Below are 51664 nucleotides of genomic sequence, written 5' to 3' on the forward strand. Positions count from 1 at the left end.
TCTTATCCCAAATCGCTAAAATACCTGTATTAAGCGGCCGTAATAAATGTTTACTGTTATATAAAAGGGATATTTTAACAACAGCAATAAGGTGCAGCAAATAACCGATCTTAACACCTTCAGGACCCATTTAGTCCTACATCTGAACTGTATCAATTAAGATATGACACTGGAATGCATGTAATTGCCACTGGGCAGGCTACACTTAACATTTGACTTGGCATACTATGACAATATACCGCATGAAGTAGGAATTAAATAATTAAATACAAAAAGAAAACAGACTTGTTGAGAACGGTTAATTTAATACAAAAGTTGATTTATAGTCAACAGTGAAGCACATACCCATTAATTAGCAGCACAGACGGTAAAACAAACCACAACAACAAATGTTTTAAAGACTGGCAACCTGTAATCAGCGGCTACGTGTCTTAAGCGGCCATTTTTATCTACTCCCTTGTGTAACCGCTTAAGAGAGGTTTTACTGAATATATATATATATATATATATATATATATATATATATATATATATATAAGTATATATATGTATATAATATTATAATTTGAAGTGCATACATTTCATTTTCTTTTGTCCTTAAAGTGTTCCGTCTTCTGTAATGATGTAATTTGATGTGTAAATGTTTGCGTGTAATGAATGCCAAACACGTGTACACGTATAACGGGTGAATCTGCGTGTCAGAGACGTAAACCTAACATGTTTTGTTAATTGGCTAGGGTGTTTATAAAACGTTTAGAGTCTTGACTGGAGAAACTAATAAAGAGTCTGAGACTTAACGCCATGGCCATGCTGTACAAATGGAGTCTAAAACTCTAAATGTTTTATAAGCACGGGCCCTTTTATATTCAGAATTCCTTAGGAGTGATAATATACATTATAAACTTATCTGTGTTTGTCTCAAGTCTTTTCATATTGCTGTTAAAAAATGTCTAATAAGTCTTAGTTGTCTAATTACCTGACTACGTTCTTGACATTCTAGTTTCAAACATTTGGTTCCAGCTTAAAATAGGGCGGGACGTATATCCCAGTGGGAAAACGCTTGCTTCATGCGCGGTCGGTCTAGGATCGATCCCCGTTGGTGGGCCTATTGGGCTATTTCTCGCTCTAGCCAGTGCACCACGACTGGTATATCAAAGGCCGTGGTATGTGCTATCCTGTCTGTGGGATGGTGCATATAAAAGATCCCTTGCTACTAATGGAAAAATGTAGCGGGTTTCATCTCTGTCAAAATGACCATGTGTTTGACATCCAATAGCCAATGTGCTCTAGTGGTGTCGTTAAACAAACTTCTTCTTCCAGCTTAAAACAGGAGAAGCCGAGACTGCTTCCTAGTCCATAAAATGAATTTCCAACCTTTGACACATGTACACACATGCATATGTTACAGAGATGAGAAATTAGAACGTTTTAAACAGTGAGGATATGCAAAATGTTTTGACGATTGCGGATCGTGAAATGCATGCTCTAAATGGAAACAGATACATGTACATATTAAATATAGTTGGATCTCATTTTTCAGAGATGTGACATGTACGGGCATTTTTTTTAGGATTTGCTCCAATATGTTGGCCATCTGAGAAATTACGTTTTATAGTTCAAAATGTCTGAAAACAAAATGGCGGAAAATTGCCTAATAAAAAGTATGTAACTGGTATTCCAACGATCTGTATAGGATTTGTTTTGACATTAACATATATGTGGATATATTTAATGTATGAAAATCTATGTTGAAAATTTAAAAATTTAGTTTTGTGTCAGAAAGTTGAAAAACAAGATGTCGTAAAACAAAATGGTGGCCATTTGTCATAAAATCGACATCCAAGTCTTATAAAGGGCATTATTTGCTGCCATAAATGCAAGAATGTATCGCAGCATACAACACAAATGAGCTCAACATAAATGTGATATGATTCAAGATAGCCGCCATATCATAACTATTTGCAATGGGTGGAAATATATTGTCCAAAACGTAGTCTATTTAATAATACATTACTGTATGTTTGCTTCATTACATCAAATATTATGCTAAAAATCTTTTAACATGTATGGGTATTTAGTGAAAGGGTTATTTAACGACAGCACCAACCTTTCTAATACTTTTAACACAAACTGGAAGCAAAATCAGATGGCATTCATAGGTTATTCATCCATACGAGTCCATCCATTACTGAAGGTAATGAAAGGCCTAGAGTGGTACATGTAAGCTTGCTTTGTATGGTAATGAGATGACACAAGCAGACCCATCTGCAAACACTACGTTTTTGGATCTTTCAATTTCCCAGGTAGAACATTTCGTACTTAGTCTCCGCTGTCTACTGTTAGATTATATACTTTACAATTAGTTGTATTAAGCATTCCTATTTGCTCTCAGTGACCACCATTGTTTTTTCAGAATCGTTTAATTTCCCTTGAAATACCATAACATATGAGATAATAGTATTGCATAGCTCAGAGCATGTAAAACAACCAAACTCAGCATTCTGGTACTAAGAGGTGTGTTTTCCAATATATTTATAGGAATGGTTTTCCAAAAATTGTCCAATTGTTACATCGATATTTGACATGTGAAAAAGCAAAATCCAAAAGGATATCGGTGTCTTACTGATATGTACAGCAATATTTAGTCAGATAGTTTTGAATAGTGAATTGCATGAACTGCTATTCTGGTATTGGATTCCTCGTGATTGGTCTTCGGTTATTCGACATTCACTCCGTGTTACTACTCTACACTACATCGTCCTCGGTGAAACCACCCACTCATTTTGCATTCAATGCACTTTTTTTTTTAAAGTTTCAAAGACAAAATTAGTTAATTTTACGTTGCTTTCTGTTCAGTGTGAGGCATTGGCATCCTTGTTACGGGTTTGTATATATCTAATTTGTGCATTTAGTTTGGTTACGAGCGATAGAAATAAGCAGAATTTTTCATTTGTCGAAAAATCTACTCGTCCCGCAATATTTTCACTTGTCCAAATAAATGTTTTGTTTTATTCAAGTACAAGGACCATATTTTTTATTGCTCAAAATTAAACATCATTGAACATTTTTACTTGTCCACTGGACGACCATTGAGGTATATTTTGCTTGTCCGATTATATTTTCACTTGTCAGGACAAACGGACAAGTGCTTATTTGGAACACTAGAACTTAACAGAAACTTGTAGCGATCAAATACAACATGTCAGCATATTTCTCATACATTTTGTTCCCTTTGAGTTTTGGACTTTGAAACAATGACTATCCGTCAATAATCAAGACTGACTTCCCGAGTAATTTCTCAGGTACATTTGAATCTTGAGTTTTATTCAACAATGGGTATTGGTATGGGTAGCAAGTCATTCTTTATGATCAGCAAAGTATTTACTTCTTGGCCGGCTTTGTATGCTGTAAATAGTCTGTGTAAAATGTCTTATTCAACCCAAGGACTGTACCAAATTGTATATTTAGGGTTTTCATAATATGAACGTCTGCACATTATTATTATTGTGTCAAAAATGCATTGTATCCAATTAGAAAGGCGTGTTTTTGTTTTTGGATTCAGCATATTTAAATTTGGTTAGAAAAGTATGTTGGATACAATCCTAAAGAAATTATTTTACAAAAGTAGATAAAAACATAATCTGTGACACACTATTATACATAGATACAATGTATTTTCAACACAATCCTAATTTTGTATACTACCATTTTGTTTTTGTCATTTTGACCCGTTAAACTTACTTTCTCAGATGGGCAGCATATTTTTAATTTATTTATTTATTTTTATTTTTTTGTTTGGGGGGGGGGGGGGGGGGGATTCGGCACCCCCTAATTAGGTTAGAAAAGTATGTTTGATATATAATCCTAAAGAAATGCTCGGACTTCAATAAATGAGAACTTTTTTTAAAGAAATGAGACCTAACTAATAAGACATACTTTCACGAAACGTGGATACAGTTGAAATCGCGGCACCTACCTGGCACAGTTCCAGGACGAAGTGGGCATTCCCATTTTTTTCGCAAAACAATTTGCCATTCAATAATCGATTATTAATTAATCAATGTCTAGTGGTGTCTTGTTTCCTGATAATATTTTTTTTTTTTTTTTTTAAATCGCGGAAGCGTTTTTAAACGTCCATCTAAAAACATGGCAACAGCATACTTTAATCCCAGCTAACTCGAATGTTTGAATACTAGTATCATTATATTGATTCACGGATTGTTCAATGTTCCATTCAAAACTTCTTTTTTGTCGATATGTTCAAGCTTTACTCGTGAATTGTTTTCAGTGGTAAAACAGAAGTTTGTTTTGTTTAACGAAAGGAAGGAAGGAAGGACATGTATTATTTAACGACGCACTCAACACATTTTATTTGCGGTTATATGGCGTCGTACATATGGTTAAGGACCACACAGATATTGAGAGAGGAAACCCGCTGTCGCCACTTCATGGGCTACTCTTTTCGATAAGTAGCAAGGGATCTGTTATATGCACCACCCACAGACAGGGTAGCACATGCCATGGCCTTTGATATACCAATCGTGGTGCATTGGCTGGAACGAGATATAGCCCAATGGGCCTACCGACGGGGATCGATCCCACACCGATCGAGCGAGCACTGTACCACTCTGCTACGTCCCGCCCGTTTTGTTTAACGAGACATCCAATAGCCGATGATTAATTAATCAATGTGCTCTAGTGGTGTCGTTAAACGAAAGAAACTTTAACTTGTTTAACGACACCACTAGAGCACATTTATTTATTGATCAGCCACTATTGGATGTCAAACATTTGATAATTTTGTCTTGTAGAACCGAAACTACACGGCTTGTTTAGGTCTTACACGCGTGTAACTACATACATTTACAATGCTTAAAGGAACAGACCCTAGTGTTTAAACACTACAGCATATGTTTCACTATTAGAACCGTTTATGATCATTGAAATCAAACATTACTCATATTTTATTGCTTAGATTATCCATTTTCGTAGAGCCAAAGTGTTTCTGGTCATCCCGTTGTTTCTAATATCACAAAATGGGAGTCTGAGAAGTAGCGATTATTGATTCAAGTTCTAGTCTGTTGTTTAAGGATATTTCCTGGTTTTAACGTCACAGACTCTTTCTTTCACTCTGTTGTAACTTTATCCAAATGTCTTACAGGTTTGTAGATTAACTCAACTTAGTGTCCATTTTTACGAGTTAAAACTAGGGTATGCGCCTTTAAACACCTGCGTTTAAGAAAAACAGTCTTCGCGTAAAGTCGGCACTTACTCTTTGAGAGGAAATGTTCAATGAACGGCAAATCACTCGTCTGGAGCTTGTGAGGAGAGTGATTTATCGCTCGCCTGATATTTTTAAGCGTGAAGTACTGCCAAACGTGAAGAAAGTAATCATTTAGTGATCAAACTAAGTCCTAGACAGAAATCTGTACGGTGTTGTTAAAGTTTGTTTTGTTTAACGACACCACTAGAGCACGTTGATTTATTGATCAGCTATTGGATGTTAAACATTTTGTAATTTTGACATATAGTCTTAGAAAGGAAACCTGCAATCTTTTTTTTTCCCCCATTAGTACTAAGGGATCTTTTCTATCCACTATCTCATAGAAAGGATAGCACATACCACGGTCTTTGGTATACCAGTCGTGGAGCACTGGCTAGGACGAGAAATAACCCAACTGGGCCCACCGACGGGAATCGATCCCAGACCGACCGCGCATCAAGCGAGCGCTTTTAGCACTGGACTATGTCCCGCCCGTAAAGAGGATCAAGTATTTATAAACATAGTGCTTTTGCAAGGCTCGAAATTGGCAGGCGATATGCAGCTAATGCCGCTCAAAATGCATAATCAGACATGTATGCAGTAATTTATACAGGTGGGGAGGGAATTGGGGTAGAGAGGCTAAAACGGTAGCGAGCGATATTTCTAGGGTCGATCAATGCTTCTTCGGATAATATAAGTAATTATGTATTAAAAAAAAAAAAAAGGCTGTGGGGAGTTGAGGTCGAACGCCCCTGAACGCGCCTGACAATATGCTTTCTAATAATAAGTTTCACAAGCAGCTTATGCTTTCCATCCTATTTATGACTATATTTCAGATCTATCTTATTTTCAGGAGTGAAAATAGTATACAATTCGTATTCTGTTATCTATGTTTGTCTTTAAAAAGTTATTCAAATGGTTGTTAAAAACAACTACCAGTGGCGGATCCAGAAAATCCATTTCGGGGGGGGGGGGGGGGGGGCGGGGGGCAATGACATGAGGTGGAATGCCAAGAGAACTTTGGGTGAAGTTTGGAGGGGGATCGTAAAAAAAATGAAAATTAATATATAATACAATTATAACTATCGCAAAAACAAATGGGGGGGGGGGGGGGGGGGGGGGGGGGGGGGGCAGATCCGCCTCTTGACTACGTTAAATTTTCTACAACTTTTCTCCTTTTAACATTTGCTTCCTTCTTTAAAGTTTCGGGCGGGATGTAGTCCAGTGATAAAGCGCTCGCCTGATGCGCGGTCGGTCTAAGATCGATCCCCGTCGGTGGGCCAATTTGGCTTAGGCCTCAGACTAGAGTTATCCACCCATTTGGTTGTCCAAAATACGGAAACTAATGCGAGAAAATGTAGTTTTCTTGTGATGTGATTAATGGCTGGGGAGCTGCTTAGTATACTGGATTGTTACACTGGGTTTGACAGGTAAGAGGATGCAGTTAGTGAATATGTGCACTTGGTTTGCACTGGATACTGCATAATGTCCCCCAGAGCCATGCAAAATTTGTGTAAAATGCAGAGAAATGGGTGTGATTCGGTCCCTTGGCCCACGTGTGTTTATTTACATTGATATAACGCGGAAAAGAGCTGGACAACAGATGTCGTCCTTTCGAGTGTTCAATGGGCCCAGGCAGGTAATGTTTCCCGTGAAATGCTAATGGCCTGGTGAAATTAATAAAAGTGCTACAGCCACTGGGGCTACATGAGAATACATAGTGAAATTAATTGTGGTCTGAGGCCATCTCTCGTTCCAGCCAATTCTCCACATTTGGTAGGCTTCCATAGCAAAGTCCGTGGTATGTACTATCCTGTATGTGAGATCCCTCATCTGCTACATGTAATTAATCGAAGATAATAGCACATGGTGCGGCAGCGAGTTTCCTCTCTATTTATGTTTGTGGTCCTGAACCATATGTGTGTGTGTGTGTGGGGGGGGGGGGGGGGTTAATGCGTAATCTTAAAAGTTGGGGTCAGTACCTCCGTGGGCCTCCATGAGTCCAAAATATTGGACTCGAGTACTCAAGGGTCAAACTCGACTCTGACCACTTACACTAGATCTATGATAATGAGACTAATAAGGAATAAAGCAAAATAGCATTATACATATTGATTCCAGGACCGAACATGGATGCCAAATCATGCCATTGTATTGCATTCCACACATTCGACTTTTTGTTTTCCCTCCTATCCATGTCGCATAGCCCTATAATGTAACCGGCGGCAAGCCTATGGCAAAATGACGTACACAAATATTAAATGAGAGTGACGGGTATTCGTGAACAGACTCCAGTCTTTGCTAGACTCTGTCCGAGTACTCGTGGAGACCCTAGACTACCTCCTCCACCCACTGCTTCCTACACATTTATTGTGCACTAAGGGGTTCAGTTATGCGAACCATACCACCCCAGAAAGGTCCCTTAAAGGCGCAGACCCTAGTTTTAACCCGTAAAAATAGAAACTAAGTTTAGTTAATTTTCAAACCTGTAACTCAGTTGGATAAAGTTATAATAGAGTGAAAGAAGAGTCTGTGACGTTAAAACGGGAAACATCCTTAAAAATAGACAAGAACTCGAATCAATAAACCGCTACTTCTCAGATGCACGTGCGTTTTTAAAAATATGAAAAATACATTTTGTGATATTAGAAACAACAGGATGACCAGAAACACTTCGGTTCTATAGAAATGGATATTCTAAACAATAAAATATAAGTAATGTTTGATTTCAGTGATCATAAACAGCTCTAATAGTGAAAAAATAAGCTGTAGTGTTTAAAAACTAGGGTTTGTCCCTTTAATCACCGATCTAAATATCCACACCATGTGATTATTTCTGCAAATTTGAGAAATTTATCTGAATCGAATTCTTAGTATAGTTGTACTGGGGCGAGTTGACCAACCGCTGGGGCGAGTTGGTACGGGGCTAGTAAAGTAAAGTTTGTTTTATTTAACGATGCCACTAGAGCACATTGATTTTTTATCTTATCATCGGCTATTGGACGTCAAACATACGGTCATTCTGACACTGTTTTTTAGAGGAAACCCGCTGTCGCCATATAGGCTACTCTTTTACGACAGGCAGCAAGGGATCTTTTATTTGTGCTTCCCACAGGCAGGATAGCACAAACCATGGCATTTATTGAACCAGTTATGATTCACTGGTCGGTGCAAGTGGTCTACACCTACCCATTGAGCCTTGCGGAGCACTCACTCAGGGTTTGGAGTCGGTATCTGGATTAAAAATCCCATGTCTCGACTGGGATCCGAACCCAGTACCTACCAGCCTGTAGACCGATGGCCTAACCACGACGCCACCGAGGCCGGTGTACGGGGCTAGTTAACCTGCTCCCTTCCTAGCGGGATATGAACCTTTAAAATATTCTAGAGTTCAGGCCCCATGCTTATAAACCTTAAAGTCTAGACTTTAATAAAGTCCAGACTTTAAAGGGACATTCCCGAGTTTGCTCCATTGTAAGATGTTTCCTATTAATAAAATATTTCTACGATTAAATTTACATATTAAATATATTTTCTTGTTTAGAATATCAGTGTCTGTATATTCAATGTGTTTCTGGTCGTCTTAATATTTGTAAGAAGCCCAAACTGGATTTTGTCTTCAAATAATTTCGTACGTACGAAAAAATCTTTTTTTAGGAATTAAAATTAAATTTAACCTTTTACAAATATTAGAACGATCAGAAACACGTTTAATATACAGCTACTAATATTTTATGCAGAAAAATATATTTGATATGTAATTACAGTCGTCAAAAGGTCTCTTAACATCTTAAAACATGCAGCAAACTCAGGAATGTCCTTTTAATGTCATGGCAACGCCATTCAAATAGCATCACGTTAAAGTCTGGACTTTATTAAAGTCTGCACTTTATTAAAGTCTAGACTTTAAGTTTTATAAGCACGGGCCCTGTTAAACACACATTCTTATCCTTCCTTTCATTTATTTATTTATTTATTTATTCTCTTAAACGAGAAACGCAAATAAAGAGATCCCCCAAACATACAGATAATCAATGGAACCGTCATCAATAGGTTTAGTTAAATAACCGATAACAATATCTCTTAGAATCCCAGTATTGCGGGTGTAAAATTTGTACCGCGATAACCACGTATTGTTGCATGTCGGTCAACAAACAAACGCTTAACGGCACCTGTTTAAACTTTCACTATCGATTTCGTATCGATATTGTATTGATCAGTTCTGTTAGCTCTCTATGTGATGTAAACGAATGTTTTTGCGACATACTTGATGTACCGCTTATTCATTTGGACTTTGTAAAATGAAAAGTTATTTTCGTCTTGGTACAAAAGGGTACATAATCATCTGTGTCTTCGTTAATCAAATATTATTTTCCTTTTCTACCTCCTATGGTCATCGGTCAGTCACCGACGTCAATACATTGCCTCTCAGTATACTTTTATAAGTGGTGTATTTAACCATACAACGCGGAATTTATTTGTTTCTATTTGTTCGACGCGGCGGAGACGTGCAGAACTACAAATGTGCAACGGTGAAACGCTGAATTACAAAACCGTTAACTCATTCAAAATTGTATCTTCGCACAAGGGAGAGTCCAACAAGTGTTAACAAGGTCCTGGTTGCTCCTGTGAATCTGCAGTACTGGTGCTGTATGGTGCTTTGTCGATTTGAGGACTAGCTCTCCCTAGAACGATAAATCCTACTTTACCTGCAGGAGGACTGCCACTGCCAGGTGGACTGCAATTTTCAAGATTAGTTTCCTATGAAAACGGATGACGACTGTTTACAGTATACCTGATTTCAGAGGTTAATGCTGGTCTGTTTTTTATATATCCAAGAAGAGCTGCAAACAGAATATAGTATATCTGTCTTAAAACAGAAGAGTTCCGGTTTTCTACATCTCCAAACATTTTAAATTCGAACGTTTTCATCAGAGCGAAGATATAAACTTGATAATATATCTTCACATATATTCTTATCTAATATACAATATTACGTGTTATACATAAAATAATATAAACGATATTGGACTGTTTTTAAAAAAAAAGCTTCTTAAAATGTACATTTCAAAACGTTAGACGAAACAGGTCTGTTTTATATCACAAAGGACAAAACATCCTCCCACTAAGGGAATTCTAACTAGAGACTGTCTTGGTGAAGTCTCGTGGCAGATGGACACATTAGTACGGTTTGCCTTTGTGAAAGTCCCGTTTTAGAAGAACAAATAACTAGCTCCCACTGAGGGGATTAAAACTAGGGTTTGTCTTTGTGACGATCCTGTAGCAGAAGGACAAATTAATAACTGCCTGCCAATGAGGGGATTCCAGTAAGACTTTGTCTTGGTTAAAGTCCCGTGACAGAAAGACAAAGACGTCTTTTCACCAAGTCTATTCAAACTTACATTTCGTTTGGGTAAAAGTCCTGTAGCAGGAGGACAAATAACTATCTCTCGCTAAGGGTATTCAAACCAAAGACTTGGTGAAAGAGCCGTGGCTACGGCGGTTCAGACTTGGAACTGTCTTGTAAACATCATTTAACTGCAGAACATTCACCAACAGTTACTGCCAGTAGGATCTCTCCACACGCACAGCAAAGGTATTCAAACAACCAAAAACTGTGTTAGTGAAAGACTCGTGTCTACGGTGGTTCTGACTTGGAACTATCTTGGTAAACACCCTTTAACAGCAGGAAAATCACCAGCAGCACGCACACACATTAAAGGTATTCAAACAAGACTGTTGGTGAAAGACCCGTGATTACGGTGATTCTGACTTGGAACTGCCGTAATAAAACTCGTAAAAGCAGAACAATCACTGTCAGTATAGGATCTCTTCATACACACACTGCTAGACAGACAGACAGACAGACAATGTTTCTGTGGACGAGTCTCATTCTGCTGATTGCTGGCTGGAACAGCTGTATCGAGAGTCTGCCACCCGGTGCATTCTGTGACGTGTCCTTTGATGTGGAGCACAAGAAGGACCAGAGGCTGGTGGGGCACGTGGTGCACGTGTATTCTGGCGTGAACGTGCTGCAGTGCACGACGACGTGTTTGACGACGGAGACACGGTGCCGGTCGTTCAACTACCACAGTGTGAACAGAGTGTGCGAACTCAACAGCCAGGACTCGAGACTACGTAATAACTCTCTCAGGGCGGAGTCGGGGTGGAGGTACTACCACAGGAGGGTACCCACCAGTGATGTAAGTTACAGTTTCATGTATTTATGTGATTACGTTCAATTGCAGGCTGGTTTTTGAGGTATGTGTCTTTATGTGTCTACCAGGAACGCACTGTATTTGCAAATTTGTCATTTAATGGTTATAAATCTATTAAAACCAAACATATTTGACACTGCGTGTCCCTAATAATTTTTGGTTTAATGCTTTCCAAGTGTATTGTCCAATACACAAAGTTGTGTGGGCTGTCTGTCAAAAGCGGACGATAAAATAAAGAGAGATAGAGGGGGATGATGAGAAAAAGACACATACATACACACACGCGCGCACGCACAGACACACACACATATACATATATATATATATATATATATATATATATACACACACACACACACACACACGCGCGTTTACATTGGCGGATTCAGAGGGGGTTCACAGGGATCCAATGACCCACACTCGTCCTTTAATGTGCCCTTTTTAAATTCATCATGCACAAAACAAAGATCATTGGCGGATCCGGGGGGGGGGGGGGGGGGGGGGGGGTCACTGATTTCCGTACCCCCACATCCTTTGATGTGCCCTTTTCAAATGGCTTTTTAAAAATTATTATTCATAATCCACTAACCAAAGTAAAGGGTCAGATTTACGACGATGTATCATGTTTCATATCGGACACTTCGCTTTATATCGTAAGCCGTATTTTCACGTTCGCTGATTTTCGGAAATAGTTGTTCCCGCTTTGAAAAAAAACAAAAAACATGCCACACCAGTGCCGAACTTTGCCGAACTCGATGGGTTGAAAGGCGCGACGCATTTGAAGTAATAACAGAACTTTACCCGGCTATTATTACTTTCTTAGACAAGATGAGAACTTCACCGAATGACGTGACACCATTGATGATGTTGGTTGTTATTTTCTTGCAATGACACACTTCGAATTCATCGTGACACTCATTGTGACACTGTCCTTCATGGCATACATACGAATCGTAACCGTCTGTCTTCAGGGCAGATCAGTTGACATCGTGAAAGGCTACCGACATAGTATTTCCATTCAGAGCACATTACAAAGTGTGCGTGACGATGTCAACAAATTCAACAAACATTGGTACAACCAAACTGTTAAATTGGCTAATAGCATTTCTTTCGGTCCATTGGTTCCGAGAAGCTGTTATGTACAACAACATCGCCGCAATGCGCCTTCCCTGGACCCAGAAGAATATAACAGAAGAAACCTCACTATAGTATGGCATGGCATGGCATGGCATGGCATGGCATGGCATAGCATACCACATCTAGATCACATCATACAACAGTTATTGGAACATTGCAGACAGCCACGTTACTGCAATTAAGTCTTTTCACCTAATACCATCTATCATGAGGCCAGGATTAGTGAAATTGACCAAGCCTTTAATTGAATACCACAGAGAAGATTTACCTAACCCATCTGATGCATCAGTCACTGATGTTGAACTAGAAATGTATGGGAAAGACACTTAGTCCATAAGCCAGGACCCAAAATTTGACCAATTGGTATTACCTGGGGAGGTTGGGGGGGATTTTTGTCACGGTCTACATCCCTAGGGATAGAACATTTATGATAGCATTGCAGGACTCACAGCTTTGTATGTGTATCTACCCGTTTTGTGACCCTACCCCCATTTTCACGACACTTATATTTTTACAGAATTTCTAGAGGGTGACTATATTAAAAGCATTGTAAAATATCTGTCAGAACATTTAGGAATACCAAACTTGGATGATGGGGAGTTCATGGACTGGAGAATTTAGATATGTTACCAATATTGAAATCCTTTGAGGATTAGAGTCTCTGATAACACTTTTTTGTAACGTTACAAAATACAATTCACACAGTTTTATTTTTCAGTAGAAATTTGACATAACGTTTAGCTTCAGCACCTCAAATATTCTTTTTGAAGGATCTTATTGCAGCAGAAGCTTATTGTGACATCTAATTAATATGTACATCCTATATATAAAGTTTTCTTTAAACTGTTTCTGTGTAACGACCCTCATGATAACCCTACCTCCTTTCCTCAAAAACAATATTTCAAAGGAATTACCAACAGAATAACTAAATATTTATTAAGATGTACATGGCAAAACTAAGGGAAGATGAAGTTAGTACCGACCGACCTCTCTGGTGCATGGACTAACTGATTGAGAGTTCGACAATCAGATAAGCTCTATTCTGCTTTGGACACTTTAAAAGAAACAGATGTAATGCTGTTTCTAAATATTCACTGTTTGATGCGTTTTCTCTTGTCTCGTTCCATTAACAAGTTTCGATCGTGAACGTTCATTCAGTGCACTGCGTCGACTGAAAAAGGTTTTTTTGCGTACAACTATGATGGAGGATCGATTAGATAGACTTGCATTAATGTATATTCACAAAGACGTCACCATCAACATCAACTCGGTGATTGACATTTTTGCAATGAAATTTCCAACACGCATGCAACTGCCTATATGATGTTGCATAAAAAAGATCCCTTGCTGTTAATTGCTAAGAGTAGCACAAGGAGTGGAGACAGCATGTTTTCTATCTTAGTATCTTTGTTGCCCGTAACCATGTCGGGGGCGGGATCTAGCCCAGTCGATAGAACGCTCGCCAGAAGTGCGTCAGTCATAGGATCAAATCCCCTTGGTGGAACAAGTCTCTCATTGGGATTTTTTCCGTCCCAGCCAGTGCCCCACGATTGGTACACCAAAGGCCGTGATATGTACTGCCCTGTATATGGATATCACTTGCTACTAATGGAAAAATGTAGCGGGTTTCCTCTGACTACGTGTCACAATGAGCAAATGTTTGACATACAATAGCCGATAATTAATAAATCAATGTGTTCTAGTGGTGTCTATACCAAGTATCACAGCCATACTTTAGGCCTAGATACCCAAAGTACTGTACAAAGTATATGGGTTGTTATTATGTATATGTATGGGTATGTCTGTCTGTGTTTGTGTGCGTGTACGTGCGTGCGTGTGTGTATGTGTGTTTAATTATGTATAGTCAAACCTGTATTAGTCGGCCACCCAAGGGAGTAAATATTGTGGCCTTCTAAGACAAGTGGCTGCTTCATACAGACGTTTGACTGTTATTTCTTCGGGTTGTGCTGGGCATGGAATCCCTTACCAACTATTCAGCCGTTACAACTCGACACCTTTGGACATTTTCCCCGGAACTAATTTTGTATATTTTAATTATTTATTCAGTTGATAATAGCATAAGAGAAATTATGTTTTACACCACTAGATAACAGATTAAATAAAATATATGTGCCATTTATTGTAGTGAATACATGGGCCATTTTGAATTAAACTTGGTACGTTCCCTTAAATATTAGCATGTTATCGGGATTAGTATGTTGGAAATTGTGTATTTATGTATGTGTGTATGTATGTATGATTATGTATGTATGTATGTATGTATGTATGTAATAACTATGTATGTATGTATGTATGATTATGTATGTATGTATGTATGTATGTATGTATGTTTTGATAATTAAATCCGTTCTGGCCTCACAAATTGTCCCATGCCGTTGCTGGGACTCGAGCCTGTGGCACGCTCTTTAACTCAACCACATGCATGGGGCCTACAGTCTATGTATCTATGTATGTATATATATATATATATATACACATATATATATATATATATATATATATATATATATATATATATATATATATATATATATATACTCTTCAAAAAAAGAAACGCAAAAGGGTACAAATGGGTTATAACTCCGATTTTATGTTTCCTACCGGTTCATGGTTTGTGAATATAAGGTCATTGCATGTCCCAAACACATTCCCACGGTTACATTCGATAAAACGCAGCTACTGTACAATAAAGTTCCAAAATGTGAATATTCGCAAAAACGCAGCCACGTGCAAACCATGTCACCACTGCACGTGCGTTGTCTGCACGTGCAACATGAACACCGACAGTATGAAAGTGCAGGGTATTCGCTTGCCTGGCCTCTGTATCTGGCCGACAGTTGACAATCCAGGACATGCCACGTCTCGGTGAACCGCAGAGAAACAATGCCATCGGCCGACTAGACGCAGGCGAATCCAGAACGGCCGTTGCCAGGGCATTCCATGTGTCCCCAAGCACCATCTCCAGACTGTGGGACCGTTACCAGCAACATGGATCAACACGTGACCTCCCTAGATCCGGTCGACCACGGGTCACTACCCCCGGGCAGGACCGCTACATCCGGGTACGCCACCTTCGGGAACGATTGACTACTGCCACCTCCACAGCCGCAGCAATACCAGGTTTGCGCAGGATATCCGACCAGACCGTACGGAGCCGTCTACGTGAGGTAGGAATTCGTGCCAGACGTCCAGTTCGAGGTGTCATCTTAAAACCACAACACCGTCGACTCCGACTGCAGTGGTGCCAGATTCATCGACAATGGCCTCAACTGCGATGGAGACAGGTGTGGTTCAGTGACGAGTCCCGATTTCTGCTCCGACGTCATGATGGAAGATGTCGCGTGTATAGGCGTCGTGGTGAACGTTATGTGGCAAACTGCGTGCAGGAAGTGGACAGATTCGGCGGGGGTAGTGTCATGGTGTGGGCAGCCATCTCACACACTGGCAGAACTGACCTGGTCCACGTGCAGGGCAACCTGAATGCACAGGGCTACATTGACCAGATCCTCCGGCCACACATCGTTCCAGTTATGGCCAACGCCAACGCAGTGTTCCAACATGACAACGCCAGGCCTCACACAGCACGTCTCACAACGGCTTTCCTACAGAACAACAACATTAATGTCCTTCCTTGGCCATCGATATCACCGGATTTGAACCCAATTGAGCATCTATGGGACGAGTTGGACCGACGCCTCCGACAGCGACAACCACAGCCCCAGACCCTGCCCGAGCTGGCAGCAGCCTTGCTTGCAGGCCGAGTGGGCCACCATCCCCTGGGACGTCATCCGTACTCTGGTTGCTTCAATGGGCAGGCGGTGCGAGGCAGTTGTCAACACACGCGGAGGCCACACCCGGTATTGACTCCAGATGACCTTGACCTTGGTGGTGTGTCCTATCACTTACTCACAATGGACTAGAGTGAATTGTGAACAATCCTGCAACATTTGGTAATTATCGGACTCACCATTCAATAATTAAATCAATTCTCCAAATGTTACGACAATGTGGTTTTGCGTTTCTTCTTTTGAAGAGTATATATATAGTGTACATTTGGACATCGCGTGAAGACATTGAATCGCTTCAGTCTGGTACCTAATCCCTTCTCAATTGCAATAAAGATGATCAAAGATTAATGAAGAAATCTGCTCCCACTACATTAGATATTTCTACCGGAAAACAGCAAATAATATTTATATGCACAGACATAATATCAACTAGCACGGTATTTAATATATAACAAGCATGGGTTACTGGTTCAGATGAGAAAAACCCAATGGGCCGATTTCATATGTCTAGGTTATCGGTGGGTTTTGGAAACATATGGTTTACACCTGGATTAAACCATGGGTCATGTTTACCGTGCATTTCACATGTCTGTTTTTCAGTAATCCTAGTTTAACACTGGGTTACAACTGTATTGCTTGTTTAAACCTGCCTTTGAGGTGGTTTTTCGCTGGGTTTGCTCAAAGTAACTTTTCTTCATGGATAATTTCGGCAGCAAAATCGTGTTTTACGTCAGTATTGCAGAGCCATGAAATGTGAACGTATTTTGGAGATCATTTGAAGCCACTACAGAAACAGTGGTGTAGCCGGGGGGGGGGGGGGGGGGTGCCCTGCCCCCCCCCCCCCCAATCCCGGCAAAATTAGGGGTGATCAGTGGCGTACTCAATATCATTGTTTACTTGGCTGCCAGGTGCCCCCCCCCAAAAAAAAAAAAATCCTGCCAACGACACTGTACAGAAACGAATATAGGGTGGGGGTAGGGGGGTTCCAACCCCCTCCCCCTTTAAACAAGATGCCCTTTTGCCTGTTTTTTTTTAGCACGACTGTATAATTAGATCCACCTCTTCACCATGTTCGTGGCGAATGAACAACAAAGCGCCTGAGATATATAGAGGATAATAAACGAGATACCAGGTATTACGTCCCGAATCAAATAATGTTTAGTTGTCGCGAGCTTTAGCGAGTGACAAATGAAAAGTATTTCACTCGGGACATACATTGATAATAACTGGTACTGAGTTTTCTATTCTATTTATTACCCCAGCTATGTTTTCTCTAAACGCCTTTATTTTAGGCGCACATGCACGTACATGTAAGCTATTGAAACAATGTAAACCACTTTACACACTGTTCTGGGTATTGCTATAACTTTGCATTTTAATCACGTTCACAGATAATTTTCAAAAACGAAAGTTATCGTTATTCTGCTAAAAATATAAATAATGATCTGCGTTAAAATGACATTTTGTTATAAATTTAATATTAAAACAGTCCTGAAAGCAAACACATTAAAGTATATGACGTCATTTTGTGTGTTTGCCAAATCGCGATGATGTTATATTTAGTACCGACAAAGTCATTGGTTTGTAAGCGTCAAATCATCTAGTAATATTGTACGTCACAACACTGCATAATATTTCTCATTGAGAAAATACGGAAAATATTTTCCCTGTTATGAGTGGTCACTGGGGGTAATGCATATAGTTATTTATTAAATTAGTAAAAATAAACATTTTCTTCATGGTGTATGAACTTCACGAAAACAGGAAGTACTAGTAATGGAAGTTGATCGGTTACCACCGGCATCAAAGCAATAAACGTCTATCATAGACTGCAGTCTTATAATGACATACTTTCGTGTTTGTCTCGTCTTAATAAAGGGGGAACAAGGCGGTACAGGCCCCCAGTTTTGAAAATTTGACCATACGTTATCTCGGTGCCCTCAGGCGTACGCGTCCCATCTTTTGTTTTTTAATATTATGTTAGAATTAAAGGGAAATGCCAATAACAAAACGTTTATTCATATTTGCATTATTACCAACAGCTATGTAGGGTTCTGTAAGTATTTTAGCATTATTACCAACAGCTATGTAGGGTTTTGTAAGCATTTGACATGGATTATAACTAATATTGTGAGTAAAATGATGGAAATACATGGTGAAACGTTTTCAGGCCAGCTCATTTCCCCAAATATGTCCATCATTTTTGACAGAATGTGAAGGTTTGCTCCACATTGAGGGGGGGGGGGGAGGGGAGGGGAGGGGAGGAGGTAGCTAATCCTCCATCTCGAACGCGAATGCTAATAATATACCAGTAATGAGTTTCAACTACAAAGTGATGAAGTGTAAGCTATTCCTCGCTTATGTCCCTTTCCAAATCTGCGGGTAACCCATGTAAAAAGCGTGGTTTTGTAAACACGGGTAAAACACACACTTGTGAAATACACCACGGGTGTAAGTCTTGGTCAGGTTTTTCAGCGTTTTACGTAAACCAGTGTTAAACCTAGGTTTTGATATGACCCGGTGTTTTCGAAACCCAGACATATGAAATCGGCCCATTGTGAGTCCACCGAGGAGGCTAGATCACATGACCCAAAAGCACCTCGATTGATCGCTCTACTACTAGGCTAAATATAACCCATAAAACAGCTGAGGTTATTCTCAAATGGTCCATTCCGTTATTGTGTGCTCCACAGCTGGTATATCAAACGTTATGGTATAAGCTATTTGTGAGTGCGAGTAACACACCTATTTGCTGATAATCGAAAGGAGAAGCCTAAGTGGCAGTAATGATTGTCTTAAAATATACTCTTCAAAAAAAGAAACGCAAAAGGGTACAAATGGGTTATAACTCCGATTTTATGTTTCCTACCGGTTCATGCTTTGTGAATATAAGGTCATTGCACGTCCCAAACACATTCCCACGGTTACATTCGATAAAACGCAGCTACTGTACAATAAAGTTCCAAAATGTGAATATTCGCAAAAACGCAGCCACGTGCAAACCATGTCACCACTGCACGTGCGTTGTCTGCACGTGCAACATGAACACCGACAGTATAAAAGTGCAGGGTGTTCGCTTGCCTGGCCTCTGTATCTGGCCGACAGTTGACAATCCAGGACATGCCACGTCTCAGTGAACCGCAGAGAAACAATGCCATCGGCCGACTAGACGCAGGCGAATCCAGAACGGCCGTTGCCAGGGCATTCCATGTGTCCCCAAGCACCATCTCCAGACTGTGGGACCGTTACCAGCAACATGGATCAACACGTGACCTCCCTAGATCCGGTCGACCACGGGTCACTACCCCCGGGCAGGACCGCTACATCCGGGTACGCCACCTTCGGGAACGATTGACTACTGCCACCTCCACAGCCGCAGCAATACCAGGTTTGCGCAGGATATCCGACCAGACCGTACGGAACCGCCTACGTGAGGTAGGAATTCGTGCCAGACGTCCAGTTCGAGGTGTCATCTTAACACCACAACACCGTCGACTCCGACTGCAGTGGTGCCAGATTCATCGACAATGGCCTCAACTGCGATGGAGACAGGTGTGGTTCAGTGACGAGTCCCGATTTCTGCTCCGACGTCATGATGGAAGATGTCGCGTGTATAGGCGTCGTGGTGAACGTTATGTGGCAAACTGCGTGCAGGAAGTGGACAGATTCGGCGGGGGTAGTGTCATGGTGTGGGCAGCCATCTCACACACTGGCAGAACTGACCTGGTCCACGTGCAGGGCAACCTGAATGCACAGGGCTACATTGACCAGATCCTCCGGCCACACATCGTTCCAGTTATGGCCAACGCCAACGCAGTGTTCCAACATGACAACGCCAGGCCTCACACAGCACGTCTCACAACGGCTTTCCTACAGAACAACAACATTAATGTCCTTCCTTGGCCATCGATATCACCGGATTTGAATCCAATTGAGAATCTATGGGACGAGTTGGACCGACGCCTCCGACAGCGACAACCACAGCCCCAGACCCTGCCCGAGCTGGCAGCAGCCTTGCAGGCCGAGTGGGCCACCCTCCCCCGGGACGTCATCCGTACTCTGGTTGCTTCAATGGGCAGGCGGTGCCAGGCAGTTGTCAACACACGCGGAGGCCACACCCGGTATTGACTCCAGATGACTTTGACCTTGGTGGTGTGTCCTATCACTTACTCACAATGGACCAGAGTGAATTGTGAACAATCCTGCAACATTTGGTAATTATCGGACTCACCATTCAATAATTAAATCAATTCTCCAAATGTTACGACAATGTGGTTTTGCGTTTCTTCTTTTGAAGAGTATACAATAAACTCAACAGCCTCAAACTGAAGAAATGCAGCGCGGTGTCGTTTAAGCACACGTTCCTTGCCATTTTTGTCGGTGTCTTATTACAATTCAAGATAGCTCTGGTTATTATAAATCAGGGCAATTCTTTGTTACAATTCAAGTCAGCTAGTTTATTACAATTCAGGGCAGTTGTTATTACAATTCAAGTCAGTATTACAATTCAGGGCAGTTTTGTTTACAATTCAAGGCAGGTATTACAATTCAGGGCACTACAGACCCCCTCCTTACGAAATCCTGGATCCGCCCCTGATATATATATATATATACTTCAAAAAAAGTAGGGGAACTCTAATAAGAATTTACAATTGCCAAAATTGTAAGGTATATTAGCTGTGGGGAATGGTTATATGATAATAGTGAATTAATTGGACACACATTACAACCGGTAGTTCAATATAACAGTAAGTTTTATGACCACTAAAAATCTTGAAGGACGATTGGGGTCAGAAGTGCAATTTGAAAGTTGACGGGTTTTTTGAAAATAAGGAAATCACAAATTCAAACACAATTGACTTAAAACAAAACAATAACAACTGTATGATCAACAGAATGAACAAAAATGACAGAAATAATATTCCACAGTGATTAATCGACCTTCCTGGAAATTGTCAAAATTGAGAATGACACCCCCACTCACGTGTACGGGGAAACTGCGTGATGCACGTGCAAACTATGGAATGTGTTTCGGTGTGTTGATGAACAGACATGAACGTTCTTTACTAGGATGTCTGTGGTCAAAACGTATGTTCGGTCTAATAGTTGATATTAACATTAATATCTCAGGTTCCCCTATTTTTTGAAGAGTATATATATACCGACCTGATTGCCTCATACTTGCATATTATTTTAAATATGCAACAGGACCAGGATATAATATAAGTTATGCCCTGCGCAGACGAGTGTTTTTTAACGCATGCGTCTGCGTTAAAAAAACGCAAACTCAACGCAGACGAATGCGTCTCGTGTGCGCCTACCTGCGATGCGTTCCTGTGATCCACTGACGATTTCTTTTATTAATTAATTTATTTATACTTCACTCTAGAAAAAATAAAAAAGATTAAATGTAATTTATTAATACATTTTAAAACATAATCAACTTTATTTAAAACATTATGTACAATATACTATTACGATATAAATCTTTCTTATTTCACAATTGGTTGTTTTAATTATTATTATTAGGCATAATACAATGAATGCAATAATTTTTATTTTTTAATTTCATCTATTTAGAAATGTCATTAATTACACATGCCTAGTCTTTGTTTCAAGGATGAGCAGTTGGAAATTATTTGTGTTGAAACATTTACATGTTAGTCATTTTTAATGGTCGGGTCTGTTTTCACAGTTCTATTCATCACTGAAACCAATAATTGTTAATTTCGTTATATACAGATATATAGACAGATGATTGGTCAATATGAAGATGTGAACGAAACGCAGACGCAAGTAGGCGCACACGTGCGTTTTTAGACGGATGCGGCAGGAGACGGATGCGTTTGTGTGTCTAAAATCAAACATGTTTGATATTTGAAAAATCGACGCAGCGCTAAAAAAAACGCAACGCAGATGGGGTCGCACACGATGCGTTTTTACTGCGTTCGTACGTATGCGTTTTTTAACGCAAGACGCATGCGTTAAAAAACGCTCGTCTGCGCCGGGCATATACTTACATTTATCTTCTGCACAGTAACAGTTTGGTTCGTAAAGAGTCCTGAGTCGAGCCACCTCGGGTTACTGTTATTTCCCGTTCTAACCAGTGGTCCACGACTGGCATATTAAATAATATATTAAAGCCCATTGTTTAAAAACATATTTAAATAGCTTTCTCGTTAGATACGTTTTGAAACAATTCGTAAGATAAATGGTATATCTGACGGCCACTCGTATACTATTCTCCATATACAGTGAACTGCACAGATATTTAAAAAGGGACCATGAAAAACATTCGGTTTTGAGGGAATTCCGGTTTACAGAGGGTCCGGTTTTGAGAGGTTTCATTGTATACGTAGTGGCAATGATTCACGATTTATGAATAGGCCTATACAGAATACACAGATTTTAAAAATCTATTTTTTTTATTTATTTTTTTTAAGCTAAAGGCCTCTAAATAAATCTTACTAGTAATATACAGTTTATGACTAACATCATGTCTACCCTTTCAGAGCCTGCAGACGTATGGATCAGAGCATTGTTTCAGTAAGTAGGCCTATAATTATTAACACCTCAGGGCCCCGTTCCACGAAGCGATCTTAGCACTAAGATCACCTTAAGTGCATTAGGTAGTTATGCATTTAAGGTGATCTTAGCGCTAAGATCGCTTCGTGGAACGGGGCTCGGGGTCGTATCTAACCTAAAGTTACTAGGGTGGTATTTAAAACTTAATTAGGGCACAGTAATGAAGGATCCAGTTTGATAAAAAAAAAAGGGTATTATCAGGAGTGGGTACGGTGGGGGTGGGGGAGTAATTGAGAGTAATATTTTTTTCGTGTGATGTAGTTATAGCAAGTATAATCGAACAATATCGAAAAATGGCGTTCTATGGTATGAAACTTAATGTTGAGGGTATTTTCTAAATGAGTAGCCCAGAAGCGGATCCAGGAGGGGACTAGCCCCCCCCCCCCTCCAATAAATATATTAAAGACTTACTAAGAACAATTTTATTGAGATGCCCTTTTAACCACTTGGGCCATGTGCCCTTTTCCCCTTAGTCACCCACCCCAAGTATTTCCTAGATCCGTTCCTGTTATACCTGATAACACAAAAATATACCAAAGACGGCGGCTTTTATAACGATTATTTTTATTATCAGAGAACCAATGCGCTCCCAATATGGTGTTTACCAATCTCACTGGGTTGTGCTACTCTGTTGTCCTGACACCGCTGCTGACGATGGACGGTGCTAGCACGTTCTGCACGGAACAGTATGGACGTCTGGCTAACCTGAAGACGAAACAGCTGTTCGCCTTCATAGCAGACTACATCGTCATAAAGTACGGAAAATATCGCCAGTTCTACAGTGGTGAGTATACATGTCAGTAGCGGATCCAGGGGGGTTCCAGGGGGTCCGGACCCCCCCCCCCCCCGCCCCTTTTGAAAACCGACCATAAATTCGAGCATGATGTGTTCAGCTGTAAGAGGCGCGCTGTGTAAAAGGAGAGATCAGTCATCACATTTGTACCCACCCTCCCTTTCAGAAATCTGTATCCGCGCCTGCATGTAGTACTAACTTAGCTTCGAAGGTAATTACCCAAAACATCTACATGTGAAAATTCCTACAGTTTAAAACTTGGCCAGGTGATCGTATAATCTTCACATGAGAATCGATTATGTTAAAATCTATCAGAAATTGTAAACCATCAAAATGTATTAAAAAATGCACATAAACGTTTTAAGGCCGTTCATCTGTTCTGTGTTCACTGCAAGGTGAAATTGGTCGTTCATTAGATATCAGGGCCGTAGCTAGGATGTTTTGTTTGGGGGGGGGGGCGGGGGCAACTGAGTAGTTAATAGTCTAAAACTCCTTAAACAGTTAAGAAGAGCATTTTCTTTAAGTTTCTACAATGCTTTGAGGATTTTTTCTGGGGAGGCAACTGCCCCCCTTGCCCCCCCCCCCCCCCCGCTAGCTACGGCCCTGGATATAACATGTAGCCTACTCGATAGCTCTGTATAAATAGGATTTCTGTGTATTTTAATTATACCTTAAAGGCATATTGTCACAGACCACTGACCTATTTAATGGTCTAACAAAGTATTACCTGAACAGAAATTATTTGATTTGTCCCTAAATGTACTTCATTCAACCATCTTCACAACCACCATACTCCATTTATTTATGATATTTTGTAAAAATAATTGAATTGTGGCAATGGTCCATAATTCAAAAACTAAAATTGCCGAGAGGGTTGACATGAATTTCATTCCATCATGGTTCAGTTAAAGTGATGCGATAGCTAGATTTGTTTTCCAACAATTAATGTAATTTTTATTTATTATCCATTTATAGAGAAATAAGGTTCTTAAATCCGTGACAGTATGCCTTTAACTGAACAATCTCTTATTGACATTTTGTTATAATAAAAGGGGGGTCAGTTGCCACAGCCCCTCCCCCGTCTCGTACGCTTATGCAATCAGCAGTCAATCAAATTAATTACACGTGGAGGAAAATGAACTTACTAATGGCCTCTTTTAAATGTATGTCTTTAATATCTCTTATTTTTCATTTTCCTTTTTTTTTATTATTATTTTTTTTTATATATATATATAAGGACTACAAGAAATCCAGACTAGGTGGCAATGGTCGGATGGTGACGTAGCGAAACTAACATATCCTCCTTGGTTTTATGATCAACCAGACAATTATGCCAACCCTGATGGTATGTTCAGTTTAATCATATTATATATCTAGTTTTTAATTCATGTCTATTCAAAGGCCTTTGGTATACCCATCGTGGTACACTGGCTGGATCGAGAAATGGCCTAATCGATCCCAGACCGACTGCGCACCAACAGATCGCTCTACCACTGGGCTACGTCCATCCCCATTTTAAACTACTGCTATTTGGTGTATAACATGATTATTTCCACACAATATCGAGACGGGCAGGATCTGCTTAGTCCATATAGTGTTTGGGTCGTAGAATCAAACCACCCCCGTGGACCCATTCTATAATTTGGGGCGGGACGTAGCCCGGTGGTAAAGCGCACGTTTGATGCACGGTCGGTGTAGGATCGATCCCCGTTGGGCTCTTTCTCGTTTCAGCCAGTGCTCCACAACTGGTGTGACAAAGACCGTGGTATGTGCTATCCTGTCTGTGGGATGGTGCATATAAAAGATCCCTTGCTGGTAATCGAAAGAGAGTAGCTCGTGAAGTGGCGACAGAGGGTTTTCTCTCTCTATATCTGTGTGATCCTTAGCCATATAACCATAAATAAAATGTATTGAGCGAGTCGTTAAATAAAACATTTCCTTCATTCATTCTATGATTGTTTTTTGTTTTTTCCGGATACAACCAATGCCCCAAGACTGGTATATCAAAAGCCGTGATATGTGCTGTCCTGTCTGTAGAAAGAACGTTTGCTCTGTTTAACTACACCACTAGAACACATTGATGTATTTATAATCGGCTATTGGATGTCAAACATTTGGTAATTTAGAGAGGAAACCCGCTACATTTTTTCCATTAGTAGCAAGATATCTTTTATATGCACCATCCCACAGACAGGGTGTCTGTATAAAGGTGTACTAAAAGATCCCTTGCTGCTAATGAAGAAATGGACCTGGGCTTCATCTGAAGACCATGTCACACATGTTTGACTTCCAATAGCCGATGATTAATCTAGTGATGCCGTTAAACAAAACAAAACAAACTTAGTCAAAAGTGAAAGGAAACTCGCTACCGCCACATACGCTACTTGTAAAAAAAAAAGCAGCATGGTATCCTTTGTAGGAATTCCCCACAGACAGGACACAATCCGCACCATGGACTTTGAAATGTACCAGTCGTGGAACATTGGATTGGGGCAGGAAACAAACCTAAATTCGATGATGGTTGATCTGTAACCAATTGCACCTCAGGCGAATGCTCTAGCGCGTGTGCGGGTGTTCAGCCGTCAAAACCACCCCTGCTCCAAGCTAATTTTCTTCCTTTTTTCAATATATTATATGACTCGACCACCCCCTTAACAACGTTGCTTGCCAAAGTACAAACTCCCCTGCATATTTTTTTCCCCACACGCACCTTATGCTCTAACATTAACCTATAGTCCGTCCCATCATTCTATAAAAAATATTTTTTGCTATTAATTTCAGTATTGTTTGACGTAACAAGAACAGTAAAAGTGTTTTGGAAATAAACAAAAACAACAACAAAAAACCCTCATCAAACAAACAAAAAACAAACTATTTTTGTGTGCAATTTACAAATCAGTCGTCTCAGAAATAAATCACTTGTAGTAAATTTCATAGTATGAAAAAGGGCGTTCCCTGTGGGACGGACTATAGCTACATTCAGCCCCGTCTCTACTGAAGGGGTTTGATCCTACGATCCAAGCATTTCGGGCAACTTTTCTACCGAGTTAGGCTCCATTCTTATTGGATGCGGTACGGGTATTTCCAGGGAGAGTATTCACACTATTGGATGCGGTTCGGGTATTTCCAGGGAGAGCATTCACACTATTAGATGCGTGCATCCGGCTGTTAGCTAGGTCTATGCTTTGTTTGGAAATAGTGGGACGAACTAACACATGCTTGTACATGTACAGGCTTCAGAAATTCGACCTAATGTATTAAAGTTTGTTTTATTTAACGACAGCACTAGAGAGAAAAAAAAGATTTGGATGTCAAACATTTGGTAATTTTGAGTCTTAAAGCCGCACACCCTAGTTCCATCCAGCGAAAATAAATTATAATTTGGTTAATCTACAAACCTGTAACACACTTAGATCACGTTTTTATCAAATGGAGTGAAAAAGCAGGTTTTATATCGATAAATACCATGGGAATCCCCGTGTCCCAATTGCTGGAAATAATCTTGAAAGTTAGTATTCTGATGTCACCGGTAGATGTCGCTCGAAGCACAACAATGCCTACGTCACGACAAATTTCACAGACTTGGGGTGCGTTTCTTTCACCTCTCCTGGACATGTTCCAACTGTTCTGTCCTGGTTGTATCCCCTCTCCAGATATCGTAAGACTTAGCAAAATTATTGGTTTTAAGGGTTTGTAACGTTTTGTATTGAGACACTTACTTGTCTGAACTTTATTGTTACTGAAAATGTTCACGAACTGTGAAGAAAAATCTCACAAATGAACAACAACAAATCGGATGTTGATTGCGCGAACCGTGCACGAGAAAGCAAACCGAACCAAAATGATAACGGTCACGTGATATACCAAAGTCTATGACGTTGAAATGGAAATATCCCCTCTAAAAATAGATTAGACCTTGTCTGCTCAACGGTTTTTTCTCAGACGTGCGTGCGATTTATGAAATACGAAAAATGCATTTTGTGGTATTACAAAAACCAGGATTACCAAAAAACACTTCAGGTGAATGGAAATGTATATTCTAAATAATAAACGGTAAGTAAAGTGCAATTTTATTTGTGAAAAAAAATGGGTTTAATAGCGAAAAACAACGCCGTAATGGTTAACAACTAGCTGTAACTAGGGTGTGTTACTTTAAGAGTGGAAACCCGATACATTTTTCCATTAGTAGCACCATCCCACAGACAGGATAGCACATACCACAGCCTTTGATATACCAGTCATGGTGCACTGGCGGCGTGGGATTTAGCTCAGTCGGTTGAGTGCTCGTTCGAGGTGTGCTTGCGTCGCAGGATCGAACCACCTCGGTGGATGCATTCTGCTGGTTGGGTTTTTCTCGTTCCAACCAGTGCACCACAACTGGACAAAGACCGTGGTATGTGTTTTCCTGTCTCTGTGAAAGTACATATAAAAGATCCCTTGCTGCATTAAAAAAAAAAAAAAAAAAAAAAAATGTAGCGGGTTTCCACTGATGACTACGAGTCAGAATGTCTAAATGTTTGACATCCAATAGCCGATGATTAATTAATCAATGTGCTTCAGTGGTGTCGTTAAACAAAACAAACGTTAATTTTGGTTAACTGGCTGGAATGAGAAATAGCCCAATGGGCCAACCGACGGGGATCGACCCTAGACCGATCGCGGCCCAATGTATTAACTATTACAATTATTATACTTCATCCAACATGAATTAGTCCTTAGATCCAGCCCCCATTAAACAAAACATTATTGTCGTTTCTCTGGTGATGCGTGTTATTTTCAGGTCCCGAAGAGTGCAGCAGTATAGAATGGAAGGCGTGGGAGTCTGAGCCGAGGTACGGCTTTCTGGACGTGCCGTGTTCACTCAACTGGAGCTTCATCTGCGAATACGGTCAGTGATGTTAAAGACACATTCCTGAGTTTGCTGCATTGTAAGATGTTTCCGACTAATAAAATATTTCTACGATTAAACTTACATATTAAATATATTTTCTTGTTTAGAATATCAGTGTCTGTATGTTCAATGTGTTTCTGGTCGTCTTAATATTTGTACGAAGGCCAAACTGGATTTTGTCTTCCAATAATTTCGTACGTACGAAAAAAAAAAAGCGCCCTATTTTAGGAAATAAAATTAAATTTAACCTAGTACAAATATTACAACGATCAGAAACACGTTTAATATAAAGCCACTAGTTTATGCAGAAAAATATAATTACAATCGTTAAAAAGTCTCCGTTAGTCGACAGCATCTTAAAAATTGCGACCGGCCTCGGTGGCGTCGTGGCAGGCCATCGGTCTACAGGCTGGTAGGTACTGGGTTCGGATCCCAGTCGAGGCATGGGATTTTTAATCGAGATACCGACTCCAAACCCTGAGTGAGTGCTCCGCAAGGCTCAATGGGTAGGTGTAAACCACTTGCACCGACCAGTGATCCATAACTGGTTCAACAAAGGCCATGGTTTGTGCTATCCTGCCTGTGGGAAGCGCAAATAAAAGATCCCTTGCTGCCTGTCGTAAAAAGAGTAGCCTATGTGGCGACAGCGGGTTTCCTCTAAAAACAGTGTCAGAATGACCATATGTTTGACGTCCAATAGCCGATGATAAGATAAAAAATCAATGTGCTCTAGCGGCGTCGTTAAATAAAACACACTTTACTTAAAAATTGCAGCAAACTCAGTAATGTCCCTTTAAAGGGGCGTTCTCATATGCGATTAGTCGTAGTCTTGTCGCATGCGATAATTTCATTATATTTCAACTTATTTTCGTGCTTATATCTAATTAAGGTTCAAGCACGCTGTCCTGGGTACAAACATCTCAGTTATCTGTGCTGTCTGTCCAAGACAGTGGGTTAGTTGTTAGTTGTTAGTGGTAAGTGAGAAAAAAAGGATATAGTGGTCTTGCACCTAGCCATTGAGTCTTTTTTTTTCATTTCAACTTATTTTCGTGCTTGTATCTAATTAAGGATCAAGCACGCTGCCTGGGTACAAACACCTCAGCTATATGGGCTGTCTGTCCAAGACAGTGGGTTAGTTGTTAGTTGTTAGTGGTAAGTGAGAAAAAAAGGGTATAGTGGTCTTGCACCTAGCCATTGAGTCTTTTTTTTTTTCATTTCAACTTATTTTCGTGCTTGTATCTAATTAATGTTCAAGCACGCTGTCTTGGGCACACACACACACACACACACACACACACACACACACACACACACACCTAAACTATCTGGGCTGTCTGTCCAGAACAGAGCGTTAGATGTTAGTGGTTAGTGAGAGAGAAGAGTGTGTAGAGGTCTTGCACCTAAAACTCACTCTGGGTGGGAGCCGGTACCGAGCTGCGAACCCAGTACCTACCAGCCTTATATCCGATGGCTTAACGACACCACCGAGGCAGTTAATGCGACACCACACAAGAGTGCTTCGAACGAAAATAGCCGATTGCACAGCAACCAATGACATCGTAATGTCGGGGTGTCACAATCGGCTATTCCCGTACGAGGCACTCGTATCGTGTGTTATTGGCTTTAAAGGCGCCGTCTTAATATTGCATAATTGATGCTTCCCACCAAAACTCAGGGGTCTCGCTACATGTTATAAGCATAATACTTTGCGCCATTAAAAATTCCATAGCACCTACACCCCCACCCCCGCCTGCTGGTGCTCCCTTGCACCTGCCAGTACAGGCGGTCCCTCATTCCCCCCCCCCCCCGCTTTCCCCCCGCTCTTGCGCCCAGGACAGGCGTGCGCTACAACAGCTTGTTCTGAATGTGCACGTAAAGCCCTATGACCTGACCTGACATCTCTTAAAGGTAGAGTCAACTCAAACAAGAGCCTTATGTGTTGGAAAGATGCACACCCGGATCACCAACACATACTGACACTTTAACAAATGAAAAACGCGTAATTTTAGAGTTAATAATAAAAAACATGATTATTCCTGCTAACTGGGGGCAGCCATTTTGTTTCGTTTTTGTGACGTCCAATGGTATAGCTTGGGGCGAAGTGATGTCAGCTCCGTCCATCTGCTGTATGCACAGTGTAAACAAACACTCTAATTCACGACAAGGCGGTTCGCTTTCATCAACCTGACTTGTAAAACAACATAAATGACTTGATAGTGTAATAAACTATTTAACTAAATATATGTCAGGTTACATCAATAGAACGAAATGGAGTTATAGTATTTTTCTTTATTAAAAAATCCAAAGAAATAATGCGTACTATTAGGCCTATTGGTAGGGCACGTTCGAGCAAAAACGACCACTCAGGATACCCAAGTGATACTTTTCTTTTCTTTGGGATGACGTAATTGGTCAGTTTTGTGATTTTAGATGGGAAAGTCTACTTAATCAAGGGTTTTACAGAATTAATTACAGTAATAAAGCAGAGCGGTTGGTAATGTTCATTAGGATTTGAGGGTATCCGTGCTGTTATCACACAATACCCTGTGATCTTCATAAAAGAGGCACGTCTTTTTAGTGTGTCTAGACACAGAGGTCTGGGGACCGTTTAAATATACACTTGCCAATCAGGAACACAGGTACAGGCCATGGAAAGAAAAGACCAATTAACCAAGAAAACACTCCGATTAATGTTTCAGTACGTGGGTTAATTTATACATGTACGAAACATAATACAGTTATTTCAACACTTTGACAATGGTGGTTTATTTTGTATTGAAAAATAATATATAATTGGTGCTGGCTTACTAGGATGGATATTATTACAGAACATTGCGATGCATCCGCAAAAATCAGGTATGTTTTGTTTCTTCAGTTCGAAGACCAATTCCTGACGTGACACGTTAGGTATTACGTAACCACCAGCTCGCCAGAGGGCGTATTCACTGGGATGGTACAAAATGGCTGCGCCCGTTATATATAATAGCCGTCACATTTAAACGTTTTATTAATTAACTATATGATTATACTTGTTGATATTAAGCAATAACGTGCATTATATATCGTTGAATATGCATACCAGGCCAAGTGCCTTAATTGTCCCCACCTTTAAGACTAATTTCCAATACGCCCGCCATCCATTAGCAGCGGTAGTAGTATCCGTCATCCCTTTATTTAGGCCGCCATCCAAAATCACAAGTCGTGCCATCGTCTTCAACTACCAGAGTAATCATAGTCATCGTCGTTTAACAAGACATTTTCGAAGTACTTGTACCCTGCATATCTTAGGTACCATCTCTTCCTATAAGTGGAACCAGCTCTACTGATTCCCTCCATCTCTTTCCTGAACACTGGAGAGACCACTGAAACTATTTAACTTTTACTTTGAAATATAAACACTATACCTTCAAATATATGCTCAAAAAAGATTACAACCAAATAATTTAATTTATTGGTAGGACAACAAAAATTGTTTAAAAGATGCACCAATCCATATATAGTAAACTCTGTTGAATATACACAAGAAAAACGACACCATTTAACTGATTTTGTATAACTGGGTGTATGCTGGTGGGCAAATAAACCACCAAAAATATTATATACAAAGGTTTAATTATTGTGCAATACCACTAACAACTAAAAATTGGGTGGTGCATTTTCAGTATATAAATCATGCATCGACCGCGGATTTTCAGCAAATTCTTTTTAATATCGTCTAATTTGTTTTTCTTTTCTTTCAGATCCATGGGTGTACGCTTTGTGGTGAAATGAGGAACCAACATGTAGTGCTTTATTGTTCATTTACGACGTTCTTACGAGCTGAACTATCACATTGCACTTATATATTACTATGGTTTACTTCTCTTAATACATGTAATTTTAACAAAACTATGCGAATACATATAAATTTATTTATTTAAAATTTACATAACATGGATGTGGACATAAACGACAATGGTCAAGCATATGTATGTAAGGCTTTTATTTGTTCTGTACATTATTCAATAAACGCGGTTTGTACAGTGCCGTTATGTTACTTTCTTTTCATTAATCACAGCACCCCCGAAAAAGAAAACAAAGAGTACTGGTGAGGTAGATAATACACCCGGCAGGAGTTTGTTGGACAACCATAAATATTAATAAAAATGTTACAGGTATGATTCAATTCCAATTATGTGAATATAGACAAATTATTTGATTTATTTTTATCACAATAACCTAGTAATTGTATGCAACACACTACCATCCCAAGTTGTTCCTACATGTGAGGTTTGATGGTCCTGTATGCATCTGTATGCAAGATATGGTCCGGGGAAAAAAAGAGTTAATAGACGGATGTACGGACAATGCCAAACCATAACACGACCCATCATAGACGGGCGTATAAAAAAAAAAAGAGAGAACCCCGAAAAGATCTTCAAAGACGGTGCACACAAAAACACGACACCGCAAAACAAAGTGGTGTAAAAGCAATGAGAGTAGAAACATGGATGACAGGCAAGAACGTTTAACGACCTCGGGTCACTCTAAACTGTGGCCATTTGATGAAACTTGGTCTACAGTATAAGAGGACCACTGTTGCCACCACACAGGCTACTCCCTCTTGCAAGCGACATTATGTATTTCCACACAGGATAGTACATATTCTGGCACCAAGGTTGTACCTAGCTTAAAATGTCCGGGGGAGTGGAGGGAGAAGTAAAATAAAAAACAAGAGATACAGAGGTGTTACTCAAGACAAAAAGACCACCACCACCCCCCTACCAATCAAATAGATAAATCCTGGGTACAATATCAAAGACAATGTTCCTATCACGAAGTTCCCAAGGAGAGGGGTAAGGGGGGAATCTGAAAAACTTTAAATTACCTGTATTTATTAATGCCCAAGTTGTTTTAATATATATATTAGAATCTTGTTGGCTCAAAAAGAAATGGCCGTATACACCGCAACGCTCGAACCAAAAATGTTTCAGAGTTAAACTTACAGGATGTTGACCGAATGGTTAGGTCGAACTATCCGATGGGTCGTGGAACACTTCCTTGAGCACCGACGAGGTTCGAACCAACGGGATCCAACAGTATATATATATATCCTTAGTCTTTAATTCCAATGCCTCAAAAGAGCAGTGTCACTAACCACTCGCAACCATTGAACCCTGTTTTGGACAAATGGCTGATGTGTGTGCCCAGTACAGTATTCTTTAACCGTAATATATAAGCATAAAATACTAATTAAAAATAGGAAACAGAATAAAGGTTCTCATTAACAGGAAAGTTTGACCACCAGTAGTGTAGTAGTACAGATATTAATGGTAATTTAGGTTTGTGATTCTAAATATGAAAAAATATAAAATGTCTAATGAGTACAGATATTAATGGTAATTTAGGTTTGTGATTCTAAATATGAACAAATATAAAATGTCTAATGAGTACAGATATTAATGGTAATTTAGGTTTGTGATTCTAAATATGAACACATATAAAATGTCTAGTCTGTACAGATATTAATGGTAATTTAGGTTTGTGATTCTAAATATGAATACATATAAAATGTCTAGTCTGTACAGATATTAATGGTAATTTAGGTTTGTGATTCTAAATATGAACACATATAAAATGTTTAGTCTGTACAGATATTAATGGTAATTTAGGTTTGTGATTCTAAATATGAACACATATAAAATGTCTAATGAGTACAGATATTAATGGTAATTTAGGTTTGTGATTCTAAATATGAACACATATAAAATGTCTAATGAGTACAGATATTAATGGTAATTTAGGTTTGTGATTCTAAATATGAACACATATAAAATGTCTAGTCTGTACAGATATTAATGGTAATTTAGGTTTGTGATTCTAAATATGAACACATATAAAATGTCTAGTCTGTACAGATATTAATGGTAATTTAGGTTTGTGATTCTAAATATGAACACATATAAAATGTCTAATCAGTACAGATATTAATGGTAATTTAGGTTTGTGATTCTAAATATGAACACATATAAAATGTCTAATCAGTACAGATATTAATGGTAATTTAGGTTTGTGATTCTAAATATGAACACATATAAAATGTCTAGTCTGTACAGATATTAATGGTAATTTAGGTTTGTGATTCTAAATATGAAGACATAAAATGTCTAATCAGTACAGATATTAATGGTAATTTAGGTTTGTGATTCTAAATATGAACACATATAAAATGTCTAATCAGTACAGATATTAATGGTAATTTAGGTTTGTGATTCTAAATATGAACACATATAAAATGTCTAATGAGTACAGATATTAATGGTAATTTAGGTTTGTGATTCTAAATATGAACACATATAAAATGTCTAGTCTGTACAGATATTAATGGTAATTTAGGTTTGTGATTCTAAATATGAAGACATAAAATGTCTAATCAGTACAGATATTAATGGTAATTTAGGTTTGTGATTCTAAATATGAAGACATAAAATGTCTAATCAGTACAGATATTAATGGTAATTTAGGTTTGTGATTCTAAATATGAAGACATAAAATGTCTAATCAGTACAGATATTAATGGTAATTTAGGTTTGTGATTCTAAATATGAACACATATAAAATGTCTAATCAGTACAGATATTAATGGTAATTTAGGTTTGTGATTCTAAATATGAACACATATAAAATGTCTAGTCTGTACAGATATTAATGGTAATTTAGGTTTGTGATTCTAAATATGAAGACATAAAATGTCTAATCAGTACAGATATTAATGGTAATTTAGGTTTGTGATTCTAAATATGAAGACATAAAATGTCTAATCAGTACAGATATTAATGGTAATTTAGGTTTGTGATTCTAAATATGAACACATATAAAATGTCTAATGAGTACAGATATTAATGGTAATTTAGGTTTGTGATTCTAAATATGAACACATATAAAATGTCTAGTCTGTACAGATATTAATGGTAATTTAGGTTTGTGATTCTAAATATGAACACATATAAAATGTCTAGTCTGTACAGATATTAATGGTAATTTAGGTTTGTGATTCTAAATATGAACACATATAAAATGTCTAGTCTGTACAGATATTAATGGTAATTTAGGTTTGTGATTCTAAATATGAAGACATAAAATGTCTAATCAGTACAGATATTAATGGTAATTTAGGTTTGTGATTCTAAATATGAAGACATAAAATGTCTAATCAGTACAGATATTAATGGTAATTTAGGTTTGTGATTCTAAATATGAAGACATAAAATGTCTAATCAGTACAGATATTAATGGTAATTTAGGTTTGTGATTCTAAATATGAACACATATAAAATGTCTAATCAGTACAGATATTAATGGTAATTTAGGTTTGTGATTCTAAATATGAACACATATAAAATGTCTAATGAGTACAGATATTAATGGTAATTTAGGTTTGTGATTCTAAATATGAACACATATAAAATGTCTAATGAGTACAGATATTAATGGTAATTTAGGTTTGTGATTCTAAATATGAACACATATAAAATGTCTAGTCTGTACAGATATTAATGGTAATTTAGGTTTGTGATTCTAAATATGAAGACATAAAATGTCTAATCAGTACAGATATTAATGGTAATTTAGGTTTGTGATTCTAAATATGAAGACATAAAATGTCTAATCAGTACAGATATTAATGGTAATTTAGGTTTGTGATTCTAAATATGAAGACATAAAATGTCTAATCAGTACAGATATTAATGGTAATTTAGGTTTGTGATTCTAAATATGAACACATATAATGTCTAATCTGTACAGATATTAATGGTAATTTAGGTTTGTGAATGATGAAATAAAACAATGATGCAGTAAAAAATACTTTTAATAAACATACACAATAACATATTTCTGAGATCACAAAAATGGTCTATTGATAACATTTTAAAATATATTGCACATTGTTTCTAATAATAAATATTAAATAACAAATTAACTAAACACATACTAAAACATACATGTATATACAAGTGTAAAATAAACAGCTATAAAATCATCCTGACAAAAATGAGAGGAATGTTTAATAGTACATTAGAATGTTTTGTTAATATCGGTGACAATCAATCTGATTAAAATTAGCTCTACTGGTCTACCAATAGATCTAACAGCAATGCATGAACTCCCATGTCCTGGTGACATTTCATCTATAAATGACAATTTAAATATCGACCAATTACACTTCGCCTTTTATAGCGTTATTCGGGAGCATACAAATTCTAAAAATAGTGGGTGAGACTATTTGTGCAATAGGCGAACTTGTTGAACTAGTTCAACATTGAAAAACAGGGGGAAAAGTGCAGTAATAAACTCTGGATTGTATACTAGTATAAACAGATTTTATGAACATACCATCACAGGTTTTTTTTCCAGTCTTGAAACAAATTGTATATAAAAATTTATATTGAAATTAGTTTCCAGCATACTTCGTAATTCACCCGAATCATTTCGTATACCCTCGGCATAATCCTGAATATTTTCAATCACTGGCATAATTTTGAAAGTAAGGTTTTGATTGGTCGAATGAAAGGTCAACTGGACATGAGCTCCAACGGGGTGCTGTTAGATCCACTTGTAATAGTGAGCTAATTTTAATTAGATTGGGTGACAATTAGACTAGAGCACAAGACAAAACCTGTTGTCACAATTTCACAAAATCAATGCCATTTGAATTTATATAATCTATACAATATTATTTTTTAACAAGCATTCTGAGAGTACTGCTAAAGCAATACATGACCCCTACCAGGCCTCACATATATATCCTAAATTCAAGGGCCATAACTGTATGAAGAATAGATAAATCACCATGAAAGTCAAAACTTGATCTGTAACAGTACTTGATAAGACTATACACAACATTTCAGCTCAACATCTTGAGGCACTGCAAAGATAGACTTGTAAACAGAATAAAGAAAGTTTAAAGTTTAGTTTTGTTAAATGCCATCCAAAGAGCACACTGATTTATTAATCATCGGCTATTGGATGTCAAACATATGGTAATTTTGACAGTCATTGAGAGGAAACCTGCTACATTTTTCGATTAGTAGCAAGGGATCTTTTATATGCACCATCCCACAGACAGGATAGTACATACCACAGCCTTTGATATACCAGTCATGGTGCACTGGCTGTGACGAGAAATAGCCCAATGGGTCCACCAAGGGGGATCGATCCCAGAAAAAAATATGTGCATCAAGTGAATGCTTTACCACTGGGCTACGTCCCATCCCCAGAAGAAAGAAGATGAAACATATTGTACTCAAGGAGATTGGACCAGTATGGGACTAAATAAAGAATTTTCATCGTGATAGACATCACATATAACAAAGTAATTAATGCCTCTTGGTACACACAGGTAGAGAGGATGTTCAGGATTTGGGGCAAAATACAACCCCCCCCCCCCCCCACACACACACAATATCCCAACTCCATCCCAGGGCTAGCTCTGGCACTTGCCAAATTCGCCAATTGCCAATTTTGAAAGCAATTGGCGACTTTTATTTTAGTTTCGCGAAATAATTTCATGTAATAATTGACATTTTTTAGAAACTGACAATTTCTACAATTTTTTAAGTTTAATAGACAATTTGGCGAATTGCTTTGCTCACCCAGAGCTAGCCCTGCATCCACTTGTCAATCATACCTGTGCTACATGAAGGATGGAAATGTTTTTATTTAACAACACACTCAACACATTTTATTTACGGTTATATGGCGTCGGACATATGGTTAACGACCACACAGATATTGAGAGAGGAAACCTACTGTTGCCACTTCATGGGCTACTCTTTTCGATTAGCAGCAAAAGATCTTTTATATGCACCATCCCAAAGACAGGATAGTACATACCATGGCCTTTGATATACCAGCTGTGTTGCACTGGCTGGAATGAGAAATAGCCCAAAGGGCCGACCGACGGGGATCGATCCCAGACCAATCACGCATCAAGCGAGTGATGTACCACTGAGCTACGTCCCGCCCTATAGTATTGATGAACAATTTATAGTAACAAAGTTTCTATCACTACTCTGGGATGATAGGTAAACGTAAATTCCATGTCTGACTAAAATTATGGGCCTCATTTCACTAAACATTGTAAGTTTACGTCTGCTACTAGCAGTTATAAAGGTTGTGTGTTTGCCATCAATTTCATGCAGAAAATTACATCATTACGGAAGCTGGAGTATTTTAAAGAAAAAAGAAAATGAAATATGTGTTCTTCTAACTATATTTGTTGAACTATAATAGTAATAAAAATTGTTGTTTAGTCGTAGATTTACATTTACGTGCAAAAGTAGGCTTACAATGTTTTGTGAAATTTGGCCCTGGAGTACAACAATAAGATGACATTTTCACAAAACAACTATCACAAATATAACTTCAGCTACAACAACAAGAGTATTGTATGTGACTATCTCGCTAAAACTAAATACGTTGGGGTCAAATTTAAAACAGTTTGACCCATCAACGACCTTGTAGTTCTGAGCCTCACAGAAAGCCGTTCCATTCGGGTAGTAGTCACCTGAAAGGAGAAAATAAAAATAAAATTAACTTTAATATATACTCTTCAAAAAAAGAAACGCAAAAGGGTACAAATGGGTTATAACTCCGATTTTATGTTTCCTACCGGTTCATGCTTTGTGAATATAAGGTCATTGCATGTCCCAAACACATTCCCATGGTTACATTCGATAAAACGCAGCTACTGTACAATAAAGTTCCAAAATGTGAATATTCGCAAAAACGCAGCCACGTGCAAACCATGTCACCACTGCACGTGCGTTGTCTGCACGTGCAACATGAACACCGACAGTATAAAAGTGCAGGGTGTTCGCTTGCCTGGCCTCTGTATCTGGCCGACAGTTGACAATCCAGGACATGCCACGTCTCAGTGAACCGCAGAGAAACAATGCCATCGGCCGACTAGACGCAGGCGAATCCAGAACGGCCGTTGCCAGGGCATTCCATGTGTCCCCAAGCACCATCTCCAGACTGTGGGACCGTTACCCAGCAACATGGATCAACACGTGACCTCCCTAGATCCGGTCGACCACGGGTCACTACCCCCGGGCAGGGACCGCTACATCCGGGTACGCCACCTTCGGGAACGATTGACTACTGCCACCTCCACAGCCGCAGCAATACCAGGTTTGCGCAGGATATCCGACCAGACCGTACGGAACCGCCTACGTGAGGAAGGAATTCGTGCCAGACGTCCAGTTCGAGGTGTCATCTTAACACCACAACACCGTCGACTCCGACTGCAGTGGTGCCAGATTCATCGACAATGGCCTCAACTGCGATGGCGACAGGTGTGGTTCAGTGACGAGTCCCGATTTCTGCTCAGACGTCATGATGGAAGATGTCGCGTGTATAGGCGTCGTGGTGAACGTTATGCGGCAAACTGCGTGCAGGAAGTGGACAGATTCGGCGGGGGTAGTGTCATGGTGTGGGCAGCCATCTCACACACTGGCAGAACTGACCTGGTCCACGTGCAGGGCAACCTGAATGCACAGGGCTACATGACCAGATCCTCCGGCCACACATCGTTCCAGTTATGGCCAACGCCAATGCAGTGTTCCAACATGACAACGCCAGGCCTCACACAGCACGTCTCACAACGGCTTTCCTACAGAACAACAACATTAATGTCCTTCCTTGGCCATCGATATCACCGGATTTGAACCCAATTGAGCAATCTATGGGACGAGTTGGACCGACGCCTCCGACAGCGACAACCACAGTCCCAGACCCTGCCTGAGCTGGCAGCAGCCTTGCAGGCCGAGTGGGCCACCATCCCCCGGGACGTCATCCGTACTCTGGTTGCTTCAATGGGCAGGCGGTGCCAGGCAGTTGTCAACACACGCGGAGGCCACACCCGGTATTGACTCCAGATAACCTTGACCTTGGTGGTGTGTCCTATCACTTACTCACAATGGACTAGAGTGAATTGTGAACAATCCTGCAACATTTGGTAATTATCGGACTCACCATTCAATAATTAAATCAATTCTCCAAATGTTACGACAATGTGGTTTTGCGTTTCTTCTTTTGAAGAGTATATATATCTATATATGAAGAGTTCAGGCGCAAAACGCGATATAAACCATTTTCTTTCTAGTTAATGCCATTATTGTATGTCAGTAAGAGCTAATCGTGGGCCCGCTGATTTTCCGCAAAACGAGATTGATCCTTATGAAATTGTATTGGGTAAAATCCTTTTTTTTTTTTTTTTTATCAAAACGCGATATACGCCAATTAAAAAAATCACTTTTACTGAAAATGAAAAATGGATATATCGCGTTTTGCACCTAAACACTTCATATACTTGTGATCGACAGATTAACTTACCTGTTGTTGAGATGGCCTCTGATTAACGGCAGTGTATTGCAAGTAAAACATTAGGAGTTTAGGTTTATTCAACTTAATTATGTCATTCTTAAATCTTGTAGTAGGGCATTGTGATTGACATTACACACGTTGACTGGTGATTACAGTCGGCGTACCACAATGACACAGTGAGCACAAACAAAATGGGATTACTAGGCGATTTATTTCAGCTTTTTTTCTCTCAATTTTGATAGACTTGCTCAGTACCTTAGTGACATTAATTTACCACAAAATGTTTATTTTTTAAATTTAGTTATTTTCATGTGCAATTAACCGATATTTAGTCTGTAGTCCGTGCTATTAACCAGTTGTTTTATACTGTTAAAAGGACAAATGGTTCCGTGTTGGGTGAAAATAATCAATTAACTGAATTATGCTATAAGCCGATATGCAAATAAGTGGAGTTGACTGTATATATATATATATATATATATATATATTATATGATTATTGCTAGTAACTGTATTTATAAAAATTCCACTGGGCATGAGATCAGAAATTATCACAATATCAGTAGCCATGGTTAAATATTCAGTAGTTCTAGATACTTAACAAATAACAATAATTTTATTTGGAAACCACTACCCATTATACTGTTAAAAGGACAAATGGTTCCGTGTTGGGTGAAAATAATCAATTAACTGAATTATGCTATAAGCCGATATGCAAATAAGTGGAGTTGACTGTATATATATATATATATTATATGATTATTGCTAGTAACTGTATTTATAAAAATTCCACTGGGCATGAGATCAGAAATTATCACAATATCAGTAGCCATGGTTAAATATTCAGTAGTTCTAGATACTTAACAAATAACAATAATTTTATTTCGAAACCACTACCCATTATACTGTTAAAAGGACAAATGGTTCCGTGTTGGGTGAAAATAATCAATTAACTGAATTATGCTATAAGCCGATATGCAAATAAGTGGAGTTGACTGTATATATATATATATATTATATGATTATTGCTAGTAACTGTATTTATAAAAATTCCACTGGGCATGAGATCAGAAATTATCACAATATCAGTAGCCATGGTTAAATATTCAGTAGTTCTAGATACTTAACAAATAACAATAATTTTATTTGGAAACCACTACCCATTATACTGTTAAAAGGACAAATGGTTCCGTGTTGGGTGAAAATAATCAATTAACTGAATTATGCTATAAGCCGATATGCAAATAAGTGGAGTTGACTGTATATATATATATATATTATATGATTATTGCTAGTAACTGTATTTATAAAAATTCCACTGGGCATGAGATCAGAAATTATCACAATATCAGTAGCCATGGTTAAATATTCAGTAGTTCTAGATACTTAACAAATAACAATAATTTTATTTCGAAACCACTACCCATTATACTGTTAAAAGGACAAATGGTTCCGTGTTGGGTGAAAATAATCAATTAACTGAATTATGCTATAAGCCGATATGCAAATAAGTGGAGTTTATTTGGAAACCACTACCCACCAACCCACAGGGATCTCACTGACCCTCGAAAAGTGTCTTTTGAAACATGGAACTTGGACAGGACTCTTATTTTTTTTAGTTTTAACTTAAAATCCTATTATGGGACTCCCCAAATTTCACAAGAAAGCTCAAATGACCCCCAATGGAGAGAGTCCAGTGAGAACCCTGCACATATTTTAAAATACAAAACGTTTGGTTTTAAGTATGATTCTACATTTGTAATAATAACAGTACAAAGTACAAACAAAACCCCTGGGTATCAAATTTGTTTTAAGCACTATTAGTATTACAGACAGAGAACATTTTGTTCAGTATCAGGTCGTAATTCACTACACAAGTTTTAGAGATCACTACACAATTTTAAAAAACCAGTAGTGTTGCTAATCAATTTTCAATTGACTAAAGATTTCGCTACCGTAATCAAGCTTTTGAAAACAAAATGTTCCCTGATAAATAGCATGCCATATTTTTTTTGTACATGTATGTAATACTGTTTACTTGTGCACATACATTAAATATAAATGCCCAATAAATTAATATTTCGTGTACAGCTGTTATGCCAGGTTGAAACCCTGAATAGAATGAATGCTCTGATAAAACTAACTGTAAATTATACTGTGCACAGTGCCAATAAATGGTAAGTGCATGTATATGTGCATATATGAAGAATACTTACTTAATACAAGAGCTATTCTAACTGGTAATGAAATATATCTGGCAAATTCAACTCTACTATGCAAGTGGTTTTTTCTCAAATATTACATACATGTAGTTTAAACCGCGTATATATATATATATATATATATACACACAGTCAGACCTCGTTACAACGACCATGTTCGTCCCTGGGTCACTTTGTCGTTATAGAAATTGCCGGTGTATCGAATTGTCATGAGTTATCTCCATTGCCAAAAGAACGTAACAAAAAATACTAATTAATATTAACTGATGACTGAATAGCATTTAAATAATTAATGCATTGCAATTATTAGTAAAAACAACAAATGCACGTACATGCATTAAATATGGTTTTAAAAAACATCATTAAATATATATTAAACAAGGCGCATTCACCGTCAGTCTACCGGCCTCGGTGGCGTCGTGGTAGGCCATCGGTCTACAGGCTGGTAGGTACTGGGTTCGGATCCCAGTCGAGGCATGGGATTTTTAATCCAGATACCGACTCCAAACCTTGAGTGAGTGCTCTGCAAGGCTCAATGGCTAGGTGTAAACCACTTGCACCGACCAGTGATCCATAACTAGTTCAACAAAGACCATGGTTTGTGCTATCCTGCCTGTGGGAAGCGCAAATGAAAGATTCCTTGCTGCTAATCGGAAGAGTAGCCCATATAGTGGCGACAGCGGGTTTCCTCTCAAAATCTGTGTGGTCCTTAACCATGTCTGACACCATATAACCGTAAATAAAATGTGTTGAGTGCGTCGTTAAATAAAACATTTCTTTCTTTCTTTCACCGTCAGTCTAATCAAGGCATCTACAATTGGTACCTGTTTCGTTTACAAAATATCATGAAAATAGAAGATTTTATTGTTCGAATGTTAATTCTGTTAACTAAAGGTTTATTTGCAAAAGCAATACATGTCGACAGATTTCGCAGACATCGGTATCTTGGACAGCAAGTGACACAGTCGGCTCACTGTGAGATCAAGGATTCTAAGTGGCTGTGCATGTACTGCCAACGTGCTTCGGTATCTGTGATTATGTAATGTTGTTGTAAAGAGGTGTTTTCAGACGTCGGATGCATGTTTGTTCCTAATTTGCTCTGTCTGTGTCGGAAGGTGTAAATTCCGGTGTAATGAACAGAATAACACTGATGTCCGTTTGTTCCCGACAATTTGTGGTCGGATGATGCAAATGTCGTAGTAATGAGGTCTGACTGTATATATATATATATATATATATATATATATATATATATATATATATATATATATATATATTATATATATACACACACACGAAGAATACATGTACTTACATAAACAGGGCTCAGAATGGCAGTCTGCGAAACCAGTCATTTCATTTCAACTTATTTTCGTGCTTATATCCAATTAAGATTCAAGCACGCTGTCCTGGACACACCTCAGCTATCTGAGCTGTCTGTCCAGGACAGTGGGTTAGTTGTTAGTTGTTTGTGAGAGAGTAGAGGGTGTAGAGGTGTTACACCTACTCATTGAGTCATTAAAACTTGCTCTGGGTGGGAGCCCAAACCCTGTACCTACCAGCCTTATGTTCGATTGCTTAACCACGACACCACTGAGGCCAGTCAAAAAGCAGTCAATTGTTAGATGTAGCACTAGCAGGTGACATGGAAATTCACCTGCTAAAACCACTATAAGAAGTTAGAATTGATTTTTCAAAAGACTGAGGCATGTTGATTATCATAATCTCATCTGTTACTTAACTTACAAGTCTGTTATACGTTATAGTGTTTTTCGTAGCTTGTTTTAGCATGGTGCGGCACCATGCCTCAATAGTCTAGCACCATCTTGCCTTAATCAGCACCATCATGCTACCCTGAGATTAAACAAACCTTTTTCAGTAATTAATTCTAAAACTGCCTTTACAAAACACTTGTATTATAAAATATGCCTGGTATATACTGTGCAATTCATTTATTAAAGCAAGCACATTAATTACATTTATTTTAATTTCAATAAAAAAAAATTGTCTTTAATAAAAAAAAAGTGCCCTGAAAATTGTGAAAATACCCTGAAAGTGTTTAATCTACCATGCCTTGCCAAATTTCTAAGGAAAGCACTATATGTTAATTCTCTAATGCTTCTAAGATGACCCATATTTTCAGCAGGATGTAACTTTTCTTAGCAGAACACACATGTATTTCTTTTGGCCCGCTATGTTAAAAAACAAAAACACCAGGCCATATTTCACGATTCAAGCCCTGATGAAGAATCTTGTATATGAAATACAATGTACTTACTTAAGCTTTCTCCATTATACGAAGCAGTTTTACATTCCTCATATAGAGCCTCACAGAAGTCCAAACAAACTGAGAGTTTCCTGGAAGTAAAATGGGAATGCACATTTGAACAATGTCAGCTACATGTACAGGGATTTTATAATTTTTATAAAAGCCATTAGCCATGGGATCAGTGATTTAAAAAATGTACTAGCCACGATTAAAAATTCACTAGCCCTACTTTACTAAACAATAGTAATAATCAGATATGTTATCTAAAGAGAGAGATAGAGCTTAAAAACACTAACATTGGGGGATTGGAGTGGGGGCACAATATACATATTTACAAAATAGACTTACCACGTAACTGCAACATCTGAGCAAAAAAATTCACTAGCCGTCCGGCATGGCAACAGTAGTTATTTAGTAGCCCAACAATGAATATCACTAGCCATGGGAGTGGGGCTACCATAATCTAGAAGCCCCGTCAGGCATGGCAATAGTAGTTATTTAGTAGCCCAACACTGAATATCACTAGCCATTTTGTATTTTGTGTTCAACATAATATTATTGATCAGACCTCACTGAAAAAGAAGTTGATGGGAGTGATTAATTGGGTTCCTAATTTAGTTGATGGGGAGCTAATTTAAGATGTTACCAAACTGAGCATTAATATTCAATCATTTTGAAGCGTTTAAAAAAAAAAAATGTACATGCTAAAGGGAGCTAACAATTATTCTCCTTGAACTAGTCTCTGGGGAGTGATGAGTGCCAGTGACAGCTTCCCTTAACAACAAGATCTGTATCATGACATATTATTTCAACACTTAATTCAAAGACAGAGATATCTGCTGATATCCCTCAGGATACTAATTCCAAAAAGCAACAATGTATCTTTTATATATAATATATATATATAATACACACACACACACACACACAGAGAGAGAGAGAGAGAGAGAGAGAGAGAGAGAGAGAGAGAGAGAGAGAGAGAGAGAGAGAGAGAGAGAGAGAGAGAGAGAGAGAGAGAGAGAGAGAGAGAGAGAGAGAGAGAGAGAGAGAGAGAGAGAGAGAGAGGGGGGGGGGGGGGGGGGGGGGTGGATGATTATTACCAGAGTGTTTTTCGGTATCATTAATATCATATATTAGGAATAAAAATTGCATTATGCGAGCCTCTGGTATTGACGATACTAAAATACATGAGGGTAATAATCTCTTTATCATATAAGCTCAAGCTTAATACAACATGTTTTGGTAAACTGTACACACAACTTTAATTCCAGTCCGCCATTACTAGATATTCAAATGACGTAAGAATATGTGGCGCAGTGTATTTTTTAATGGAAATGACGTCAAACTCGAATGACGTCATTTTGGATGTCCTTACATAAAAATAAAGTTATGCCTAACGTTTTCTGTTTTCTGAACGCTGGACAGCTTTCAGTGTCAATTGCCATTGAAATGTTTTTATTTGATGACTATGAATGCATACGCCAATCATGGAGTGTCACCCAAGTACGTTTGCTTAAATGTCAATAAACCTAGTGCCGAGACCTCGACTAATTTACATCTAATTTGCAAAGTTATCAAATTCTTAAAGTATGTGATCTGAAAAATATCACATACCATGATTGCACTGAAAATGTAACATATTATATAATAAATATATATATACAGTGGACTCTGCCTAAACCGGATTCTGTGTAATCTGGATCTCTGCATAAACCGGTCCATTTCTAAAGCCCCATCCAGCTACCGTTTATCTCTTAGGTATAAATCACATGCATTTACATCATATATTTTAATTTTTAAAAATATTTGCAATCTCAGGTGGTATGCAGCTGCGTACCTGTGCATACGGAAGCTAGGCCCCTGCAGGGGGTTGGTTTGGTGCTGTGAAATTTTGGAATATCCCGTAGGATTAATGCCAAAGGGAAAAAAGATGCACAATTTGAGAGAAGGAAATTTGGTGCAGTTTTGGTCAGTCCACTGAATTGGATAGCTAGATATGTTATGATAGGGGGTAGCTAGATATGTTTTGGAACTTAAGTTTGCAGAGAGTAGCTCAAAACCACTGAAAAAAAAGAAGACTTACTCTTTATACCAGTGGTGCTGATCAGGACTGCAGAAGTAACACATGAGGTAGTTCATGTGGTTTTTACATGAAGTTGTCGACTTGTACAGTGGGTACATCTTGGAGAAAACAGACGTGACCTCAGTGCGCTTACAGCATGCCGATGGAGCATACCAGGAACAGTTCACAAGACCGGACTGGACTGTCGGAAGACGGTAGTCATCTAAACAACAAAGAAAGATAAGGAATATCTATACAGGTTTAGTTACATTTTGTGTGCAAGCCCGCAGAAATGATATCTGGGTTGGGGGGCATAATCTGTAGGGCGCGGGGCAAATTCATGTGATCTGGACCAAATGAACTTATTGACAGAAGTGTAAAAACTGTAAAACAACAAGTTGGCAGATTTTTAAAAGTATGTTTTCAGCATTTATCGAGTACTTAAACCAATAAAAATTAGCCTGAGTACTCTGATGTTAAGTCAGTTAAAGGGACATTCCTGAGTGCTGCCATTTTTAAGATGTTATCGACTAACAGATACTTTTTAATGATTGTAATTACATATCAAATATATTTTCCGGCATAACATGTTAGTGGCTGTATATTAAAAGTGTTTCTGATCGTTCTAATATTTGTACTAGCGTAAATTTCATTTTATTTCCTAAATTATTTATTTGAAGACAATATCCAGTTTGCGCTTCTTTATAAATATTAAGACGACCAGAAACACACTGAATATACAGACACTGATATTCTAAACAAGAAAATGTATTTAATATGTAAGTTTAATTGTAGAAATATTTTATTAGTCGGAAACATTTTACAATGCAGCAAACTCAGGAATGTCCCTTTAAGCATGTCTAACTGTGAGAGTACTCGAGCTAAACATAATTTAAAATATATATATTTAAAATATGGTCAGGGCTTCAAGATTATGGTAGTGCCACTCCCATGGCTAGTGATATTCAATGTTTAGCTAGTAAATAACTACTACTGCCATGCACGACGACTAGTGAATTTTTTAGGTCAAATGTTGAAATGAAGTCTATTTTGTAAATATCCTTCCCCCACCTCCCATCAATGTCAGTGATTTTAAGTCCTGCCCCCACCTCCCACCAATGTAGGTGACAAATCTGATTATTACTATTATTAATAAAATGTATTAACTTAAAGTAAAGTAGTGCTAGTGAATTTTTAATCGTGGCTAGTAATTTGTTTAAATCACTGATCGCATGACTAGTGTATTAAAAATAATAATTCTAGAAGCCCTCATGGTACGGTAATACTAATTAGGAAAATACATAAAACTGGAGTATGATAAATTATTAATTTCAGCAATTTAAAAAAATAATTATCGTTTGCCTGTAGATTTGTTGGTTATTGCTTTCTTTTTGAACCACTGCTTGACATCATCTATTACACGTGTAATTCATGACTCGTGGATGTGTTAGGTATCACGGTAATTGATGATCCACGAGAACGCCATTACGGTTACGGAACATCAAATTGGCTGAATCGCCAAACACTTACAAAAATATGAGCATTTGTTTCCAGTTTCGATCACTACATTATTATCAGCGAACAATCTCGTGATAGAGTATAATAAAAATGCTATAAACTGTGGGAACAATGCCATAACTACAAGGAACTCCGAACAAATGACATAAATTTATATTCATAATTTTTCATCGATTCCATTTTGGTTTGTATAAAACTTGATAATACTAGTATTCACAATCTGGAATATGAACAATTTAAAAATGAAAGAATCTATTCTATTTGTAAGCATACAATGATATTTTGCCAAAACATTAATGTGGTTTGCAGTGAAAAACAGCTAAATTCATATTATTGAATTTAGAAATATATACAAAGACAGATTTAAAAAAGAGTATTTCGTTTCGTCCTTTAAATAAGAGCATTCATATTTGTAGTTAGTAGTCTCGATAAAAAAAAAACCCACTGGTGTTTGATGTAGTATTAGGACTAGACATCGGACTGAAGCGTACGCTATTTATAAAACACGGAATTTGACTCAAAATATAAATATTTTCATTACGAAAACAAATACAGTATATAAAAGACCCCACAATGTTGGTGATATTATCAAATTATAGTGAGATATCCCTCTATCTCTGTCTGTCTGTCTCTGCCTCTGTCTGTCTCTGTCTGTCTGTTCGTCTCTCTCTCTCTGTGTGTGTGTCTCTCTCTCTCACACACACACACACACACATTCATAAATACATGTATACACACACACACACACACACACACACACACACACACACACACACACACACACGCGTGGTGCAGGGGTGTAACATTCTCTTTGAGAATGGCCAATACAGCACAAATTGCAATTTTGAATAAAAGTGAGTATCTATCTGTGATATTTGTGTTTTTGCACGGTTCTTTACACTGTATTTTTGTTTAAATCTTGAATTTTTATATTGATGTTGATCATCACCTTATTTGTTTACATTACCATAGTCTGACGCCCAATAGCCGATGTATTTTTCGTGCTGGGGTGTCGTTAAACATTAATTCCTTCCTTCCTTCCTTCCTTCCTTCATTCATTCATTGTACACACACACACACACACGCACGCACTCACGCACACACACACGCACACACATATGCAAAGGATCACTCGCATACAATACAATAACTTTATTTCCATGTTCATATATGAATAATAAAAACATAGTCTGGTTGAGCAACAAAAATAAAGTACATAAAATGTTAATCGCTAACAATAAAAAACTAAACTAAAACTGTATCTAATAAAGTACATGTAGTGTAACAGATTCTATTGTCTTTTGTCTGATCTTCGATACTCAGTAAATTAAAATAAATATTATTAAATGGCAGGGGGTCTGGTTAGCAGAGTAGTTCGTGCTCAATCTAATAAAAATTAGCTCCACTATTACATGTGGTGAGACCAGTAGAGCTAATTTTAATCAGATTGAGTTCGTGCTGTGTCCAAATCTGAGCAGAGTTGTGCTACTGTAATGAGTTGTGTTTTAGGGCAGTTGATGATATAACATAAATGCAGAAGACTGTAATTTCGGGACATCTGATTTTCAAAATTGGTATTATTTTAGTAATCAGCAGGGTATATAGTTATAATTATCGAACATTATAGATTTGCCATTTAGCGTACGGTAAATTATTATGGCTAGGCAACTTTGAAATTGCCTCATGCCCAGCTTTATCCAAACTAGTCTCAGTGACGCTGTGGTTAAGCCATCGAATTTGAAGCTATAATAGGTACTCAGTTCTAATCCCGATTCCGACAACGACCTAGGCCCAATTTTAATAACTCGAGATCAGATGGTATAGGTCTAAGGCGTGCCCGAGTACTCTGACGGTAAGAGAGCTAGACGTACAATCTAATTAAAATTAGCTCCACTGGTTAATTACCATGACCTGTGGATCTAACAGCACCCCGTTGGAGCTCATGTCCAGTTGACCTTTCATTCGACCAATCAAAACCTTACTTGCAAAATCATGCCAGTGATTTGAAAAGAATTTGAAAACATTCGGGATTATGCCGAGGGTATACAAAATGATTCGGGTGGATTACGAAGTATGCCGGAAACTAATTTCAATATAAAATTTTACATAAAATTCGTTTCAAGACGAAAAAAAAATCCCGTGATGGTATAGCCATAAAATCTGTTTATACTAGTATACAATCCAGAGTTTATTACTGCTCTTTCCCCCTGTTTTTTAATGTTGAAATAGACCAAGAAGTTCGCCTATTGCATAAATAGTCTCCCCCGATATTTTTAGAATTTGTATGCTCCCGAATAACGCTATAAAAGGCGAAGTGTTATTAGTCGATATAAAAATTGTTATTTATAGATGAAATGTGACCTGGACATGGGAGTCAACGAAATGCTGTTAGATCTACTGGTAGATCAGTAGAGCTAATTTTAATCAGATTGCTAGATGTAGATTTGGACAGAATTATCATGCTCTGTAACCAAATGTCAAAATGTTCGTCTAGCTCTCCTACCGTCAGAGTACTCGGGCTAGTTTAAGGTC

At 38.4% G+C, this 51664-nt stretch overlaps 2 protein-coding genes across 4 annotated transcripts; one reads left to right on the plus strand and one right to left on the minus strand.

The window, feature by feature from the left end:
* The first annotated feature begins 10293 nt into the window (after positions 1-10293).
* Positions 10294-33915, plus strand: LOC121390538. Of its 3 annotated transcripts, XM_041522371.1 has the most exons (6): positions 10294-11466; positions 22940-22973; positions 23587-23796; positions 25043-25150; positions 28586-28693; positions 32437-33915. In XM_041522371.1, exons 1-6 carry the CDS (start codon positions 11134-11136, stop codon positions 32460-32462), a joined length of 819 nt encoding a protein of 272 aa, XP_041378305.1. In that variant the 5' UTR covers positions 10294-11133; the 3' UTR covers positions 32463-33915. The 3 variants fall into 3 exon arrangements, with proteins under 3 accessions (XP_041378305.1, XP_041378307.1, XP_041378306.1); XM_041522373.1 differs by lacking the exon at positions 28586-28693; XM_041522372.1 differs by lacking the exon at positions 25043-25150.
* A 4793-nt stretch (positions 33916-38708) lies between these two features.
* On the minus strand, positions 38709-49317 carry LOC121390689. Its single transcript, XM_041522569.1, has 4 exons — positions 49145-49317; positions 47636-47837; positions 45562-45641; positions 38709-39242 (listed from the first exon to the last, which is right to left on the minus strand). Exons 1-4 carry the CDS (start codon positions 49248-49250, stop codon positions 39073-39075), a joined length of 558 nt encoding a protein of 185 aa, XP_041378503.1. The 5' UTR covers positions 49251-49317; the 3' UTR covers positions 38709-39072.
* Between the last annotated feature and the right edge of the window lie 2347 nt (positions 49318-51664).

The sequence above is a fragment of the Gigantopelta aegis genome, chromosome 15 (genome assembly GCF_016097555.1).
Source record: "Gigantopelta aegis isolate Gae_Host chromosome 15, Gae_host_genome, whole genome shotgun sequence".
NCBI classification, from domain to species: domain Eukaryota; kingdom Metazoa; phylum Mollusca; class Gastropoda; order Neomphalida; family Peltospiridae; genus Gigantopelta; species Gigantopelta aegis.

Coding starts and splice junctions, on each gene's coding strand:
- LOC121390689 (XM_041522569.1), bottom strand. CDS start 49,250: ATGGCATTGTTCCCACAGTTTATAGCATTTTTATTATACTCTATCACG. Junction 47,838..49,144: donor AAACAAATGCTCATATTTTT/GTAAGTGTTTGG, acceptor TTTGTTGTTTAG/ATGACTACCGTCTTCCGACA. Junction 45,642..47,635: donor CAGCACCACTGGTATAAAGA/GTAAGTCTTCTT, acceptor TTTTACTTCCAG/GAAACTCTCAGTTTGTTTGG.
- LOC121390538 (XM_041522371.1), top strand. CDS start 11,134: ATGTTTCTGTGGACGAGTCTCATTCTGCTGATTGCTGGCTGGAACAGC. Junction 11,467..22,939: donor GGAGGGTACCCACCAGTGAT/GTAAGTTACAGT, acceptor CTACCCTTTCAG/AGCCTGCAGACGTATGGATC. Junction 28,694..32,436: donor GAGCTTCATCTGCGAATACG/GTCAGTGATGTT, acceptor CTTTTCTTTCAG/ATCCATGGGTGTACGCTTTG.